The sequence below is a fragment of the Serinus canaria genome, chromosome 5 (assembly GCF_022539315.1).
Source record: "Serinus canaria isolate serCan28SL12 chromosome 5, serCan2020, whole genome shotgun sequence".
NCBI classification, from domain to species: Eukaryota; Metazoa; Chordata; class Aves; order Passeriformes; family Fringillidae; genus Serinus; species Serinus canaria.
The window spans coordinates 2,038,802-2,110,890 of NC_066319.1; positions in this window are offsets into that span (position 1 = coordinate 2,038,802).

Consider the following 72,089-nt stretch of genomic DNA (forward strand, 5'->3'; position numbering starts at 1 on the left):
CCCTCCTCTATTTGTAATTTTAGCCCTGTGTTTTGCTGTCACTTCCCACTTCCTGGAAGTGACCCTGATGACAAAATCCCATTATTTGAAAAGAGAATAATTTCAGGTTTAAAATTTCCATATGGTTTCCAGGGAAACCTGTGTCCAGAAGATAACTGGTGAATGTAAGATTACAGATACTCCTGAAAACTCTTACTGATAATTTTTATAGAGCTTTTGGAACATATTTACATATAACCAAAAAACCTTTCTGCCCCAAATTGCAATAGTGGTTTTAGATCAGATGCAATATGGGATATAGATTTATTTAAATATTTTAATATCACATATTTAAATAATACATATTTAAATAAACCTAAATCCAGAATACATTTTTATGCAATATAAGCAGTGCAAAAATAGAATCTAGATTTTTGCAATAATTTCTGTGTGATTTAATTGCTCTGCCCACGGCCCCATGTGTCTCCATTCAGAAAGGATGCAACATGTTACCAAACAAATGTTTCTTTGTGAAATATGTGAAAGACTACAGATGTTTCCCTGATCTGCTGGGTAAATCTCAGAGCCTTTTTGGTGACGTGGTCTGCACTTGTTTACACAGCAAGTAAGCAAGTGAGGCGTGCTTTACTCTCAGCTGCAAGGCTTGCCAGATATGAAGCTAAAGCCATACATACAGCCCTGGCTTTCACAGGTCTGATCCAAGGCTTGCTGATGGGATGGACAAATTCCCAGGTCCACGTGATGTGGTCACTGGGCTGAAACTACAGCTCACACAGTGCGTGGTGATGTTTGTGTCAACAACTGAACACCACAGGTTTTCTGTCTATTCTTCTTTTGCCATCTGTGCTAAGCACATTTTTCTCCCTGTTATGGCCTAGAATATTTCTTGAAGAATGAGAGTCCTTATGGCTGTTTGGTGCAGAGAATGTACAGTTTACTGAAATAATGTCGTGGTGGGTAGGGGCTAGAAGCAGAGAGCAGCTGAAGTGTGTGAGGATTCTGTGTCTTTAACAGCGCCTCTCACAATCCACGTGAGAATCCTGTCTCATGCAGCACTGATGGAGCATAAACTCACAGCTCCAGAGGTGTGGAGTAGATGCAATAATGGTTTTGGAGCTTATTTCTCGGAGTTTCTCTGAGCTGATGCTGTCTGTGGAGGGTCATGAGGTGGGAATGTCTGTGTGATTCTCAGCAGCCTAGCCCAGCCCTGCAGGTCAGTCTAAGGGACCAGAAAACCCTCCTGTAAGGCTGCCACATGAAGCCATGTTTTTAAAATGTGTCTGGCTACAATGTTGTGGTTTTTCTCTGGTTTTAGAGGCAGATTGTCTCGTTTACATATTGTCCCAGCAAACAAAGGGTGAGAAAATACTCACTCCAAGCAGAACAGAAGCAAATTTAACACTTCCAAAAAGCACTGACAATTACTTTCCTGGGCATGGTGGTGCCACGTTTCTAAGGTGTAATATTTTGTAGTTCAGCCCCTGTTAGATGTTTATGGAAGTCACATTGTGTTCAGGGCATAACTTGCTCAGTGGTAGCAAATTCATCAGTGGTGGCTCAGATTCCACAGGCTTTACTTGGAGACTGGGAATCTGCCTGTTCTGCACCTCTACCAGCAGGTTATTTCCAGCTGGGTCTGGGAGCAGATGAAAATTTGTGTAAAAGAAGAATACATACTGATATATTCTTCTTACAATAAGTGGGGAAAGCTTGAGGCACCTGTGTCATTTGGGATGACAGAAATAGCCCCTGATGACAATATTCAGGGTTTTTCTGGGAATTCCCAGGAATAGCAGGTCATATCTATTACATGGTTTTCCATATAACACCCAAACACCTCCCTGGTCCGTGGGTGCATTAAATCTTATAGACTAGATGAAATATGAACATTGATTGGTTAAAAAATGAGAAGTTGGAATTATTATTAGGAATTTCTCCCTATTTTCTTTAGCAAATAGCCCAGCTGTTCTCAGCCAGTTGAGTTGCAAACCTTTGCTGGTCAAAATTTGCAGTGCATTGGAGTGGAGTTCCATAAACCACTGTGTGGGTGTGTACATTTGAAGGACCCCAAAAGTGTGCATTCACACATCTCCAGACATGGCCCCTCAGATCCCTGTGTCTCTCAGAAACAGAATCTCCCTTTTTGTTACAAGGGCACATTTATCTGTTTATAACCTGCTTTGGGGCAAGCATGTCAAAGGGATAAGGCACACATGTGGATTCCAGATAAAGATCCATCAGGACAGGAATTTTTCTGTATGTCCATTCTTACAAACAAGATTTGCTGATTGGCACTGAGAGCCAAATGCTTCCTTCACATCCCCAGGTCACCAAGGCCCACCAGGAACAGCAGCTAAGCTTGTACAATACAAGTGGATTCCAAAACAAGGAAAATTTGGAGCAAAGCAGGAAAGCTGGCAAATATTGAAACTGTTTGCCTTTTCTTGTCTTAGGGAAATAAAAATATTAAAATGTTGGTGTGTCTGCAATTGTCTGGCTGCTAATTAGTGGTGTGCAGCGCAGTTGGGTTGGGAAGGACCCACAGATGGACCCGAGCCTGCCCAGCTGGGCAGCAGCAGCAAAGCTCCCTCTGCTTGCATTGACTCTTGCACGGTTTCCCCAATGAAATCACAAATCCAAAAGCAAACCCTGCCACTCAGGGACAATGAGTAGATTTGCCACAGTCCTTGGAGGACTGACAATCCTGAAATCAATGGCTGGATTAGCCTGATCCTTATCTGTAGATGTCTCATCTGCAATAGATAAAGTATTGATAGGTTGCTTCATTTCCTGAAGCATTTTGGATCTCCGTGTGGGGAGGCACAGTGGAGCAGTAATTGCATTTTCTGGTATGAGAAACAGCTTCTTAAGGAAGGCAAAGCCAAGGCATTTGATGGGCTGTGAATTGCTGCTGCCTCCTGGCACATGTCTGAGCATACATTTGATTACAATATTGCTGTGCTCCACATTTTTGCCATAGCCACAATGCATTGCTGATTCAAGCACTGGCATGCAGGGACGTGTACATATGTGAGACACAGTGTGTGTGTGGACACAGGGAGATGGTCTTCCCTGGAAATGTGCATTTCAAGTACTTGGTGCTGCTTTTACACCACCCAGATCTCCAGGTATGTATCCCCAGCTATTACTGAACAGCGTGATGTGAAAAATCCCCTGAACAGTCAGATCAGTGGGACTATTGGGACATTAAAAAATCAGAACTCTTATACTTTGTGCTACATTTTGTGAGCTGTAGGGCTTTACCAGCAATAGTGGGAGGTTGGGAGCAAAGGGCTTGTGACCTGGGTGTAAATTTCTCCTAGATCAGATATTGCTAATTACAGAGAGTTAGAGAATGCAGAGCTACACACATCAAACACAGACTTGTATTGATATAATAATATGTGATTATTACTGACCATGTCTGGCAGAAGGGTGCCAAAGCCAGATTTACACCTAGATGTGGAGATCAGAGACTAAAGACGTGCAGGAGGGAGCTCAGTCTCCCCGAGGCCAATGGAAGTTTACCCACTGCCCTTCCCTTTCCTGTCTGCTGCTTTTCTGCAGATGTCACTTATTCCACCCACAGGCTGCAGGTAGCAGGGAAGAGATGGCACTCAGATATTGCAGATTCTGCACTTGCATGTCCAGGTTTTGCAGACAATAGTGTGTTTTTCTAAGGTTTTTTTTTTTTTTTTCCCATGAAGTCCCTGTATCCCGCGTGATTTGTCTATGAGTCACATTCTGAATCCCCCTATTCAAACAAAAACCTCCCTTTTACTGTCTGATTTTGACTAACAGCCATAACATCCTCAGAGGGCTGTTTCAGAATCTGCTGCACTGTTTGTGCACACACACAGCTTGCATCCATAAATAAGTGTGTTAAATTCATGAGGGTGCAGTGGAAGATGTATCAGTAGGTGTTGAAATTCTTAGATAATAAGGAATTTACAGCAGCTTTATTGATTTATTTTCTTTCCTGATCTTCAGCCATGCTCTTAGTGATGTTTACTGCACTTAGCCATGTTCTTTGCATATTTGGAGGAGTAAATTAAGCATCTGTGTGGCATGCACATCTCTTGGAGCCCGTGCCTGAAGCAAGATTTAAAAAAGGCTCTAAAGTTAAGGGAATATTGCATTCTCCTTAAAAATACCCAAAGAAGGAAGCTGATACAAATAATATGCTTTATAGTAAATAGACAGAACCAAATGAACTACTTTTAAATACCACTCTGGCTGTTTCACTTTGAGTCAAACCAGTGGAAAAAGCCATGGTAAAGGGAGGAACCACCAGTGAGGAAGAACAGACGTTAAGGGAGAGTAAAGTGTAATGAGAAGAAACCCAATATTGACAGATCATGTAGAGCAGAAGGAGATGGGGTAGAAAAACGCAGTCAAACACAGACAGAAATATGCTGCTTAGCAGGAGGGAGCAGCCACAGAAGCCAGCTCCAGTTTGTGTGATTTGCCCTTCCCTACAAGGTAGGGGAAGCTCTCTGAAATGTGGAAAACTTTCCAGAGCCCCAAATCCTCCAGGGGGAAGGGCACAGAGGGGAAAAAAGCAGAGCCACCCGTGGACTCTGAGCCACGTTCAGCCCTCTAGACTGGCACTTCCTCAGGGGTCCCAAAATCCAGCTTGGCTCCCTCTGGGCATGAGGTACCTGAGGCACCAAACCTGCACCAAACCCCTGATTTTCAAGGATGGCCCAGCCAGGCTTGAAGGCCATTTATTTTGTGATTTGTCCCTGGTGCAGACAGTGTTTCTGGTCCTTGAGGGAGGCTTTCTACAAATTCTGCTCCTAGAAATATTCCTCATCTGCTTCTGCAAGGGATTTCCTGGGGTTCTGCATTTCCCTGCTCAGGGTGCCCCAGAATCTTTGCAGGCTCAGGGGTCTGGGCTTAATTTTAAAGCAACATCCAGGAGTGGAACTGACTTTTGATTAAGGAAAAAACTATTGAATACACGGTTATGGCAACAACAGAGCAACACAGCCCTTGCATTAGAGAGCTTAGAAATAAATTGGACATGGTTAGGCTTGACGTGCTGTTTTGCAAATGGCTTTGGTCTTGTGTTGCACAACACAATTTTATTTTACTGATATGAGATACTCCAAAGTACTAAAGATTCCCTGAGTATCTGGCATTTGCTTAATACTAGTGATTTGTGTTGATTGTGTGCACTCTACATTTTACCACTATTCAGCCACCTCTAAATCAATCACCTGAGGAAATTCATTGAAAAAACCAGCAGAAATGCTTTTCTGAGCACAAATCTCTCACACAATGGAACACCAAACTTTTACTAAGTGGGTTTTGCCTCCAGGCACTGCATGCACTCATTTTACACATTTTTAATTTCATTTTATTGCCCAGGAAGGCAAACCCACAGATATCCTCAGGTATATTGGGAGCTGGTGTCGAGGCAGAGCAGGTGGGTCACTGAAACTGGACTTGCAAGCACAAGCTGGGTGATAACAGCAGTTTATTTACCCTGATTCAGTGCAGCTCAGATGTAGCAAAAACCCCCTCTTCCAGCTTGTACATAAAGGGTAAAAATACAGAAAAACATTCCTCTGGCAGCAGCTGCTTCCCAGCCATTAACACCACGGCCACAGTGGTTCTGAAAGGCTCTTTGGCTGTGGCTTCAAAATATGGGTTAAAAGCTGGAAAAATGCAGGGTTAAATAGCACAGCTGTACTCTCCCAAGCACACACCAAGGCATCAAACACAGCAAAATACAACAATACACTCCAAGCATTTTTTTTTTTTAATCAAGGCAAGAAGGTATTTGTAAATATTCAATGTCCAGGTCCTGCTTGAAATTCTCCTGCCCAATTTTTAGAGATTTTGTGTGCCAGCATGGGAAGAGGCTCTGGATCAGGACCTGTTTGCTCTTGCAAGCTGCTAAGCACTGGCAGTTTTCATTTGCTGTGAAAGCTTGACATATATATAAAACATATGTATAAAACATATATAAAAATGTAATGGAGAAAGGGAAGAGCCCAGATGCTATCTGAAAATTGCAAGTGATTTCCTATTTCCACTTGTATCTGCAGAATATTATCAAAATATGAGCTGCACAGTGCAATAGCAGAGGGAATCAGTTTTTGGGATCTTAGATTCGTGATTTCCTCTGACAACAAGAAAATCTACCCACACTTCCAACTTCAGGAAGAGTCGAGAAATCCCCACCAGTCTCTGTCCTGAAATCAAGTTCTTAACTTTAGGATTACTTTTATTTGAGTTTCTTACAGTTCAGCAAAATGCAGAGAGCTTGACAAATTCATTTTGCAAGAGAAAGTCTGCTGCAACTTGTTTGCTTTCTGGGTTTGAAATGGGGATGCAGTGCAAAAAAAAAAGTTTTTCACTGCAGCTAAACTAAATTTTAGAGGGACTGGCACACCATGGTACACACTGGAAGATATTAGCATTGGTGAATAGGCAGTGCTGTTAAAAATTCTTGTGCCCATTTCAGGTGCAGTTCAGTTATTTGATCTCCCAGATTTTGCCTTCTCAGGCAAGCAAAATGATTTTATTTTGCAGATAAGTTTTTTTTTTTTTTTAATTGCAAATTTACAACTAGTGTTTGAACAACAAGAAATTATTATCAGAAGCTAATGTATTCTGGCAGGACCCTGAAATCATAGGTATGCACTGAAGTGGATTGTTCAGCCTAATCTCCAGGATCTTTGACTTCACCAAGTAGGTCAGAGCAGCAGTGAATGCAGATGCCATCAGACATGGTTAAAAATCGAAGCAAAAACACAGGGAATGAGCTATCCCCAAACTCAGCAACTCAAAGCATACTAAAAATCCCTCAAGCCAGTTCTCAGGTGAGAAATGATATTTGCAGGAGGTCTGTGTACAATTTTCTTTAAAAAACACCTACTCAGAGACGGCTGCTGGTGGCAGAGGCAGTCTAAGGAGAAATGAGATTATGGATGAGTTCAGCAGGACTCTGTCCTTGCTTGCAGAGCTGTGCAGACAGTGGGACAGCTCGGGCAGGACAGACTCGTGTCCTTGGGATCCATCCCGAGCTGCAGATCTGCTCTTGAACAGCAGGAGCCACCCCAGGCATCCCGGGAAAAGGTGCTCGGAGCCCGGGGCTGGTTCAGGATGCCAAACGCCCCGAGGAGCTTCACAGAAAATGATTTTCTGTGCTGGTGCTGCACAAAAAGATCCCAAAAATTGTGGCAACCGAGGTGGGCTCTGGGCTGCAAGGTGGCTCTGGGGACCTGCCCAGCCTGGGAGGGGACAGGAGTCACAGCCTTGGGGACAGGGTGTGCCGAGGGCTGGCATGTGCCACGGTGTGGCTGAGAGCAGCAGCTGCCCGGGGGCAGGGCTGGGGCTGGCAGGGGGAAGGAGCCATACCAGAGTCACCCGAGGTGTCCCCTGCCAGCCCCCACGGGCACAGGGGTGCAGCCTGGAACTTTCCCTGGGAGTTCCTGGGTGCTGCAGGGCACCTCTGCCAGGTGACGTCTGAGCAGGTGGCACCAGGTGGGGAACAAGAGGGTGGTGCCAGGAATTAACATGCACAAATAATCTGTAAAGAGGCTGAGGTCATGGGGCTGCTGATTCAAACCTGCAGAGGGTCTGGGCAGGGAGAAATGGGCACTGGCCTGGGGACATGACACTGTCCCAATGGCCACGGTGGCTGCTGGCCCTGCTGCCCCTTGCTGCCTTTGAAACGGTTCAGCAGTGGAAAGACAGTCAAAATAGCACATTTAGGGGTTCCCTCTGCCCCCACTTTCGGGGGTTTCCTTTCCAGTAGGAGGCACTGGAAGTGGATATCTGAAGGAAAGCCCACAGAGGAGCCAGACCCCAAAGTGCAGCAGGCATCACCTGCCCCTTGGGAAGATGTCTGAGCAGGGGGGGCTGGCATTGGTGCTGGAGTGCCCCTGGCCCTGGGAGCACCCTGCAGCTCCACACGGGCTGTGCTCAGCCTCTGAGCTTCCTGTGCCCCAGGAGGAGTGGGAATTGCTGACCTGGGAGGCTGCTGAGGGATGCTGATGTGTCAGGAGGGAGCTGGGATGTGTCCTGCCACCTGGTGCCATGAACCCAGGCTGGCCATTGCTCTCGAGGCTTGGGAGGATGGCCCAAAGAGGGACTGAGCCTGCAGTGGGTGCCAGGGGCTGGGTGCTGGGTGCTGGCAGCAGTGAGCCCTGGCTGCTCCTGATCCTCTGGGCTGAGCCTGGCATGGTGGCCGGAGGTGGGAGCCCAGGCTGTCACCCAAATCCAGGATAGAGCCCAGGCTGTCATCCTGATCCAGGATGGAGCCCAGGCTGTCACCCTGGCCCAGGATGGAGCCCGCTGTCACCTTGGCCCGGGATAGAGCCCAGGCTGTCACCCTGGCCCAGGATGGAGCCCAGGCTGTCACCTGTCCAGATCCGCTGACCCAGGCTGTCACCCTGGCCCGGGATGGAGCCCAGGCTGTCACCTTGATCCAGGATGGAGCCCAGGCTGTCACCATGATCCAGGATAGAGCCCAGGCTGTCACCTAGATCCAGGATGGAGCCCAGGCTGTCACCCTAGCCCGGGACAGAGTTCAGGCTGTCAGCCCGGCCCGGGATAGAGCCCAGGCTGTCACCCTGGCTCGCTCCCGCTGCCGCCTGCCAAGCCAGCGGCACAGGGGAGCCAGGGGATAATGCACCGCATTGTGCTCTCGCAGCACCTTTTCCCCTTCCACAATCTCACCATTGTGCGCCTTTTATCGCTGTTAAACTCCAGATGAACATCAAAGGGAGAGAAGTTCATCAAAACAGGGGCGGAACAAAGGGCTTTGGAGGCGGAGAGGTTGGCGCTGGGCACCGCCAGCCCCGGCGCGGCCGCTCCCAGCCCGCACTTGTTGCGGGAGATGCTGGAGCTCATCCCTGCCCTGTTCCCGGCGCATCCCGGAGCAGCCGGCCCGGGAGAGCCCATCCTTTATTCATGGGAGCGAGAGGCACTTGCTGCTCGAAGTATAAATACTGAATGCTGCTTGCTAATGAAGGGCTCTCTAATGACAGCTGGGAGGGCTTTGGTTTTCCCCAGGAATAACGCTGGGAACTCAAAAAGCCGGGAATAGTTTTGCAACTCACAATTGTGTTAATAAGGTATAAACCGTGCAAAATGCACCGGCCCCGGGAGAGTTGTGAATTCTGGTTGCCGTTCATGTACAAGCTCTTTTTTGGTTTTTTTTGTACTAAAAAGCATGAAAAGACCTAGTGGGAGATGGGGTGAGGGCAGGGCTGGTTATGAGATTAGCACTTTTTGCCAGGGGAAGGCAGAGTGGGTCTCCTTAGGAAGATGTCCATTAACTAAGGTGACATTCCAAGAATGAGCCCGAGGTCTGCTCCAAAGTGCCTGACACCTGGGACAAGAACCACTTGGTGACATCAGTGGCATTTTGATCTCAGAACAAAATATTTATTATTTACTCCATTACTTAACTTCTCCCCTTAAATAAGAATTTTTTTTTTTTTTTTTTTTTTGTTAAGGCAAGTTTAGATCTTCCCATTTCCCATTCAGTAGCTGCTCCAGTCCAGTGACAGAAAACACAACAAAGGGGAGCAGAAACTCAGAAATGCTTCAGCCAGCAGTGAGGGGGGTGAAAAACCCCATAGCGTTGGAGGAAAAAAAACGATGACTCTTTTTTAAACACCTGTGGAGAAATACACTGATTGTGGATTTATGTCTCTTATTTTCCAGTCTTGCAATCACAGAGCATACCAAATTCCAGTTGAGGTGATTCTCATTTTGTGCCAGAGAGAGAGCATAGGGAACAAAGCAAATTTCATTCCCAGCTTTAGAGAAAAAGTTTGTTACCCCCATGGGGATTGAATTATTCAATCCAAAAGTGGAGGCCTGAGGATGATGGGCTGTAAGGTCAGTTTTGGTGGGTAGTGGTTTCTCTATTAAAATAAGGTGGAAGGTTTTGTAGGCAGAGTGATACCTTTATCTTAGAAAAAACAGCCCTGCTATTAATGGGCAAGAAAATGGAAAACAGCAGATATAAATAAATATCAGAGAAGGGGAAAAAAATCCTCTCAAAGTCTTGTAAGATCAAGGCCAGCCCTGCCCTCTTGACCACCTTATTTTTAGAAGTGGCCCATGCAGGGAACACACATGCCAAAGAAATCCACAGGCTGAGTTATTAGGCGGTGTGATTCAGACAAAGGACATTTTTTAAAGTCCGTCTAATGCTGAACACAAAGATAATCTACAGCTACAGCTAGGCCTGCAGGTTGCTACAAAACCCCCAAGAAAGCCTCTGCAAGAAGGGGTAAACAATTAACACAAATTTTAAATCAATGCGCTGTCACCTTAATAGCCAGCGAAGTCAGCTAAGACGGGTGTAATATGATGAGACAGTTTAATTCTTGTTATGACATTAGCTGCAGACTTTTACAACAGCTGAAAATGCTGGAGTGAGAAGAGTTTCCAATTATCACTGAGCTCCAATACACAACTCTGGATTAGGCTGAGGCATGAACAAGGGCTCCTCAGCCTGGAAAACAACATGGAGCAGAGGCTGTGGAAGATTCCGAAATCCCGTGAAGGTGTTCTCTCTTCTCCCCCGTTGCTGATGCCTTTTCACCTCCTGAAAAGGTTTATTTCACATAAAATCAGCCCATTTTTCAGAGCCTTGCTGTGATACCTGCTCCTAAGCTGTGTGTGCTACAGTATTATACACCATAAATCCCCACATCCAAGGAGGTGAACCGAACCAAGCTGAAACAATTCTGTTTTCCCAGCATTAAGCTTCAAAAAAAATTAAAAGTCACCCAGGCTTGAAGGCAGATAGACAGGTAATAAGCCATGACAGCACTTCACGGGAATCCACAGGAATAGGCAAGCAGGTCTGGGTGTCAGCCATGTAAAAAATACCATCAGCAGAGCCAGAGCTCCGAATAATGCCGCCAAGTGTGAGCACGTCCACGGTAAAGGCAAGCGGGCTGTGAACAGGAGCCCCAGGCAGTGGTGAGTTTCGCTGAGGGCCTGCAGGCTGGGGAGGCTGCACCCCTTCCCCAGAGAAGGGCTGAGAGCCTGGAAATGCAAATCCCTGAGCTGGGAATCCCGGGCTGCAACTCCCACTCCAGCAAGGAGGTTCTCCTTCGGGGTAACACAGCTGCGCTCGCCGGCAGGGGAGTTGGTTTTCATGGTTTGGGGTGGTCGTGCCCCAGTTTTATTTAATGCCTTGTGTTTGAGCTGGTTTTGAACTGCTTTGGTGCTGGTTTTGGTTTTTTTTTATTTTTATTAAATTTTTTATTTTTATTTTTTTGTGAATCTCGCAAGACTCCTCCTCGACTTTACTTACATGGGATAATTTGTCATAACCAGCCATCCACCTCTTCCACAGCTTTTATCCAACTCCTATTTCCCATTGCAAACATGGAAAGTATCTGGGTGGTTTGAAACAGCAACTCTTTAATCCAAACCTGTCCTATTTCGTATTGCTTGTGTCACATTGCTCTGCCTTTTTTAATATTGCTTTTGGAAAAAATCGGGTCACTGTTTCCTGTTCAGATCATAGAGAAATCTTTTTGTCAAGCTTCTCCTGGTGCAATCCTTCTGGGTTTCCTCCATGTTATTTCTCATAGCTGGGAAAATAGGCTTTGGAAAGGAGAAAAGCAGACTGGCAAGAGGATAACTGGGAGAAGCCTGGAGCTGGAAAAGGTCTTTGCTGAAAATAAGTTATAATTCACTAAAAGGCCTTCTCCACTCTCATGAAAGCCCCACGAGTGCTCCACATGGACTGATTACATCCCAGAAGTCCCCCTTGCTTCCAGGTTGGGTAAGGCCTTTGCTTAAAAACAAGCCATCTCCCTCTAAAATGCTTTTTCCCATTCTTTTAAAAGCCCTGGGAGTGTTTGCAGGAGTCACCTTGGGTAGCCTGGACTGCAGGGAGCAGCAGGGGTGCCACAGCCTGGGGCACTGTCAGGCAGCAGGCAGGGAAAGAGAGGATGCCACAGAGGGAGAAAAGCTGGCACTCCACTCCAAGCCCCCAAACCCTAACAGGAGAGACCTGCCTGAAGCCAGCCCTTGTTTTTTCCCCTGTTCAGTGCTCTTTATTTGGCCACTCATTTTTAAAAAAGGTTGAGCTGAAAAGCTGCTGTGTCATGCAGTACCTTATTCTGCATGGTAAGGTAGGATAATTCCTCATTAAAATGGTTGGCTTCCAACCTCCTCCCCTCCCTGGTGAATGAATTAATAAATAAATACACTCAAATGTGTCCTGGATATGCTTCCTCTGCTATTTCCCAAGCAGAGAGGGAAGCTCTGGGTCTGGCATGCATCGTCCAGGGGCTACAGGGCACCTGTGGGGTGGTTGTGGGGTGGCACTGAGGGACATCCTGGGGACATCTGTACGCACTGCCGGTGACCTGAGTCCTACAAAACACTCCTGCCCTGCTCAGATCTGTGCTCAGCCCCTTCAGGTGGTGTTCCCCTGCCCTGGTGCCACCTGCCAAGCTCCTCGTTCAGGATGTCACTGGCTGTCTGCTCCTCTCCCAGAAATTCAGCTTTTTTACTTCACAGTGCCAAATCCCCAGAGAGAAAAAGGGTTTTCATGCCTTTATATGGAACTGCAAACCTGTATTAAACCTCCAAAGATGTTTTTATCAAAAAATCTCGATGGCTGCCAACTTCCCTAAATCCCAAACTATCATTACACATTTAGTCTTAGACAGGGGATTTTTCTGGATCTTCCCTCCTGACCCAGTGATAAAGCCAAGTTGGTTTGAGATTGAAGATTCATTTATCTCTCCTTGGCAATTATCTCTATTACTGTCCACAATCCTTCCCAATCTTTTTAAACAACATCCTGCTATTAAAGCCACTTGGCAAGCATTTAAAGCCCTGGGATAAGTTAACCATGCACAAAATATCCCACTTGGGGAAGGATCCAGCTATAAAAATAAATGGTTTACGTTCCGAGGGCCACGGTTCAGGATGGGCATTCTTCATTTGTGAAGAGAGGTCATCATTGCTGACAATAAAATTATGTAGGACCTGATCCTCCCCCACTGAGCTCAATAGCAAAATCCCTCCTGGTTTCAATGGTGTTTTCCGGGGTCAGTCGCCGGGAAAGCCGACATTCCACAAAGTTGCTGAAAATCTATAATTGGATATATTAAGAGAGCTTTCAAAGAGATGTCAGATTTGGAGGCTTAGTGTAAACTGTGCTGCAGAGGGGATCATTTTGTATAACCCAATCAATAAAGGTTTTTATTTATTTATTTATTTTTTCCCCCAGCGTTACTTTTCTGCTTGATTCCCAATGATGGAAAAGCAGAGCTCTGGACACTCACCGTGGGCACAGACGAAGGGCTGGGAGCCTGGGCCACCCTCTGGGGGGAAAGATCCTGCCAAGTGAGCTGGTGGGAGCTGTGAGGGGTGCAGTCCTGGGAGTGTTTGATCCAGTGGCTTTGCTCACACTACGGAGGTAACTCGTGCGTGTAAGTACTGGGATACCGAGCCCTTGTTTTCATGGTCTTGCTGGTTTCCTGTCACAACACATCTCCACGGGAGATATGATTGAGAGTTTTGATGAGGTTTGCTGCGTTTTACATGTCTATATTTAGTAAAATGCAGCTTGGTTTGTTTCTTTGGAATGAGATGTGGATTTATCCCCCTAAATGCATTTTTTTAAAACTCACGAGCTGTACTTCAAAGTGTTCTTTAACGCTGCTTTGGAAATGCTCACTGGTAGCTCTTTAGGAGCTGGAAATCTTCCATTTCTACTTACATGGTGCTTTTCTGGCTGATGAGCATCCTTGTCCCTTTGGTTCTCCCACAGAGAAAGGGTCACTTGGCATGTGGCAGCTGTGCCAGGCAGGGCAGGCACAGGAACTGCAGCCTCAGGAGGGGGATGCCGATGTGCCTGAGGGGTCCCACTGTTGTGGCACCTTGGGCAAGGGACACTCCAGGAAGTTCCAGGTCACCTCACCCTTGCAGCAGCCTCATTTGTAAACCTTTGTGAGTCATCTCCCACACAGTGTCCCCGTGCCATGTGCCCTGGGTGTGCAGGTGGGGACAGGGAGACACTCACAGGTGGCGCTGCCATTGGGAACTGCTATTCAGCCACACTTTCCCACTGCTTCTCCTCCCCTGCCCTGTCCCCAGAGCAGTCCTCCACGGGGCCACAGCCACAAAGCTTTCTCCTCCTCCCTAGAGAGCTTGATTGTTTTTTTCCCTTTCCTTTTCAGCAAAAGCTGAAATTCAGTAGAAGCTGATGAAGCCACCATAGAGAAATGCTGGTTCACCACACTGGCTAGCACCAGCTTGGTCTGGCTCCAGCTCCGGGATGTGCAGCCTACAGACACAGGAATGAAAAGAAATATTCTAAAAAGGATGAGTCAGCTGGAGGCCAGTGGGGACAGTGTGCAGGATCTGACTGGAATTTTAAAAGTTATGAGGCTCCACGTTGTTTTGAGCCCCGCCAGCGGAGGAACTCAAACATGGGAAATGCTTTGTCATCTGGCATAATTATGGCACTTTGCTGATTAGCTGGTAAACTCTTCTCAAAGTGCTTCTAGACAATAATAATTTCATGAAATAGAAAAACTTCCTGGTGCCACCACCAACAAGGGCGTGATTTAATATTATTGAAAAATGTCTTCCCCAGAACCCCACCAGACTGTTGAACAGCCATGAAATTGGGTTTTTTTAGTATGTATTGGATGATTTACCCATTAAAGTTGAAGTATCTTCACCCCTTCATTTCTGTGCTGTAAGCTGTGAGTACACCCACACTGGCAGTGCAACTGATGCCTCAGGTTCAGCTTTTCTATGTTTCACATTCTGTGCTGCTTTAGTGGGTGGGTCTGAGCTTCACAGGAGGGGATGGTGAGCTCTGTGCACAGAGCAGGGAGACAAAACAATTCCTGCTCCAGCTGGGCACCAAGGACAAATGATCCAAATCTCAGCCCCAGAGCACAAACCCCGTGGGCTGGAGAGAGAAAAACAAGCAGGGTGGGACTGCCTGGGCTAAAGCTGGGATGGGACAATGAACTGCAAGGTGCAAATGGAGCAGAACTGATCCCAGGGAGAGACCCCGGGAGCGCTCGTGCATTTTGGGGCCATTTTGGTTCATCTTGGGTGCAGCCCTGGCTGGGCTCTGGTGCTGCCCAAGGTGGGTCCATGGAGGAGATCCTTGGAATAAATCCCTGCTCTATTCTTTAGTTCTGTCTAGTCTTGTTCTAGGTCAGCCTAGAACAGAGCTTGTTGTTCAAGGCATCACAGCCTGGATTTCTCTGCTTGATTTTCTGTGTGTTTGCACCAAGTGGGACACCAGCAGTTTTGTGTGAAGCTCCTCCACTCACTCCTCCAGCCAGGTACCAGCACATCCTCCCTGGCTACTCTGGGAAGCAGTGCCCAGCATTGGTATAATTTATGAGGCACATAACTTTCAAAGATTTGAAGCTTTGGCCATAAGGTTCTTTGAATAAATGATGTCAGAATTACTTCTAATTGTTGTGTGGAAATGTACACATCCCATTCCTCCCCTACAAAGAGTGATCCACCCAGTCCTACTTCCCAACCTTGTCAGACTGGTGGGGAAAGTTTGTGCACGTCCAAGCAAGGTTTTGGGAAGGAAATGCTGCTGCCATGTTGTGACGGGCCATCCTTTACAGCTGCACTGTGTCCGCCTTTCCTGCATTCCTCCACCTTTCCTTACATCAAACCTGGTCATTCCCAGGGATGCTGACCCAAACTGTGGGACTGGCCATGGGAAAGAAGGGTGAGCACAGCTGATTGCTGCCACCTCTGGGAGGAGCAGATCCCTCTCCCACGTGTGCATAAATGAGCCACCAGTCCAAGTAGACCAATCCAGACCAGGTAATTTCCCTGAGGGATATCCCATAATCTTTAGTGGGAAGCAGGGAAATATCAGCAGTGCTTTATTGCTCTCACAGCCGTGGTGTGGGAGGTTATTCCCCAGCTGCCTGGGATGGTTAGCAAAGCGCCTGAGGTGGGCTCAGGGCCACTAGCAGCTTTCACCAAGGGCTTGCTGAGGACCTTCACACCAGTAAAAAAGGCACTGGTGAGTTTTAGACAAGACAACCAACCCAGTTTTCACCCCAGGAAAATGCTGGAACAAATAATCACACAACTGTTTGTAAACACCCCGGGGGGAGCTACCAACAGGGATTTGTCAAGAACAAAATATGTTAAATCATTCCAGTTATTTCCACAGAATTCCCAGAATGACCAGGTTGGAGGAGACCTTCAAGACCATGGAGTCCAACCCAGCCCCAACACCTCAACTGAACCCTGGCACCCAGTGCCACATCCAGGCTTTGTTAAACACACCCAGGGATGGTGACTCCACCAACTCCTTGGGAATTCCCAAAATTCCCAGAATTCCCAGAATGACTGGGTTGGAAGAGACCTTCAAGATCATGGAGTCCAACCCATCCCCAACACCTCAACTCAACCCTGGCACCCAGTGCCACATCCAGGCTTTGTTAAACACACCCAGGGATGGGGACTCCACCACCTCCCAAGGTGGGCAGGCCATTCCAGAACTTTATCACTCTTTCTGCAAAAAAACTTCCCAATATCCAGCCTGTATTTATTTCCCATGATGCAGCTTAGCACAGGGGTAGCCCGGCCATGTGGAGAGAAGCCATGGATGAGAGAAAAGAAGCCTTGCCTCCAGTTTTCTCTCACTTCAGGAAAGGTAGCACTTCTCAGGAAGCTTCCTTGAACAAGGCTGGGCAACGTGGGTTGGATGAAGAGACCCTGCAAGCCCCAGTGACAAGGGGACAGCAGCAGTGCCTTCAGTGCCAGCTTGAGCTAGCAGTGGGTCAGGCTGGGGGATGGTCAGCCTCGCAACCAGCCACTGCTAAATTGTCCTTCCTGTCCTGGAGCAGGTATTACCCGATCCCAGTCTCAGATGACCCAAAGGAAAGAGGAGCAGTGGTGTGCAGGGAGGTGGGGTGGTGTTCTGGATGACCATTTGGGGCTGGAAGGAGCAAGGGACAGGTGTGGTGAAACCAGGGATGAGGTGAAGCACAGCCAAGTGGGTGCCACGCTCCCATTGGGATGTTTTGCTTTAGGAGCCACAGAGAGCCTTGAGAGTTGAGTGCTGAAAATTATGACAGGCTTGGAAAACGGGATTTATTGCAGAACAGATCAACCACCTGGAGCTGCTGAGATTAAAGAGGAGAAGGTGCTGAGCAGGAAGAGATTATAAGAACCTTGAAGTTCATTAAAGGTAGTGACCAAAGGGAAGGCTTGCTGTCTGTGTTCCTCCCGGGTAGGACCGCAGCAAAAGGGCTCGGTGTGCTGCAAAGGGACTCGTTTCGAGCCCGAGGCGTGTCTTCCCTGACAGCAAGGCCAATGAGAAGCCGGGACAGCCTGCCGGGATGGGCCGAGGGAGCCTCAGGGACCCCGGGTATCTTCTCTTGATGCGGAGGGATGGTCCAGATGATCTGCTGATATTTCTGGCCCTTTAAAAATTTTTATAATGCCACGAGACCATCCTGTGGATTTCATTAGGATGCCTCCTGGAATAAAAATCCCTCCCGGGGCTTGTTCCTGCTCCGCAGCTCACCTGTGTGGTGCGGCTCTCCAGCGCGAAGTGGGTGCGAAACGCTGCTGCGGGGATGCGCGGCTGTCGCACACCTGCGCTCCAAAGTGCAAATAACTCCCGGGGCTGCCAGCCGGGGGCCGGGCCCCTGGCAAGCCGGGGACTCTGACTGATGAATTTTCACAGCAGGTGAGAGCAGCAGGAGACACACACATCGCAGATTTCACGTACAGACAGCAGCGCTCAGGAAGACAAATGGAGGGAATACCTCGGGATGCGGCTGCCGGGTCAGCCTCCAGCATCACCCCGTGGCAGACAAATCCCTGCCCTCAGCCTTGGTATGAGGCACCTGCTGAGGTGGAGGGGGTGACACAGCTCCTGCGGCCAGCTCCCAATTTTCCTCATTACCTGCTCCGAGATTCTCCCAAAGATAAGAGGCTCTTGTGCAAAGCCGCTAATTTAGTCCCAGCAAACAAGAAAATAAGTCTGGATGTGAAAGGCTGGTGGGATTTTGACAAGATGCATGTAGAGGTTGGGCGACTAGTCTTAATTAGGCCATCTTTGTTTACATTTGATGTTTATCAGCTAATTGGCATGGCAAGGTGTGAGTCACACAGCTTCCCTCTGGCATGAAATCAGTTCGCAGGAGAAAAACTGGGAGAACAAATGATCCCAATTATAAGAAAACCCACTGTGCTAATTACCGTCCCACGGACTACGGAGCCTCCCACCCGCGTCCTTCCCCGGAGTCCCCCAAGGCAGAGCCACCCCGGCACACTCCTCCCAGCCCGGTTCCCAGCCCCTGGCTCTGCCCGGGACCCTCCCCTGGCACTGCAGGAGCAAAGGTGATGTTTCACCGCCTGCTCACTTCATGCCCCGCAGCATTTCTCCGGGACTAAGCCTGCTGCCCGTTTTGTTTCCCCCTCCATGCCTTTTTTTTGTGTTTTGTTGGGGCTGGGAGACCACTTCGCAGCAGCTCACAGGGAACGTCTCATGCTCCCAAAATGGTGATAGCCACCGAGTCAAAGCCTGGATGTTTGCTACAATGGAGCTGGACTGGAACCTCGCTTAGGCTAATTAAAACCAGCAGTCAGACCTTGCTTTCACTCTTTCCTCCCTCCCTTTCCCCCTTTAGAAATATTTTTACACCACCTGTAGGTTGACCAGTTCCCTGCTCTGCCCCCTTTCCCGTGCCACGGCTCAGTGGTGCAGGTGCTCAGAGGCATTTTACGAGCGCGTTTACAAATGTACTTACTGTAAATCTCCACCTTTGTTGCTCTGTGTCCCCCTCTCTCCATCCTTCAGGGAGGTGTGCTGTCCCCAAACCCTTTCAGGCCTTTCCCCTATACACTGAGGGTCCAGTGTGCAGGAATGTTTCTTGGCTGCCCTCGAGTTGAGTGATGATCCTGGAGGCTTGGAAAAGCCACAAAGCTCAGTGCTCTCTGTTGCCCTGTGTCTCTCTTGTCTTCCCTTCTTAGCAGGGGTAACAGATGGCTGAGGCTTTCACCAACAGCCCCGAACACATTGTCACTCCCAACTGAAAGTGAAATATTCAGTGGCATTTAAATTAAATAGACTCTAATGCTTCAGTAATATTAATTACGGTTTCATTCATCCCTGGCCTAATAAATCAACACATAAAGATAGGATGATCCTGGGGCTGGCAGCAAAGCAGGGCTATTCTGCCCTTTGTAAGGTTATGCACACAAAGCCCCCATTCTTACAGGGACATGATGGCCCCCTCAAACATCTGTGCTCAGCACCACTTGAGGAGAAGCCAAAGTGGTAACATTTAAACTTTTCTTGTCCAATTTGTCCACGCAACAGGGCTCAATTCAACAAGAACTTATAAGTTAAAATTATAAAACCCATGTTAAGTGGGTGAAAACTTTCCAGCGTTTCGGCCAGGGGATCCAGATTTATTCTGGCAGCTCCAGAAAGCCAAGGGCAGGGCATCCATTCTCACTGCTGAATTTGTTAGCCCAGCTTCAACCTTTAAAAGAGGGCTTTGGGGGTGGAGAGGGCTGGAAGGGTTTAAAAAACCTCATGGTGCTAAGCTAAATTTCAAGATTTGGGAAGGCCCTGGGCAACAATTTTTCCAACAATTTTTTTTTTTTTTTTTTTTTTTTTTTTTTTTGTGTGTGTGAATACCATAGGGGAAATAGGCTCTGTACTTCACCAACAACAGGTTTCCCCCCTTGCTGCTATACATATGTAAAAGGGGGCTAATAAAACTGTTGAAGAAAAGATCACTGCTAGTAAATCTTCTGGAGACAAAACCCTCCACTTGTGATGCTTCAAAGCTGCCCAGAGCTACCAGTTTACCCCAAAAGTCCCAGCTCAGGGCTGCTGATTGGAAAATAAAAAGCCCTGCACATAAAAACTTCACTCCAATTGTTATGCAGTGAATGTGACGTTTACACACAGCAGCTTTACTTGACCAAATGACTCCCAAGTATACAAACGAAGAGCTTGTCACCTATCCTTGGGCTCCTTTGGAAAAGTCCAGCTAGAGTAGGTTTGCAATGAAAATAAGTGTATTATAATGACAAAGCCACGCCACAGAAGTGCATCACAGAAAACTGAGGCAGCTGAAAAAAAGGAAAATGAAAAGAGAATTTTAAAAAAAGCCACAGAGGGAAGGTAGAAGTGAGCAGCAGCCCTTCAGGGAGGCAGCACAGAGGAGCAGGCTCCTGGGCAGCCCCTCTGTGGTGCTGGGGTGTGATGTCTGCAGGGCTGCAGGAGCAGCACAGGGGCTCCAGCCAGGACTGATCCCGAGGCTCCAGCCTGGAGTGATCCTGAGGCTCCAGCCTGGACCGACCTTGAGATTCCAGCCTGGACTGACTCCGAGGTTCCAGCCTGGACTGACCTTGAGGTTCCAGCCTGGACTGACCTCGAGGTTCCAGCCTGGACTGACTCCGAGGTTCCAGCCTGGACTGACCCCAAGGTTCCAGCCTGGACTGACCCCGAGGTTCCAGCCTGGACTGATCCCCAGGTTCCAGCCTGGACTGATCCCCAGGCTCCAGCCGGGACTGACCCGAGAGCAGGGAGGGGAGCCCGCTCCTGCAGGTCGCACCTTCCTCCGCCCAGCCAGTGCCCTTGGGGATGCGCTACCGGCGTGAGGCTGTGCCCAAGAGCCGACCTGTACTTAAGTGCTTAACAAAGGGATTTTCGGAGCCAATTCCTTAAGCAGAAAACTATTTAAACTACCCCTGGGAGCAAATGCTGAGGAGCTTACCCTAAATTCTCCCAGGTGGAGGTTTCCACTAATCCCGCTGGACTGCATCACGCCTCTTCTGGCTCATGCCGAGCCAATAACAGCGGGGCTGTGTAGTGCAGGTATTTCTGTCCAGGTGTTTGACCCATGGGATCTGCCACTGTCAGCCTGGGCTTATCCCACTTAAACCCCATTAGCTGCTTGGCTAAGCCCTGCCTGTCGCTGATGTCTATCAGTTTGAGATCTTTAGGTGGGCTTTCTCTAGGTGTCCCAAAAACCACAGCATTTTATGAAGGTGCTTTCTGGCAGCACTACTTTTCTGTGGTCAGTGTCCAGCCGCTGGGGGATCTGCATGGTCAGGCTCATCTAATTTTGGAGCTGTGCTTCCAAATTTTGGAGGTTGCTGGGCAGCTGGCATCAGGCTGCCCATTTACTGGGGTGTGCCTGCAGAACTCCTGCAGCCCTGGTTGCAATTTTGACATGTCTGTGGTTTCCACCTGAAAGTTCAGAACATCGGTGTCTTTGCCTCAGGGATGTCTTTATCCCTGTTCTTTAACAAGGCAAAAAACCAACCAATCAACCAACCAACCAACCAACCAACCAACCAACCAACCAACCAACCAACCAACCAACCAACCAAAAAAAAAAAAAAGAACAAAAACCACCAAAAAGAACCCAAACCAACCAACCAACCAACCATCAAAAAAAATCCACAAAAAAAAAAAATCAATGTTTCTGTGCTGGCACATGGAGCAGGCACCTCCCCTCGCTGCTCTTTTTTTTACAAGGCAAAAAAACCAAGCAAAAAACCAACCAAACAAAAAAACCCCAACAAAAACAACCAAAAAGAACTCAAACCAACCAACCAACCAACAAACAAACAAAAAAAAACCCACCAAAAAACCTACAAAAAAAAAAAAATCAATGTCTCTGGGCTGGCACATGGAGCAGGCACCATCCCCTCGCTGCTCTTTTTTTAGTGTTACCCAGAGCAGGATGGGAAGCTCTGCAGCTCTGTAAGAGAGGGATTGAGCCAGCAGTCTCCTGTGGGTAGCTCTCAGCAGAAGTCACCTGTGAAATGGTGCAGGGCAGGAGGGGCTGAGGCTGGGGATGGGATGGGCCAACCTCTCCATGTTCACCTTCCCAAAGCAGAGCCAGCAGAGCCCAGCCTGGCTGCAGGAGCGGGGATGAGCTCCCTTGGTGAACATCCCCCTAAAGCAAAAGGCTCGAAATAGGAAAGAGAGGAAAGAGAGGAAAGAGAGGAAAGAGAGGAAAGAGAGGAAAGAGAGCCCACCCAGCCTCCCTCCACACTGCTCTGCCGTTCCTCAGATCTCAGCTTTTGCAGCTAACGCAGCACAGTCGGGTGTCCCCTGTGTCCAGAGCACTGGGGATGCTTTTTGGGAGGCAGAACTCTCTTTTTCATGAGGAGGAAGCCTGACACCGAAGATGGGTGCCCTGGGCCACCGATGTCCCCTGCCTTGACTCTAAGATAGGCTCCTGGTGGATGTCCCCTGCCTTGACTCCAAGCCAGGCTCCTGGTGGCGATGCGCCACAGGCAGAGCCAGGGCAGGGCTGCGGGCGGGCAGAGCCCCCGCAGCTGCCAGGAGGGACGGCAAGGGGCTGTGCCACAGGGTCTGGGAAAGCCTGGCAGCGAGCAGCAGCTGCTGCTGCACCCCGGGGCACGGCTCGTCCCCTCCCGGCTGCCTCCAGCCGCCCGGCTGTCCGCGGAGCCGGCGGGAGCGGGGCTGGCAGGCGCTCCGGGAGCAGCTGAGCGGGCGGGATGCGCTCCCTGGCACCTCCTGGTTCCCATCGTCAGAGCCCTTCGAAGCAGACAAGGGCAGCCACGTGTTGCCCCAGCCCGTCCTTACCCGAGCCCGGCTAGTTCGAGATAACGAGAAAAAAAAACCAAAACTGGGCAGTGTCGGAACCCAGGAAATTTCTCTGGCTGCCCTGGAGGGCTCGAGCCTCTGCCCGTGGGGCTCAGAGACCTTGGCACGGAGCCCAAGACCCCTGTGCCTTTGATCTTGACCCATGGAAAAACAATTACCAACCTTTATATGAAGAATTACAAGTCACAAGGGTTTAAGTAGAATAACTAGAATAGCAGTAGAATAAGTAGAATAACTAACTAGAATAATAGCTAGTTTGTCACGGGGTGAGAAATAGATTTTTTTTGGTTTTTAGAATGGGGGTTCAGGAGGCAAGATGGAGGAATATGGGTGTGTCCTGCCTTTCTCCTTCTTTTTCTTGGCCTCCATCTTCTGCTGTGATGCTGGCACTTTTGGATTAGTTTAGTGTAGAAGCTCACTGTCTAACACAGGTGATAGGAATTGGGAAGTTATTGTAAATATTGTACATGTAGTTTTTAGTATGAAAAGATAACACTGCCCCAAGGATGGGCAGAGTGCCTCTGACTGTCCTGCTGAACAGACCTCGGCAGGATAGGGGAAAGAATTTTATAGATAAGAAACAATAAACAACCTTAAGAATGAGAAGTGAGGAGTTCTGACTCCTTCTTCGACTGCTGGGCTGGGAAAAGAGACTTTCTAACACATCTGGGGGTCACTGTGAGCAGCTAGAGCCCCGAGAGGGCAGGAGCTGGCTGAGAGCCGTGGGCTGGCAGCAGCCCTGGGCATGGAACGTGCAGGGGAACCAAAGGCAGAGGGTTTGGAAGGCAAATGTGGGTCCAAAGTTAACTGGTTTAGGTTTACCCATTCAATAATGTTGATGATAACATCATTACCATTGATGGTAAAGGTAATCATAGATGGTGACATCAGACCAAACTAGAGTCTCTTTTCACTTCTAGTTTGGGAAAAAAAAATATTTAAAGTGTCAGGACTCAAAAATTTGTGTGTGGTCATGCAAAGCAACATTTTGTCCTACCCTCACTGGTTTAGGTGCTTGGAACTGCTCTTTACCAGCTGTGCTGCTGAAGGGTTTTCAAAGCCCATCTGCTTCCACGCCCTGGGCGCTACAGCAGAAACCAGTGGAGGGGTTGCTGTCTAGGCCATGTGTAAATATGTGACAAACCCCTAATTCCTTCATTTAGGCCACACTTCATTTGGAAATGCTTCTCCACTGCCCGGTCTGCAGTCAAGGAGTTTGGCACTGAGGGGACTAGCCTGGATGACAGCTCCTCCTCACTCATTTATGAGCCACAGGAAACACCTGAATGAATAATGCTGCTAAACCCCAGACCAAAGTTGCAGGAGTCCCCTGGCTTTAATCAAGGAAGCGTTGTTCACGGCTTGCAGAGGAGGTGGAAGGCACAGAGTTCACCATCCTCTCCCCAGGAGGAGTTCAGCAGAGGCTTTTCAGCCGTGCAGAAAGTATTCCATCAGCCTGCAGGCTGGAGACATTTGGGGATATTGCCCAAGGTACAACATGCCAGGTTAAACCTTGACTGTTTTGGTGCTCAGACATAAATCTTATGCAACCTGTTATGAGCTAACAGGAGAATAAGTTGAAAAAGAATTTTTATATGGCAGAGATTAGCAGGGAACATTTCACTGAATTTATCTCAAGGTATAATTTGCTAACATCTTTTTCTCCCTTCTCAAAACATTCCCTGATAGTTATTTTTAGTGATGCATATATTAAGGCACTTTGCATTTAATAGTAATAAGAAACAACATTATCTACTTTTTATGATTGAAGATTAAGGAGTATATTCTAATAGCTTTGGTTGTCAACACAAGGTCCTCTGGTACTATGTTTCTTGGCTTCCCTGTTGTAAAAGAACATGTCTATGTAGATATTATTAATTTATCATTGCACAAAACAAAGTTTATGAACACTTAATATTTAATGTGCTGTGAATTTAACAATAAAAAATTAAGACCCTACCTTACATCATTTTTTATCTACCCGATTTTTATTCTTCTCATTAGCTCTTTATGGTTCTATTCTAAGATTTTAAACCCCTTCCTCAGGTTTAAAAGCATTTAGTTGTGTATGCTGAAATGTAAATACTTAATGTCTAGCCCAGCTGAATACCAGGACAACACCATGATGATATTAAGCATTTTAACCACATGTGGAACAGAGGGCTATAAATATAAAGCTGTACTGAAATCAGGCTGAGGTGCCACAGGGTAAATGAGCTGGAGGCTTCTTGCCTGGTCAGCACAACACACAAGTTGTTCTTCCCAAAAGCTCTGATGCAAGGGGAGGTGTGGAAACCCAGGGCACCAGGAATATTTCTCTGTCTGCTCTGGGGTGTCCTCACCTCCAGGGCAGCACTGACTTTGTTCCTCACTCACAGAGAAAGTTTCCCAGACTTCCAGATAAACTAGAATCCACAGAAGTGTGAAATAGATTATAGAGAGTAGTTGTAGGTGTGTCACTGGGTGAGAAATTGAGGGTTTGGGGTTTTTAGTGTGTTGTGGATGGAAGCAAGATGGAGGGTACAGGGTGTGGTCCTGGGTTTCTTCTTCATGCTTCTTCTTCCTCCTTCTCCATGGGTTTGGGTGGCATTTTGTAATTGGGCAGAAAAGTCTGCATTGGGGCCCTGTGGGATCAGTTATTGGGTTAAAAGGGAAAATAATCCAGGTGTCAGCTCTTTATTGGATAGTTTAGTCTTGAAAGACCTTGGAACAAGAGGTTGTTGGCCATTTTGTGCTAATGCCTTTTCATTAGCTTGCTAATGAAAAGCTGCTGAACTCACAGTAGTGAGGCTGTTTTACTGATAAGAAATAAGAAACACCTGAGTCTGAGCATGAACTATTGTCTCAAGTGCCTTCAATCCAGACCCAGAGGAACTCATAGGGAGGCACCTGCTGCAGCTTCTCCAAGGACCTACACTACTTCTGTCTGTCTGAGCAGCTTCTTACATAAGCATGACTAAAAAAAAAAAAACCAACAGGTTTGCCATCACAAAAGATTAACAGCTCTTATTTCTTCTCTTGGCTTGGGCTTTCCTCAGTGCCACCTGACAGATCTTGTCATTATCTGGAAATGCTCAGAATAAACAGAACTGCTTGAGGTCTTGCAGTGGGGAAAGCATCCTTTGATGCATCAGCACTGCACCTTCCAGCCCCAGCTGAGGGTCTGGCTCTGCTGTGCCTCAGCACTCAAATGCATTTGCTATTTGATTTTGTTCCTACAGCACGGTGCATTCTAGGTTTCAAGTCCTGAACATGATTCATCCTCATTTCCTTTTCTACATTTGTATTATCTAGCCTAGCTGCTGAGGGTTTAGTTGGGAGAATAATTAATGTCTGGTTGATAATCTGAATCCCAACAGCTCATCCCAGACAATGTTTCTTGACAGCAAATCCCGCACCGCAGAGATTAAGGAACACATTTTCAAATGTCAGAAGATGAGGGCTGCATGCAGAAACACAGCCACATTCACCAGCACAGCCTGTCCTCTGTGCCTTGTGTCCCCAGCATTCCCATCACAGCATTCCTGAGGCACAGCCCTGCTCTGACGTGATGGCATCCAGCATGAATGCATTCAGGAATGCACATCACCAGACGTGCATGGAACTGGACACTTGTGCATGCAATTATCTGACCTGAGCACCCAGCATGCCTGTGCCTCTTGGGGTTGCACATTCTGCAGTCCAAAGCAGCTGAGATTTGAAGTGCCTGCAACAAAAATAGAGAAGAAGCCTTCATTTTTAAAAATCTGGCACTGGTTTAACTTTTTCTTTTTTTTTTTTTTTTTTTTTTTCCCTTCCTTCCCCTGAATGAGACAGAAAGGAAATGTTCTCCAACAAAAGATAAATGGCAATCAGAGCTGGAATGTTAATATGCCTGGGTATGGGAAACAAGCAGGATGAGCCAGAAAGGAAGCAAACACTGCTGGGGGATAATCCCAAGTGGAGAGCCTCTGTCAGGGCTGCTCCTTCAGAAAGAAGGATGCACAGGACACTGTCCATAAGGAAAAACAATTAGAAAACCACTAGGAAAGGATTTGGAGTAGAAAAACTGGGTTTTTTGAATGGGGGGGGGGGGGAAGGGGAGGAAACTGGGACTGATGACTATTGGGTGTCACCAGGCCCCCTTGAGAAGGCTCACAATTGCCATTGCCAGCTTAATTTGGCACCCAGAGAGCATCAGCAGGTGAAGTTCAGAGCCCTCCTTTGCCTTGGCTGCCTTTGCTGGTGGGACAGCAGCCCCTGGGCAGCTGTGCTGCCTCTTCCTCTGGGGAGGAGGAGACCTGCCTGAGGGTGGCCTCAGAGGAACCTGCACAGCACCTGCAGACATTCTGCTCCAGAGGAGAGGAAGAGCTTCTATGTCTGTGTTTCATGAGACAAAGCTTCACAGAGAGCCCTGGTACTCGCCTGAACTCCAAAAAATGGTCACCACAAGATAGGACAGTGCTCATCAGGGAGAAATTTGGCATTAATGTATAGGTTTGTTTCCCAGTAGGTTGTTTTATAGTACTAAAACTGTGATTACTGGAGAAAATGTGAAAAAAGGCCAGCTCCTTAGCAGTCACAGTAATCTCTGGCTAGCTCACTGGAAATGCCAGGTGTGAGTATCCTCCAGACACCACACCAAATACCAAATATTTAAATATATAAATACTAAATATGCATAAATAGACTAAATATGTAAATATGTAAATGTTATATTTACATTTATGTGAGTGGGAGTCTGCAGGGTGGGCATCCCTTTGCCTGCCCCTCCTGCCAGTGCCAGGGGTACCTCATTCCTGCCAGGACCCAGGAGCTCTCAGAGGAGGATGATTTCAGGGAGAGGGTGAGCACAGTGGGAAGGGAGGGCTGTAATCACCTGGTGTGATCACCACGAGTGTCTGTCACCACATCACACTGCAGCTCCCCCCTTCCACTCTCACTGCCACCCTGAGGAGCTCGTGTTCAGTCCCTCCAAGAAAGTGTCCTCACAGGTCACAGCTGGTGTGAAAAGGGGTTTTCCTCTCACAGTCTGCCTGCTGCAAAAGAAAATCACTCAGTTCCTTCCTTCTCCTTTCAGGACAATCCTTCCTGCAGCTTGTCACCGACCTGCTTGTGGCAGGTGACTCTCAGCACAGCACCCAGGGGACAGAGCTGTCAAATGCCACCAAACACAAACCTCTAAGAGCCTCAGCAGCCTCCATCAAGTATGAATAATGGCACCTTGCCTTCTTTAGAAGGAGCATCACTTCCTTGGATAAATGAAAGTAACAGGACTCTGTTTTTATTTTCACACTCCTGCAGCTTTTGGAGTCTGTTTGGGTTGCAGACAGTGGCTGTGCTGCCTGCCACACAGAGTGACACTTGGCTCCAGAGCCTCCTACACCCACCAGGGCTGGGACTGAGCTCTATCAGCCAGGCTTGCTGGCTCTGACTGTGGCCAACTCTGCCTCAAACCCAGCCCTGTCTGACTTGGTGCTTTGCTGTTCCACAGCTCTGTGCAAACAAGTGAGTTTCAATCAGCTTCCCAGGCCAAAAGCATTTCACAGACACAAAACCCACACAAAAGTCTATCCTGGGGACTAAGGAATGTTGGGTGACCCAAGCAAGAGACTGCTCCTTGAAGAGACCACAATCCAAGTGCTGCCATGTGAAATTTGGGAATAGACATTTTCTACAACTGTCTCTTGGGACCCAAGCTGGATCCTTTAATTGCAAGGCTGGTGAGAACTGCTTGGTGATTTGCAGAGGGTTTGTGTAATGAATGTACATGTTTAGTGAGAGGTGATGAACCCTTCACCTCCCATCCAATGAAGCATTAGCACCACCAGTTGGTCACCAGCCCTCAATAACACCCAGTCCCAGCTGCAATGAAAGCTCAAGGGCTTTGCTCAGGTTCTCAAGAGCAACACATGTGCTGTTTAGTTGGCCTGAAGCTGGGGCAAGTCCTGTTAAAATTGCAGCAGTGCACTTTTTTTCTGGGTTTGTTGATTGTCCCCGATCTGTTCCAGCTTGAAATGTAAAGCTCACTAATGAGGGAATCAGAAACCTGTGATGAGGAGCTCAGCTAAATCCCAGATCACTCAGCACAGTCATATTTTTCAGTTCACTGGTGAAAGGCTCAGGAGGATCCAGAGAAAACACTGTGAGTGTTTTGGACTCCTTGAGTATCCTGATCCAAAGATGTGCTAATCTGCAGAGGGATGTGGGGCTGCCTCCCAGCTCTCAGGGCAGCAAACTGGCTTGCCAAGGTGTTCCTGCCTGGCACACAGCTAGATATTCTGCCCTGAGCATGCATGAAGTCTGGACTCACACACCTCTCTGCAGGGATGGGCACGCTCTCAAAGAGAGGTGTGGACACCTCTTGAAGGTGCATCCACTCTTCTTTGCTGTTAGAGTTTGCATGAACTGCAAATATTTTCCCTTTGCCTGGTTCTCTGCCTTCCCCTTCCCTCATAAAGAATGTGCAGGAATTTCACAACTCTAGCAGACATTTCCAGTTTCATCCCTATAGATTATTTTTGCCCTCGATGAGGGGAAAGAATGATGCATCTGGCTCCCTCTTATCAGAAGGCTAATTAATTATTTTATCATTACTATATGATTCTATATTATAGTACACTGTTGAACTGAATCTGCCAAGCACTCCACTCTGCTCACACTGCCCAGAATCTGGTGACTGTCGCCACACACACACACCTGGCCCTGACAGCTAAGGAAACAAAACACCATGAATTTGGGTAAACAATCTCCATGTTGCATTCTACTGTGGCACAAACACAGGCACAGCAAGTGATAAGAATTGTGTTTTCATTCTCTGAGCTCCAGAGAATGTGAATATCAGAAATATTCTTGGGAAGAATTGTGCCTTGCTTTTCTCTGTGAAGAGAAATGTGGGGCTACATCCCCAGCTCTCCTACAGCCCCTGGCATCACCCAGGGACCCAGCAGGAGCATGAACTACCTTTGTTACCTCCTTGCAGGCCTTTTCTGTGGTGAGGGATCTAAAAAGGCCTCAGTGTGAAGGGGAATCACTGTGTCTGGACTGTTCCAGCCCTGCCTTTGTGGGTACCTGAGATGGAGGAAGGGCTCTGTCCAAGCCCACACTCCGCAGGGAGCAGCCCCTCCTGAGCCAGGTGCTGGGGAGAAGCTGTATGAGCTGCTCCTGGACAGAAGCACCAGCCATCCCACCAATGAATCCTTGTGGACACCCTCCCTGAGTTCTAACGTGGATCTCTGGCCCATGGCACCATTTTGGTTGGCAGGTGTGGGTGCTTGAGTGCCTCTCATCCTCCTGCTCCTCCCTTCCCATCACATCCCTGGCTGGGATGGCAGCTGACAGGGGCTGTGAGAGCTGATGCACTCTGGCAGGGCTGTCACTTTGTCACTCTCAGAACCAGCGGGGCCAACAAAAGGCAATGCTCAAGGCAGTTTGAGTTCGTTAGGGTTTTTTGATTAATGTTGCTTCTAGCTGGGGTCTCAGGGACGGCTGTGGCCTCCTCAGCTGGTCTGGTACAAGCCCAGAGCAAGGAACAGACACTGCCAAACGATTTTCCCCCCAGGACATGCTGTGGTGACACACAGACACCGAGCCCAGCCCTTCACCATCCCTCCTGAAGCCTGAGGGACCAGGATCTTGATAGGCAAGAGAGGCGAAAAAAGGGCTTGGACACCATTTGTTCCCACTGAGAAAGTTCTGGCATTCATTGTGGCACTCTTGCTGTGTGCTTTATGAAATACTCTCCTGGTTTACTCTTGGTAGACTTAAAAATAAAAATAATAAAGAAAAATAAAGCAAATATAAATATAATAAGAAAATAAAATAGAAGTAATATAATTATAGAGTTAATTAAAGATAATAAATATAAATCATGTAATAATATATAAAATTATAGATAACACGATATAATAATATATAATAATGTATAATGATATATGATATATTATAATATAATAATATGACATAATATGATATAATATAATATTCTAGATACTATATAATTATATTATAATATAATATATATAATATAATATATATAACATAATATTATTCTATTCTAATATAATATAATATATAATATTAATATATATTAATATATTAATATAATATAATATAATATAATATAATATAATATAATATAATATAATATACTATAATATACTATATAGTATAAGTATTATAACATAATAGAATAGCATATATAAATAGACTGTATATAATAGAATACAATGATGATAATAATAATAATATAATAGATTAATATAGTATAAATAAAAATAATGCATTGACATTTCCCTCTTCCTTCAACACAAGGAGCTTCTGTTTGAGGAAATTCCCACAAAAACCTGTGTAAGAGTTGACCATGATATAATCTAAGATGTGGACTAAGACACTGTCAGGGATGAAAAACCTAGAGCAGAAGATGACAGACCTCAGCACGATTTTGTGCTGCTGCTGGCACAGGGTAAAGGAGCTCAGCTCCTCTGAGTAACAGCAGAACTCCTCACCTGAGCCAGCATCAGTGGTGTTCAAGCCCTGCCTTCCCAGGCTGGAAGGGCTTTCTGAGATTTTTTTTTCCTTTCAAGAGGTTGTTAAAATGGAGAAATGATGCAGTCCATGGCTTGGCTGTTTCTCACAGGGTGGATCAGCTTTGCACCCTCTCTCTGAACAGGCTGGGCAATCTCCAGTGCCACACAGCACTCAGAAGTGGCACTTGGACTGTAAATATTATATGCTGCTGTAAGAACATTGGAATGGTTATACTCAAGCAATTACTTTCCTTTCAAGATCATTAAACACAAATCTGACTTGTATTTTAATAGGACTGCCAATGTATTTAATGGGGGGCAGTAAAGGGTAGTTTTTTCTAATGGATGGATGTTTATATTATTATCCACTCTGAGAGACCACATTAGGAGAAGCCTGTACAGCACTCATGTGTTTTGTCTCAGCCTTTTTCTCACAGTATTCCATTTTTTCCTCAGTTCTGTATTTTACAGCACGATGCCCAAACTGCACCAACAATAAATTCCACCACCATATTCTGATTATGACAAAAAAAACCCCAAACACACTGAAATGAACTTGTGACTGGCATTTTCATCATGTTTGTTAAAACTTCAGAGAGAGGCAGTGCTTGGCAGGGTGACAAGTTTTGGCCAGTGACTCCTGCTCTGCAGCCACAGGACAGGCACTGTAGGACTGAGAACAGCCCTACAATTTGTAAACTTCTACCTGGCCCCCTGCAGCCACAGCTGGGCACAGCCCTCAGCAGGGCCAGGGGGGTTTGTCCCTGCAGCTGTGGTAGCTTCGGGGTCCCCTGATGAAGGGAGGAAATGATGAATCTGACTTCATGTTCTTAGAAGGCTAATTCATTATTTTATGATATTATATTATATAAAAGAATGCTACACTAAAACTATACTAAAGAATAAAGATACTTGAAGGAGGTTTAACAAGATAATAATGAAAAACCTGTGACTCTCCAGAGCCTCGATACAGCTGATGGTGATTGGTCATTAAGTAAAAACAATTCACATGAAACCAATCAAACCTGTTGGAGAAACAATGTCCAAACCACATTCCAAAGCAGCAAAACACAGGAGAAGCAAATCAGATAATTACTGTTTCCATTTTCCTCTGAGGCTTCTCAGCTTCCCAGGAGAAGAAATCCTGGTGAAGGGATTTTCAGAAGATGTGATGGTGACATGAAGCCATTCCCCTCTGTGCCTGGGCTGCCCAGAAGAGTGGGGCAGCGGTGTGGGACATGCCAGGGGTGGCTGGGTGTGCCCTGGAGCCAGGAGCTGCTGTGCCACAGCCCAGGCACGCTCACCATCCCTGCCCCCAGCACAGGGACCTGCTGGCTGGAAAGAAAAGCAGCTCCCTGGGCTCTTATTGGGAGCAATTTGGACAAATTCATTCCTGACTACTTGTTTCACACTGTTACAACACCTGCATCATCTTCCCATGGGGCAGTTTCCTCACCTATTTTTACTAAATGTGGAGTATGGGGTGGGCAGGAGATCAAAGCTGGGCTGGTCCTCACCAGGCTGAGCATTTTGGGAGCTGAGGAAACAGCAAATCCCACAGTGTGTGCCCACATCCCACTCCCTCCTCAAAAGCAAAGGCTGGGAATGACTGTGCTACATGGCTGGTTAGCAGCTGGCAGCCTCTGGACAGTAGTCAGAAAACTGGGAGTATTTTTTTGATTGCCACTTGCAGATGGACCATGGACACACCCCCTCCCCTGCTAGCTGCAGATAGTTCAGAGCAAATGCAGTGCTGTAGGTGCTGTGCTGTTGTTACCATTCCCAAAATCTCAGAAACACATTTGCCTATGGTCAGTGCTTCCCATCACTCAGAATTTAACAATGGACATTTGTTTGAAGCAGCACCCAGCTCGGGACTGTGGACATGAACCACCTGCATCCTCACTGAAACGTTTCAGGTACAAATCTGGATGTCTGCTAATTAGGTAGCTTTGGGCAGCAATTATTACAAGGTTAACAAGTAGAATTTAGGAGATTTAATAGGTTGGCATTGTAAACATTGCAATAGAAACCATCAGGAAGGTGGCTTTCAATCCAAAGATCACTCAAAGATGGCCAGGAGTTAAAGAATAAAGCAAGATGTGAGGTTTCCTATTTGCCTTGTAGTGGGCTACAGCAAAAGCTATGCAGGATCAAAATTATAGAAATGTTATGAGTATTGGATCAAATATATAAACCAAATTTATAAACAGAATACATTGTCCTAATAAATCAGCACATGTCCAGTGGTGAGCCTGTCCCAGAAATGGATGGCTTTCCCTCTCCTAAAGGGGAGCATCCCACCACAACAGCTGCCACGTTAGGGACTACTATTACAGAAAACTGTTGACATTTTCTTGGGTTAAGGATGGTTATCTGGAATTCATGGATAATTTAGTCCTTTTGCTTGCAGAAATAGTTTGATATGCTCTTTAAATAAGCTTGTAAAGAGATTGATGTGTGATGTTGGCGGGTTCAGATGTTCTGAAAAGTGATGCTCCTCTATGGAAGAGAATAAAGCTTAAAAGGGGATTTATTTATAAAAGCAGCACCATGCACAGGCAGTGTTTATTTACCATTTAAATGCCTCATTTCTGTTCTGGCTGTCTGTGCTATAATTTGCACAGGCACTTAAACTTGAGTATAAATAAATGCAAAGAAGTGGTGTTTAGGCAGAGTTAAGGAAACCAAGTGCTAAAAGATGGAGGCCACTCCTACCTGATTGGATCAGCCATCTTTGGGGACAAGCAAGGAGCTGGAATTGGAGGAGCTTGACCAGAATATCAGTGATATCAGTGCTGAAGGTGTGGCAGAGATGTAATGAGCAGGCAGGCAGTGTGAACACCATGACATCTCACCGTCAGTGAAACACAGGGAATGCCATGAGGCACCTCCAGTGCCTTGCCAAGATCCTCAGGATGGGAATTGTTCTCCTCTGGGCAAAGTGAGGCACTGACTCTGCCCCAGGATGAGGGTAGCAGATACCAGTGAGCACCCTCAGGATGGCTGGGAACATTTTTCACTGTCCCCTGTGAGCATTGAGAGGGGGAAACCAAACTCCTCCAGCTCTGTGCACAGCCACCACTCCCAGACCTGTGAAAAACTGCTTTGCTTCTGCCTGCCTGACCCCCCTCCCGTGCCTATGGACATATTGATGGTAAAAATGCCATTTTACAGGTGCACAGCCTCATGGGATGTGGTGCAAGGACCTGTCCCAATGGGGCAGGGCAGGCATGGATGATCCTGGGGTGGGAGGGAATCTTGAGGTTCGACTGCTGAACTCAGCAGGAACTGATGCACACCAGTTCTATGGCTGTGTTTGAGGTAGAGTTTCATTAAATTATTAGGAATATAATTATTATCATATAATCTATTTATAATATTCTGTGAGGAATATAAATCCATCATCTGGTCTCCCTTATTTGTCCAGACAGAAGAACTGAGATGTTTTGGCAGAGAAAAGCAAGGCATCTATCGCTTAATGTCTATAAAAGGATGAAAAAATGGCATCTTTTTTCACCTGGTTCCAGCAAACTCCTGCCTGGAGCTCCTGAGGGCAGGCAGTGGGGACAGAGATGGGTGTGAGGAAAGGCCATGCCACTCACTCACCTCTGCTGCAGTCCATGGGGAAGGTGTTTGTGGTGGTGATTACAGGGGTCCCAGGATGAGGGAAGAGATGAGGATCTGACTCCATGTTCAGAAGGCTGATTTATTATTTTATGATATATATTATATTAAAACTATATTAAAGAACAGAAGAAAGTATTTGATCAGAAGGCTGGCTAAGAATAGAAAAGGAATGAATAACAAAGGTTTGTCTGTGACCCAGACAGTCTGGACAGCTGGACTGGGATTGGTCATTAATTAGAAACAACCACAGAGAGCAATCCCAGACCCACCTGCTGCATCCCACAGCAGCAGAGAATCATTGTTTGCATTTTGTTCCTGAGGCCTCTCAGCTTCTCAGGAGGAAAAAATCCTAAGGAAAGGATTTTTCAGAAAATATCATAGCTACAGGTGTTCTCACTGAGCTCTCCTCCCCAGGCATCGGCCCTGGTGCCTTCCAGAGCACAGCTGTGCCATCTCTGCCCTGACAAACTGGCAGGGACAAGCACTCTCCAGCAAGGAGAGGCCACTCCACAGTGAGGGAGCACACTGGGAGCAGCCCAGGAGCAGGGCTGCACAGGCTGTGCCGTGGCTGCTGCTGAGCTGCAGTGTCTGGAGGTGTTTCTGTGCTTGGCACACGCTGTGTGGGGTCAGCCAAACCTTCCTCTGCTTCTGCAGCAGCCGCCTGAGAGAGGGAAGGCTGTGGCCAGGGAGGTGTTCAGTGCCAGCTGCACTGGGGGTGAGAGAGGGGGGATGTGTTTGGAGTCTTTGGGAGGGGATCAGTGGTGGTGCCATGGTGATGGTCTGTGGCTCTAACTTGTCAGAAGAGCCATCCTTCTCTGTCCTAAGCCACTGCTCTCCACTGATATTGGGGCCTTCTAGGGCATCACTGCAGCACTATCCAACAAGCATGTTGCCATGCTCCAGGCACACATTAACACCAATAACTCAGAGCTCCTTTGCCTCTGCCTGATAGGCAGCAGGCAGAGTGTGAGCCACACTGCCTATCAATTAAGTGAAAAATAAATAATAGGAAGAAAGTAATATCTTCAACAGTGCATTTGCTGGCACATACATATTTATTATGCAGCAAATAAAATGCTGCTTATATCATGTTTATGTGCATCATGAAGCCCTGAAGTAATCTGTGTGTCATGGTTTAAATGGTGGAAGACAGATGCAGTGGTATTGTCACATTCCTCAAAGCAACCTGCCTGACAAAGCTCTGCTTTTTAATTTTTCTTTCATACCCTGGTTTCTTTATTGCTGTGAGTCCTGCACAGCATACCAGGCTTTTCCAAGAACACAAAAGGGAATAAAATTAATTTCTAGACATTTCTCAGCCTGCAAGTTTTATTGCAACTTTATCCCAGCCATTCCATCTTCAGAGCTGAACCAAAGGGAGGCAGAGGGAGCAGGGCTTATCCAATGGAGTTGCAAAATGTGGGTGAGGTGGGTCAGGAAACACAGCAATAAACATGTGTGGTTTGCTGGATGCGTGAGCAGCAAGGGGACTGTCTCCTGAAACATGGTTAAATATGTAAACTCTGCCTAGGGAAAATGTTTATTTACCTAGATTGACAGCAATCAGGATAAAAAGCTCTCCAGATAAGTGGCTCTTTAGCCAGCTTTAATTTGTTGATGGATGGATTGATGGGAGGATGGTCAAAGAAATGACAACATTGCTCTCTGTAATGGAGATATCTTGTCTGCTGGAGTCTGCAGTGCCGTTTGGTCTAATTATTCCTGATCCATCTATGAGCAAACTTCTCTCCCAGTGAGACAAGTTGTCATTCCTTTTCTTTAAATAAAAAGATGGGAAGGTAAGATCAAGAACAATTAGAGCAAAGGACGATGGTATCTTCTGCAGTCAAAAATTTCCACAAAATTGTCTGTGTTGCTGAAGGTGGTTTACTCTATTAATTGAAATAGTTGTGCATTCTATTATGCAGTTTGTGTGGGAACAGATGGCCCATCTCACAAATTAAACCTTGTCTTTTTACATTGCTTCAACAGAATAATAGTGAATGAGCATGGCTATTGTAAGTGATCCCAAGTTCAAACCTCGTAGCTTTAGCTTCACAACAGGCTCCACTTTTCTGGTGGAAGCTAGTGGAAAAGCAGGGAATAAAACCACTGGATTGACTCACAACGTGTGCTTCACCATGGCAAAGACAAAGAGCAGCTCACAAAGCTCCAGTCTTGCTCACACCTTTCCTGGAAGACAGCACAGCCCAGGCCACTGCTCCTGCAGCACAGGACAAACTGGGAGATGGGCTGTGGGGTGGGAGAGCACATGGATTTGGAGGATTCTCTCTCAGGCCCAGAGCAGCAGTGGCACAGCTGAGAAAGGGAATGTGAATGTGTGTAGAATTCTCTCTGAACACACAGAGAGAATTCTCTCTCTCAAGGTTTTCTTGGAGAAGAACAAAGAGAAGAAAGAGTAAACAATTCTTCTCTGTATTGCTGCTCCTGTTATTTTGCACATCTGGAATGTGTTAAGAAGATTCTTTACCTAAAGTGAGTTCTTAATTGGACTCCAGTGACAGTTGTTCATATTAATTAACCTATTAAGTCAAAACTGTGTCCTAGCTATCTCAAGACAATCACAAGTTTTTTTTTAGTATGTATCTTTGTATAGTATAGTATCATTTTAGTATTCTTTAATATAGTATAATGTGATATAATATAGTTTAATAAAGCCTTCTGTATCATGGAGTCAGATGCCAATCATTCCCAGAGTGGGGGCTGCCTGGTTTTTCAATGGGTAGCGTGTGAGTCTGTGCTCTGTTCTGCTGAGCACTCAGAGGGGACTGCTTGCAAAGCATCCTGAGAAATATCCTGCACTCCCTGCAGGAGCAGGAGCTGCCAATCAGCAGCACAAACTGATGGCTCAGACTTTCTGAGCTGGCTGAAACATGCTTGCTCCAGGACTAGCAATAAATGAAGCAGCAGCTGCTTCCCTAGCCAAGGAGGTTGATGCCCCCAGCACACCTGAGGGAATTCCATGGCAAGACTTGTTTTCCAGGGCTGGATAACCTGCAGTCTTTGGAGGATCAGTTAATTTAAGCTTGGATTGGCCAAAGGATTTGGCCAATGGATATGGATTTGGGTTAATCCATATCAGTGTCCCTGCTGGAACTGCATCTGGGGTTTTGTTTTGTGTGGGCTGGCACAAGGTGGGTGGCACCAAGGAGGGCTGAGCCAGGAGGAGCTGCCTGGGAGGTGGGTGCTGGTGTCAGCTCACATCCTTGCAGAGACCACCACCAGGAACAACCTGAGCCTCTCAGAGGAAAAACCAAAGTGGCTGGGGGTGGGAACTAAATAACTCTGGCACCACTGAAGGTGTGGGTCTGCCCACCCACGTTTGATTTGCTGCAAACCCCAGGGAGCCCTCAGGCAGCTCTCATGAGTGCAGCTCTGGGGGGGAACTCGGGCATGAGCCCATCCAAGGCATTTCTGCGTGCCTTGGAGCAGCCCCAGCTCCATGACAAGCACATATGCTGCTCCTGGAAATCTAATGTGGAAAAGAACTAGCCTAGATTGTAGTTTATAGTTCTTTTCGGCAGGGCTGCATGAAGCTAATGACACAGAAAACCATTTGGGTTAAATTGTGAAAGTGAAAGATGCAGCACCTGCTTTTATGCCTCATGTGTTGCTAAAAATACTTCTCCCTTTCTGAAATGCAACACAAATGACAATACAAAAGGAAACTCTACAGTGACACTGGTGACATTATTAAGAGGGGTTTCATCAGTGTCCCTGTGCACAGAAAGATGAAATCAGAGACAGCAGAAACAGCAGACATCATTATGCCATTGCTAAACCCTTGGTGCATCCACACCTGAGATAGTTCCTTGTCCTCCTGACCTCTCACTGTAAAAAAGGGCAGAGTGCTAAGTTTTGGACAAGAGACATGAAAATGTTCCAAACTATGGAAGAGCTTCCCTACGAGGAGAAACCAAACAGCATCAAGTTATCCTGAAAAAGGGACCCCTGGGGGAGAGAAACATGGCAAAGAGGTGTGCAGGAGGCAAATCAACCTGTGAAGTGCTCTCCACAGCCAGGTGGGAGAGAAACCACCAAAAGTGCTGAGTTGAACAGAAATGCAGCTTTCCAGGGGAGCTGTGGGGGTCAGAGGAGGCTCACACAGGAGGCTGTGCTTACCCTGTGCCCAGCCATGTCCTTGTCCTTGTCCCCTGCCACCTCAGGCAGCGGGGCTGGGTGGGCACAGGGATGCCCCCCTCACCTGGCAGCCTCCAGGAGCTGCCCCTGGCACCTCTAAGGGCCCTTTTTTGGTGGGCGCAGCTCACAGGAAACAAACACCACAAATATTCTTCAGCATTTTCCTCTTCCCTCCTCAAAATCCAGAGAAAAGCCCTGACTCAAGAAAATTTTTTTACCAGTGGGAAGGGAGCACTGCCAGAGAGTATGAACCCCTGCAGAGATTTTACTTTTGCTATTGATTTTATGCGTGAGATGCTCAGGTACTCTGATAGTATCTGACAGTATAAGGAGCCAGAGAGGGAGCAGAGAGGCTAACACAGTAACAATGTCACCAGAATAACTTGGAAATTTTACTGGAAATTTTGTGTTTAAATCCCACTGAAATACCTCATTGTTTATCAAGGAGGGAAGTGTTTCAACAGCAACAACAACAATATCATCCTTCCCTTGAGAAGTTTTAATTTTTTATTGGTTTTTTTTTTTCTGCAAGAAGGACATGGAAGGGAAAATGGGGTGTTTTAGAGAGCAATAAATGCCTTAGAAAGGAAAAAATAGAAATGGCAGCAGTGCAGGTGGTGAGCTGAGGCATTCACAGAGAGGGAACACACCTTCCCTCCCTTGATGTGGCACTCATGTCACCCTGGCTCTGTGGCACTTCCTCGAGGGTTAAAATCCCTCACAGAAAACTGCAATAAAGGGGTCTCTGGAAAGCAGCCCTGCCTCTCTGGGGCAGTGCAGCAGAGGCCAGGGGCACGGGGGACACTGTGTCCTCTGCAGCCCCAGAGCACACAGAGCCACACCTGCCCTTCCAGCAAAACGCTGCTCTAGCCGGCAAAGCTTCTCTCTGCACACACCCACCCACCCCAAACCAGCCCAGGAGTTGGGTGTTTTCTACAAGAGTGGTCTTTTCAAGGGTAAATAGCTTTTAGACATAAATAGGAATTTAGCTGGAAGGCTGGCTGGGGTTTGGGTGCTCCTTGGGTTCAGTTGTTCTCCTGGGGGGGAACAATTTGGATCTTTTTGGGCTGGGGAGGTCTTGAAGACCTGCCAGTCACTCCTGGGGCAAGTGCACTCATGTTCAGGGTCTTTAACACAAAACATGAGCCAGTGCATGTTGGAAGTGACAGCTGAGCTCTGGAGAACAAGGGGCAGAGACTGAAGCACAGTCCCTGCCTCCCCAGATGTTTAATGCCTCAGGAGGGGCAGTGTCACTGTCACATTCTCTGAAACATCCCTTGCCCAGGATTTCTTCTTCTGGGAAGCTGACAAGCCTCAGAGAAGAATGAAAACAATACTTATCTGATTTGCTTCTCCTGGGTTTTGCTGCTTTGGCATGTGGTTTGAACATTGTTTACCAGCTGGTCATTGTTTGATTGGTTCCATGTGAATTTTTTTTTACTTAATGACCAATCACAGCCAGCTGTGTTGGGACTCTGGAGAGAGTCATGAGTTTTTCATTATTATCTTTTAGCCTTCTGTCTGTATCCTTTCTCTAGGAGAGTTTTAGTGTAGCATTCTTTTATAGAATATAGATAATAAAATAATGAATTAGCCTTCTAAGAACATGGAGTCAGAGTCATCATTTCCTCCCTTCTACGGGGGCCTCAGGAAATAGCACAGGGCAGGAGGGCTGGGATTGCCCTTTGGGCAACCCATTCCTCCCTACACATAACCCACAGAGCCTGCTCCTCATGCTGGCCTTCACACCAATAGGCCAGCCCTAAAAATATGAAAGGTGGTGAAGTCCTGTCTGGACTGCTTCTGCCCTGAATCTGTCCCCAGATGTGCCCAAATCTGAATTTGTGTCAGAAATCCTCCTTCATGAGAAATACGAGCTCCTTCCACGCCTTTACTGGATGTCAAGAGACTAAAATATCTTTCATTTCAGTTCATTGAGTGCAGCAAGTGTCCCCACTGTAGCTGTAACCCACCCTGCTGTCAGGGAGTGCACCAGAGCTACTGCAGAGCTGGAGAGCCAAAAAATGTACATTTGAAGTGACAGCATGAAAAAAGTGGATGGGGGTGAAATATAATTAGCTGAGGCAAGGACAAGTAGGTAAGTCTCCACAGTTATAATTTATGGGGGATATTGTTGTAGTTATTACCATGCAATTTAACAGGAATACACCAGAGCAATTTTCGTATCTTAAAGCATGCAGATGCACTCAGACATAGGAGAAAAGTCTCAGAACTCAAATCATCCAAAATAATCAAGAAAGTTATCGTCATAAACAGCCACAATTAACACGGGGACCGCAAGGGATGAGTCTCAATTTCTGATAATCTTAAGAGAAAATGAAAGCATTATTAAAACTTTAGTGGGGGAATGGTAGCTACACTCACAGCCCTCTGCAGTCTCCACCAGTCACTCCTCCACTGTTCCTTTGCCAGTCCCAGAACCAACAAATCTGAGATTTCCCAAAGAGAGGACACACATGCTAATGAAAAATATTCATATATAAACAAGAAAATATAGATTTTCTTCTATATAAAAGATAAATATTATATATATAATATAATTAAACCCTGCCAGTTTAAACAGAATTATTTTCCAAACAAAAGAGTTGAACACAGCTACTGAAGAGGAGAAGGAGGAGGTGTGGACACTATCAGTACAAGCTGCTGGGGATTTAAAGTTGCAAAGTGCTTTATGACAGCCTGTGCTGCCATCCATAATTTACAGGCTTCCTCCTAACATTGCTGTCAATACAGTATTGCTCTTATCAGCTGCATAAATTATTTCTACCACTGACATAGAATCAAAGAATGGTTTGGGCAGGAAGGGAGATTTAAGGTCATCTAGTCCAACCCCCCTGCCATGGGCAGGTGATGCCTCAGGTTTCAGCTTTTCTATGTTTCACATTCTGTGCTGCTTTAGTGAGTAGTTCCTGAGCTTCACATGAGGGGATGGTGAGCTCTGTGCACAGAGCAGGGAGACAAAACAATTCCTGCTCCAGCTGGGCACCAAGGACAAATGATCCAAATCTCAGCCCAAGAGCACAAACCCCGTGGGCTGGAGAGAGAAAAACAAGCAGGGTGGGACTGCCTGGGCTAAAGCTGGGATGGGACAATGAACTGCAAGGTGCAAATGGAGCAGAACTGATCCCAGGGAGAGACCCCGGGAGCGCTCGTGCATTTTGGGGCCATTTTGGTTCATCTTGGGTGCAGCCCTGGCTGGGCTCTGGTGCTGCCCAAGGTGGGTCCATGGAGGAGATCCTTGGAATCAATCCCTGCTCTCTTCTTTAACTCTCTCTGGTCTCTGTTCTAGGGCAGCCTGCACAAAACACCACAGGAACACCTTCAACTTCATCAGCCTGTTCAGAGCCCCATCCAGCCTGCCCTCGAATGTTCCCAGGGATGGGGCAACTATTATCACCTCTCTGGGTAATCTGTACCAGTGTTTCACCACCCTCATTGCACAAAATGTCCTCCTGCTAGCTAGCTAAATCTATCCTTTTTTGGTTTAAACCATTATCCCTTGTCCTATTTCAACAGGCTTGGCTTAAAACTTTTTTCCTTCCTTTTTTATAAGCCGTGGAAGGCCTCAAGGAGGTGTCCCCAGGGCCTTTTCTTCTCCTAATCCATGTCTCCCCAGTTTAGTAAGAAGGATCTTGGGGTACCATGTCAAAAGCCTTACAGAAGTGCAGGTAGGTGACATCTGGGGCTTTCCCCTTGCCTGCTGATGTGGCCACTCCATCACAGAAAGCCACCAGGCTGCTGAGGCAGGAGCTGGCTGTCCTGGATCACCTCTCAGTTATCCATGTTCCTCAGCAGATCTGCTCCATGAACTTCCCAGACTCAGAGCGAGGCTCGCAATCTCTTTACTCCCCTTTTAAAAAATGGGTGCAAAGTTTCCCTTTCTCAACCACCAGGGACCTCACCTGACTGTGCCACCACCTCAACAAAAGGAGACATCCATCATTTTAATTCACACTCAAATTGCTGAATATTATCCACTGTCCATTAGATTTCAACAATACCCAAACGTTGGCTGCTCTAACCACATGCTAAAATACAAATAACTACCAACTCTCAAAACCACCAGAAGAAAAATCAATCACTCCCACACTGACCAAGTTGCTGCCTGTCTCAGAAGTCTTTTTTCTCTTCTTTTCCTGTACTTGTGTGTGCCCAGAGTGATTTAACTTAATATGCAGCCAGCCCTTGTTGCTCATAGCTGCCTCCTGAAGGTGACCAGCTCGTGCTTGTACCTGTTTCAGCCCACAGATATGGTTTAGAAACACTTGCTCTTCTCTTGGGGCACGAGGATAGGCAGGAGGAGCTCCTGAGGTTTTCTGTTGTCTTTAAAAATCTGCTCCTCAAGCTTAAAAATGTTGTCCCAGATTTGGAAAGGGAGCACTTACTCCAGAAGGAGGGGTGAAGTACAGCAGCTGTCAGCACCATTTCAGGCACTGCTGGATCACAGAATCATTCTCTGTCTGCTTGCCCTGTCCTTAAATAAGAGCAAAACCAATCTCCAGACAATGCAATTTAGTGGTTTTTTTCATTTTGAGGTTGGAGGTGAGCTGGGCCCTTCTCTCAACCAGAGCAATTTCCAGCAAATGACTCTGCAGTTAAAGCAGGAGACCCTTAAAACTCTTACAAATAAAGGCTCATGTAAAACTGTTAAGATCCAAATTTTAGATGTATCAAAGAAAGCCCATTATTTTATTCCAGCGTTGGTTTTTCTGCTTCATTTTTTTTCTGATACTGCCAGTCCATGTCTGTAAAAATCTTCCCTCTGTTTGCTGAATCATGCCTGGAATCCATATTAGAAGTCAAGTGTAAAGAAGAAAAAAAAGGAGGGGAAGCTGTGCTACAGGCAGCTGTTGTTGTCAATGCCCTTTCTCTCCCTGCAATAAAAGTCACACAAAAACTTCAGACCTTGCTGGGCCCCTACTCCTCACTGTCAACATCACCTCCCTTCAGATCTGTAAAAGGGCAAACCTTTTCCTAGCAACAGCATTAACCCATTCACAGGGATTGGAAAACAGGCTGCTTTCCTTTTTTCATTTTTTTTCTTTCCCAGAGCTGGCAACACCTTTTGCTGTTCCTGCATCTGTGGTTCAGAGTGCTGGTTCAGAGTGTCTTTTCAGGATCAGGAGCTCTTGCACAGGAGCCCCAAGAGGAGCAGAGGCACAGGGAGCTCACCAGGGCAGGAGTTCTGCTCCCACCAAGGCCCTGAGCAAGGGAAGGGCTGTGCCAGCCCTTAGTGGGGAGTGTTACCACCATTCAGCCACAGCAGAAAGTTTCATAATCCAGCATTAATTTGAATGTGTGGGATTTTTCTGACACCCAAGACTTTTTTCTGATTCTCAAGACAATAATGAGGCTGTTGATTGACAAGGCACTTGCTCCTGTCTCAATAAACCATGGCTGTGCTCCTTCGGCACTGTGGAATGCCCCTCAGATAAGAAGGAGCACATGTGTGACCACAGAAGAAAGTTCATTTCACATTCATAAAAGTAGAAACAGAGATAGCTATATTTTCTAGCAGCACCTAAAATGTTTTATGTGTGTGTTTTTCTAGCTCCTGGACCAAATGGTACTTTATTCCTTTTGCCACAGTCTACCAACTCAACAATCTTATTTTCTGCCACCACTCTGAGGCACCAACACAGTTGTCTGCATTTCCTGGCAGACTTTGGCTATGGAGCTAAAGGAGCTTTTGGTCTAAAGATCTTGGGATGAATAACTCAGTTATTCATCCTTAACCATGCTAAGGTCATTTCAACGTGCCTGGTGAAATCCTGTCTGTTTCTGGGGAAGGACCTACACAAAAAGAATGGACCATAACAACTGAGGACAGGTGGAAGTTTAGCTCTAAATCTGAACTGGGACAACACATAACACTAAAAACCCCCAAGGAATTCAGATGACAGAACTGAAACAACACTTTTTTCCCCCCCCTCCTTCTTCTTTGCATACTTGTGACAATCTCTGTTTACAAATGCCAGGCAACTCCAAAAGGGATAGGATGGAGGTCATTTAAAACACATAGATCACCTGGTAATCTGAGTTTTATCATCATGCTACCAACATTTTGTGAGCTACTGCCATGCCTGGTATCCACTGAGATAAGGGTAAAACCTAAAGATGCATGTTTGGTGATACACCAATGCTGAAATGAAATGAGCAATAGAAACCTGATGTGATTTTTTTTGAAATATCTCCTGTCATCTAAAAGGTATTTTATCAAAGCAGTTCAAAAGAGTTTTTCATTCAGAAATTCCTAGAAAAAATTCTCCAGACAGCTGACCCCAGTGGGTCTCCAGGAGTGTTGGGACTTTTTTTCTGAAAGGAAGCAAGATGCAGAATCTTGTAATCTGTTCCTCACCCTATGATCTCAATGCCAGCAGATAATGCAGATTTGGAAAGGGGAGAGTGGACAAGAACTTGAAAGAGATTTTCTGAGGGCACAAAACCAGACAAATTGCATGAGACTCAGGCAGGCTCTTGAATCAAACCCAGCCTGAGCCTAGGAGAGTAAGTAATATCATAAATGCATGCCTTGCTCCCACCCTACCCAGGCACTGGCTGTGGCCCCTGCTGCAGACAAGGTGCTGGGATGTGCCTTCCTCTGAGCCCTTATGGCTGTTCTTCTGCTTCTTTTAAAATAGATTTCACAGTCTTTAGTGCTTCAGTTTCCTCTCAAGTATCCATACCTACAAAGTGATTAATTCCTAACAGCACACGAATGGCTTTTTTGCTGGGTTCTAGATGGGTTACATCTCAGGTGTTTTAGACAACCTCAGGGGGAGATGACTTTCCTTAAACTCCTGTGATACACCTGAGAAAGTGGTGACACATCCACAGCAATTTCTTTGCCTTGCAGTTCCTTCCACACATGCATCATCATCATCCCTTATTATTTCTATTACTTATATTTTTGTGTGTCACTGCTAGGAAGTTACATAAGGTGATTAATGCTCTGTGACTGTGTAATGACTTCATTTGATTTGTGAAAAAATAATTAGAGAAGAAAGAAAGAAACCGCCCTTAGAACAAGCCATGAGAGCAGATGGAACGGTATGTCTTGGGCGTGGGAATGGTTCCACAGCAGATTTTGGGAAACAATTACTGGGGCATTTTGCTCTCCTTCTCTGCTGGCCCAACCACAACCCCAGTGTCCCTTCTAAATCACCAGAAAAGCTCAGGAGGGAAATTCCTTAGGGAAATTTGTCCTTCTTGGCCAATAGGCTCATCTGAGTCAAGCTTCTCTAAGACCTTTGGACTGGCCAGGGAGGTCCTTCCCCATAACTCCAGTATTTATCAGAGGGTTTGGTTCCGTTTCAGAGGACAAATCATCCTGCTGGCATCTCCACACCCAGGTGGGAGTGAGTACAGAGCAACCTCTGCCAAAATAATAACAACAATAAGGAGAGATGTGTTGAGTAAGAGCTTGTGCTCAGCCACTTCCTCTGCTGGGGAAGGAGGAAGCAAAGAGGATTCTCAGAAATCAAAGTCAACCCAATTCCATCTATCAGCTCCTTGCACTTCAGGGCTATGGATTTAGGACTACACAGCTTGCAACAGGCCTCAAAATCCTTGTAACCTTTCCTGCAGGATTGGGAGCAGCAGCAGTTACCCCAAGTTAATTTCTAACCCCATGTCTCATTAGCGAGGGCAGGAGGTGTTGGCTTCTGTGACTGCCACTGTCCAAAAGGCTGTTTAACCTGAGCTTAAACACAAGGAGTGACTAAATCCAACATATTGGATTGCATCAGCCATACAGAACTGGAACCAGCCCTGCAGGGTTCTGAAAAAATGTCACTGAAGGATTTGTGCCCAAGCTGGGAATTCAGGTGGCAACAGAAACAGAGTTGAAAGGGAAGGGTGGGAGGGATGCACAGATGAAGGTTCTCATTCACCCTCGTGTTTCACTAATGAAGCCTGATTTTGCTACAACATCATTAAAACCAACCCCCCCCCCCCCTTCAAAAACAACAAATCCAAAAAAAAAAAAAAAGGAGAAACATTAGGAGCGGTATTTAGGGCCTAATTGTGCCCAAGGTTGGAATTCAGATAGCAGCAGAAACAGAGTTGAAAGAGAAGGGTGGGACAGATACACAGATGAAGATTCTCATTCACCCTTGTGTTTCACCACTGAAGCCTGATCTTCCTACATCATCAAGTAGGTTCCATTAAAAAAAATCCCCCCACCCCTTTCATAAACAACAAATCCAAAAAAAAGGAGAAACATTAGTAGCTGTTCTTAGGGTCTTATTCCACTCTCTAGCAAAGCCAGGGTGTGCAGAAGATGCTTCCTTCTGGTCATAGAAGCACCTGTTAGTTCACAGTCCAAATGAGCTATGCTGGCTTGTTTAATCAGAAATTATGAGAATTTTAAGTCTTAGGGGGAAAAGAAAAACCTCAAGATTTTAAATTCTGAGCTCTCTCTGCTTACCTTCCCTAAAATTCTTAAGCTTCCCTCAACGTTAAAATCAATACACATGTATTTGTGACACCAAGAAAAATGTGGGGTTTCAGAAGCCTCTCAGGATTTACTGGTGGAGAGAACCAGCTGGGACATAAATCTAGTGTTGATTAACTGTTATTTTAATACACTATTTATGCTTAAAATTCCAACTTAATTAAATGGCTAGTTGGGGTAGAGATCACAGGCAGATCACATGCTTATTTCTATATTACGAACCAAGCACGGTCTCAAAATCTTATTTAATTCTGAGCAAGAACTGGGGCAGATAACGAGTGCCAGGGCTGAGTAATCAGTGCCAGGTTAGGCATGCTTCGCTGGCTTCCAAGGGATGGGAAGCTCCCTGCCATAGCAGCTCCTCAGCCCAGACTCACCCTCTGCCTGGCACAGTGTCTGGTCACCGTGGGTTCCCACTGTGCTGCTTTTCACCACCTCAGATGGCCACTTCAGTCAAGTTTCCATCAACTGTTTTTGGCTTTTCGAGGTAGCTGGTCTCACAAAAGAGCTTTGGTGGTGCCTGTGACACCAGCCATAATTCAGGCTGGCAAATGCCATTCAGCCCCACGGGGGCTGCTGATGAGCTCCCACAAGGATGGCTCAGGCCAATTTCCCTTTTCTTCTTGTCTGGAGATCCTGGGCCAAGTGCTCTTTCCTGCAGCTCAGGAGGTCTGTGCACTGCCCAGGTGGAAATTCAGGCGTTGCAGCGGTGCTTGAGTCAGGGCTGGCCATGCAGACACAACGAGGGGAGGCTGCACCTGCCAGACCTGCAGCAGACATTAACGCTGCTCAGAAAAAAGGGTTTGTGAGCAGAGATGTCAGCCTCTGGAGCTCCTGAGGAAATTCTGCTGTCAGCAAAAGGCCAGGCAGACCCCTGAGACAGGGGAGCACGCCAGGAGGTTCCTTTTGCTGGGAATGCAGAGTTTTCCCTGTGGGGAATGGGGGCTGGCAGCTGCACACCTGCCTCCTCTGCAGCCTCCCAAGTGCCTCCCCAGATGGGAGAGTTTGCTGTGGATGGCCCACGCTGCTCCGAGCTGCTTCCTGAGCCCTGTGGCTGCTGTCAGGGGAAGAAACAGTGTGTGAAACATGGCATGGTTTCATCTCACTGAAAGGAAGCAGACAGCACAGCGGATAAAATAATGCTACAGCTCCCAAGTGTGGCTCAGTACTGGTGCTTAGAAGCTTTATTCAAATCCTGTGGACCCACAATAAGCACACAGAGCAGAGTGTTAAATGCTCCTAAACTACCTTGCAGTGAATTCCCTGGGTTTGCCACCAGTTATTGCAGTCTCCATCACCATGGCATGGATGTAGCTGATGTAGTGCCTTGCTCCACGTAACTTTTTGTTCCTGCAGCAGCTGGGCCGTTCTTTGGGCATTCTCCTTCCTCTTGGACTCTGAAGGACACGTGTTAAAGAGCAAGAGAACATTGCTGGAGCTTCACCCAGGAGAGGCCACCAGACAGGACAGGAGTGGAGCCACACTCCTGTGTGGCTTCCAGGAAATCTGGCCATAGAAAATGCCCTCAGCAGCCTCTGTCTCCAGTGCTTGCTGGGATTGAGTGATCCAGCCTTCCCTGCTCCCTGCCCTGTGGCCAGGTGTGGAGGCAGAGCCCAGGGAAAGGGCTCTTTCCTCTCCCAGCCACCACTCTGGCTGGGCAGCTGAGCTGTTTGAGGCAGAACAGGTCTGGGATTCAATGCCAGGACACTTCTCCTTCAAATAAGAACCATCAGGGAACAATATTGCTTCCTAAAATATTGGGAGGAGCTGATGGAGTTGTTCAGTCACAAGCCAATTAGAGCATTCAGCTGAATGTGAGGGTCTGGGATCCCCTTAGCAGGCCCAGTGTCTTTGAAGTTAAATCCTGGAAAAAAATCCTTTGCAAAGCACATAAATTATCCCAGGAAAAAGAGCAATGCCCAGGTCTCCTCCAGGACTCCAGTGAGCACTGCAAAGGCTTTCTTCTTCTCTTTCAGCTTTCCAGAATATGAGTCCTTGGGCTAAATCCAGCATGAAACCCACCTGATCTGCAAGCTGGGAATGAACCAGAGTGACTGGTCAAATATGAAATTAGGAGTTCACTCCTTCTTCTTGCTTCCACCTCCTCTCCTCCCACCTTGTTTCCTAGAACTATTTATTCTAGAACTCATTCCTAGAGCTATTTACCTGTGTTCTGACACTGAGAGTCACTGCAGGAGCCACCCTGGGAGTTCACTGGGAATGCTCAACAAAACACCTCTGCTGCCCAAGCCTCTTGCAAAGCATAAAAACACCAATGCTTGTGCACCAGTGAGAGACAGAGAAAAAAATACATAAAAAAACCCCTTATTGCTGTCCAGTGGCCATGAGGTGAGCAATGAGGAACTTGGAGGTTTGTCCTGCAGGGAGGAGGGAGCTGAACAGCCACAGGATGCCTCCATACAGTCACAAAATGAAGTGAAGGGCACCCAAAGAGGGACATTCTGTCACCTATTCACTTCTCCCTTGGTGAAGCCACACATAACACAAAGTTAATTAAAGCCTCTATTCTGAGGAAAAAGGAATGTTCCATTTGGTAAATTTAGAAACAGCTGGTTAGTTTTATCCATTACTTTTGTGCTAACATCAGTTGAGCTCATTCAACTCACTCTTTTTATGAAGCTGTCCTTCCTGTGCTACCTGATAGCTACTAATTGCTGCAACTACATTTCTGAATTGCAAATTTTCTGCACTGATAAAAACTTTGATTGCCTGTCAGCTACACATAAGGAAAAGATCACCAGTGCTAAATGAGGTGTTCCACGCTTGGATAATAATGCCTAATGAATTATTCAAAAAAGAATGCTTGAATGAAGCAAACAATTTGAAGGGTTACTAGCAGCCGTAACAGTTCAACAGCCAAAAGAACAAAAGTATCATCCTGAAAATTACACTAATGATTAAAAAATGTGTATTAATTCTACATTTGGAGAAAAAAGAAATGCCAATCTGATTTTAAAGGTTAATCATTATTTTTTCACTAATGCTCTAATCTCTGGGAAAAACACCCTTTACCAATATTTTGGGAGATATAATATTATGACATAGCATATTTATATGATTTTCCAGGCATTAACCCTCTCTGCAAATTTCAAATTTCGTTGTGGAGGAATAAAAATCCTGGTTTGAGAGCCTGTTACTGCCTACATGATCCTTTCTGCTGCTTTAAAAGGACCTGGGATCAGGCCCAGTTTGCAGCACAGCAGCATCACACTGGATGCCTTGGGGTCAGGCACCACTAAAGGTCCTCTCAAGAGAGCAACTGCTGAGCCACAGAGTGGCCTCAACCACACCAAAACACAGCCCAGAGTGTCCAAATGACTCCAGAATGGCTTTGCTGTGCAGAAGCCAAAATCTCACTGTTCTTGTGATGAAAGAATTGCTGAATGAAAAAGTGGGTGAAGGAAACAAGAGCCACACACTCCAATTATATTCAGGACAGCAGCAATATTCACACAACTGCTGTAATGTGTAACTCTTTCCATCCCAGTACTGATTGCACCTTAAAAAAAATGTGGATGGTTTATTAAGGGGAGAAATATTTTCTCTAAATGCTCCTGGCTAAAACGAGAAGCATAAAAGAAAAAGAAATCCTTAACAAACCATGAGAATTTCACGGATGTCTAATGCTGACACATTTTCAGCTTTCATAAAAATATATTTCCAAGGCCAAAAGCGATAATTTAGTATGACAGACCCTTTCTGCTTGCCAAAAAGAAAGGAAAAAAAAAACCAACCTGAGAACTAAATCCTAAAGAACATCTCCTGCAAAATATCAGCCTTACATGAAATACACGAAAACCAGCAGCACAATGGCAGCACCACGTTGATCTGCTGTGCTGGTGAAGCACTCCTGGCTGCTGTGTTTGGAGCTGAGCTGACACAAACACACCACCACAGCACAGAGGTCTCCCAGTGACAGCACAGCCTGGCCAGCACTGAGGAAGGGTTTGGAAAACAGCATTTATTAAAGTGAAACCCAGTCAACCACTCAGCCTCCTCCACTGCAGTTTTGCAGCTATAAAGCCTTTGGTATTAGACACCAATTAGTGATTTTATTATAAAGATGTTCAATGTCAAGATAACACTTCTCCTCATTTCTGGCAGTGACACTGAATGGTGGATAGAAGAAATGACTTCAGGAAAGCATAGCTGACCATCTGCTTAGGCCTGCTCACTCACTGATGATTAATCCTTTCCCTCGAGGACAATGTCTCCATGTGTTTCTCTTGCTGTCTTTTTAATGTCACAAAAAGAGGTTGATAAACACATCCAAGTCACAATTAAAAAACATTTTAACTGACCAGTTGCCACTGATGATGTTATTAGACAGTTTTAGTCACTCTTGTAACAATGTGTTTGGTGGTGTTGAAGTGAAGTGGAGATGAAGTTCCTTTAATGTGCCTCCTACCTATTTTTACATTTGGGTGACATTTAAATGTTCACCTTGATGCAAACAAGCAGTCTGCAGGAGGCACGGGGACAGGGTCATTTTTTACTCCACAAAAGCAAAAACTCTGGAGGACTGCAAGGCAACTGCTGTCCTTTGGCTGGGATGGAGGAGGAGGAGGAGGAAGAGGAGGAGCAAAAGACCCATCCGAGATTGTGGGCTCAGAGATTGCAGGGTCTGTCCTGCAGAGCTCAGGAGTTCATACATTAGATTGTGACTCTGCAGGAATCCAACAAGCCGTGAAAGAGGAGGTAGCAAGGAGAGGCACAGAAATGGTCACTTGTGGAAGGCAGGTTTGACTTCTGGTTTCATCCCTCAGGAAGAGGAATTTTCCAAAGCCCTGGGGTAACTTGGAAAAGCAGGTGCCATTGAACTTTAACCAATTAGACACTGAAATTCATGTAAATAATGAGAGAGCAAGCTCACAGCCCAGTCTGACCTGGTGGTGAAGTTGATGGCAATGTTTGCTTTATGAAAGGTAGTTCCAGTGCTTACGTAGATTTCCTGTGGGCACTGCAGAAAAAAAAATAAATAAAAAACAAAACAAAACAAGAAAAAATACAGGGAAAAATAAAATGGTGGTTTATATAAGAAAAAGGAATTGGCCTTGCAGTTTACCAGTTCAGATGGAGCATTTCATGGGATGAGATATGGTAAGGGAAGACAAGCAGGATGTCATAACCACTGGTGGACATAACAAAAACCTCCCATGCCATGATCACACACCTGGTGTGGCACAGAGGAGATCCAGTGGAGGAATATGACTGAGGAGGACAGGAGGTTGCAGAGGTGGATTCAGGAGATTTTGTCTGAAGTGTTTTTTCTGCAGGATGGCAGCAGGAATGGATTCTGAGAGCTTATTTCCTCATTAACCCAAAACACAGGTAATAGGGAAAATTAAAGAATTTTAAATGCTGAACCCATGAGAAAAAGTTGTGCCTAGAAATGAGTTCTTTTGAAATCATCAGGATAGATATGCACCAATTTTCAGTGGATTTGCACAGATGCTTTACAAAGGGAGAAGAGGAATAACCCTTGAAGAGGCTCTCAAGGGATGGTTGCTGACATGGAAAACCATTTGCCCCAGTGAAATTTTTGGCTTTAATCTGAGATGAAGGGTCTAAGTCATTTAAGGGTGTTTCTGTTTACCCCTCAAGCTTCCTGGAGGCAAGAGGGAAGCTTCTGTGATCAATATTATCAAATGGCATGGGGAAGCACAGGGCATTACATACAAACATCCTTTCTTTTTCAAGCACATCTCATCTACTAGATAACAAGACACTTTCCACATCATAACCTACAACAGGTCAAACAGACCAACCCAGTAGATGGGTACAGGATAAAAAGTCTGATTTCAGGTTGTTGGAGTTCTTAGGAAATGGAAATTAGGCAGTAGGTGGTACCTTGAGCAAAATTTTGAAGGTGGATTACCACAACAGATCTAAGCAAGTATCAGCAGGTAACAATATCTAAAATTTATTTGAAAGATTTCTTTCTCAAAAAAATTCCTATGCCTAATACAGAAGTTACTCCAGTGGACTTGGACAGAGCCTTTGTAGAGCTGGATGTGAGAGGCAAATTCATCAATTCCCAACTTCTAGTTCATGTATCATCCCTCTTTAAAAAAGCCATACCTCCTCGCTCTAGGACATTTTGCAGTGATAATGGATCCACTATCCTTTTAAATTTCCTATCCCCACATTTCCTTTCACTTAAAAAAATCTTTCACCCCAACAATTTTTAACAGAACAGTAGACAAGATTCTTCTTCTTCACAAAAAAAAAGGCTACCAATCCTTTTCACCCCAATAATAACTTCCAATTAAAATTTTACAACCAAAATTTTGTGACTTGAAACTTTGGAAGCCAAATTTTTCAAGAATCTCAAGGAGATGGCTCAAATATTGAGCCACCAAGAGTGTTCAGACATTCAGAAAAACAGGCTTTTAGTTTAAATCAGCCTGCTAAGTTCAGGAGAGGTCCAATTTAAAATTAAATCATAAGCAAACTGCACTGAAAATTGCAAAAGAAGGAAGGGATCTGGCCTGTGCTGTTGAGCTAGAAACCCATTGTTCACAAGATGTATTTTAAGAGTTGAATCAAAGGCTGTTTTGTTTGCAATTGAATTCTGTCAGGGATAAATCCAGAGGAAAGTAAAATGTGCTACAAAGGTAAGCTTTTAAATTTCTTTCTCTTTGTGTCTTTGGTTTGTGAGATGTTTCCAAGTAATAAAAAGATGACTTGGTAAACAGAAAGTGTAACGTGATCCAAAAAAGGGGCAATCCCTTGCCTTCAAGAAGGACAGCCCAGATGGCAAAAGAAATGAAGTAAAACATTAGGAGGATAGTGACAGATTTTCATAGAGACATTTCAAAATGTTGACATCCAAAATAAATGCAAAGAGATTAAATGGCTTTGAGTAGTCAGGGAAAAAAAAAAAAAAACCACACATAGACGTGTCATAACACTGGGAGCTGGAACCCAAACCACCCTGATGGCTGAAATACAGGAGGAGGAGCACACACCACAGAAATAATAATACCACAGCACCCACCAGCAGCAACTGAAGTGACTAATTCTAAGAGGGTGTTAATTTTAATGAGTGGCACAGTCCTGATTGTAATTCAGGTGTCAGCAAAGCTCTGCAGGTATCCTGTGCTCAGCTGGGCCCCTCTGGCTGTGGCACCCCCTCAGCTATTGTCAAATTGAGCACCCCAGGCTTCTCTACCCAAATGTCCCAACTTAGCCCTTCCTTTAAAAAAGCCCCAAACCAAAACAATCTTATTTTTCTCTTTCTCCTCTGTCACCTGGCAGCCCTGCTCATCTGCTTGGCCACCTCTCCTACAAATGTCTGAGTGTTTTTTCTGTGCCTGAAAGCCTTGACCCTTTCTCTTCTTTCCATCCCACATTCCCATGGCCACCAGCTTCTAATTCTCAGCAGGAAAGTGCCCACCACACCTGGCAAAATGAGCTGGAAACAGAAGCTAAGGCAGAAAAGTAGGGTCCAGCTTGACTTAAAGCAGTGAATTCCAAGATACAGCACTGTAAGGTGAAAATAAAGTGTTGGAGTCACAGCAGCCACACAGGAGGATAATGAGAAGTGCTGGTGTTAACCCTGGAAGACCAAAACAAATCACAGCCACTGCCCTGGGCTGTTGGATCTGGATTGAGTAATTAGCTGATCAGATCTGCCCAGATCCAGCTGTGTGCCTCAGACCTTAGCTAGGAAGTGTTTTAAATCCACAGAGTGTGCACACTGTGAAAAGCCAGAGATGTTACCAAACCCACATCACCCATTTCACTTGAGTCTTGCTACCCTGTCCTACAAAACACCTATTTTCACTTCTCTTTACTGCCCCAATAAAGGGATAAATTGGATGGTGTCACCAGGGTGGCTGCTCCAGCACATTTTAAAATTCAGCTGCTGCACTTTTTAAGCTCCAAGAGTGAGGGATTTTTCTTCATGCATCCAGCTAACTTCTTTGGATTTCATCCTAGCAAACCCATGAGGAATGGAGAGGAGATTTCAGAAAACCTGAGAAACTGAGCAGCTTTGGGTCAAGCTGGAAAAACAAGGAATGAATGGGCAGGAGAAACACACTGCAACAGAGAGAAAATTAAATGCCCAAGCCAGTCCTTTCTGTTTTCAGCTTTTCCAGTGTTTCTCTCTCTTTGTGTACATTGCCCAGGACAGCCATCATCTAGTAAAGATTATTTTGTAAAATATTCTAGAGGGTCTTTATGTTTATCATCCCTATATCAAGAACAATGTGTATTATTCCACATTCCTCAGTAATAAATTTAATTTGCCATGTGTCAGCTCAATTACTGAGCTGATCTAAGGCACGATGGATGTTTCTTGCCACTCACTTTGTGCTCAGTATGCATCATAATTTAGTATCATCAGCACATACAGTGCATTATGGTGGGCCTTTCTAGCTAGGTAATTTATTTAAAATCAAACTATGAAACCAGGTATTAATCACACTTAACTCTTCCCTTTTGGGGAGAACCCTCAGCACAGAAAATTAATTTCCTTTCTTGTATTTCTATGCCACCTCCTTCTCAGCCCCTGTTAGGTTCATCTTCAGAAGCAGCCTGTCATGTAGATCCTTATCAGAGATTTTCTGAAAACCTAGATAAAATATGTCATATGCACTGCAATTATCTACTTTATAACTCCTAAGCTCATTAAAGAGGTCAATTAGTCATTATTGCCTTTTTTAAAGCCCCTCTGGCAGCCTCAGGTTAGGCTTTGGCTCCTTAATGCAGGCAGAGAGAGCGAGTGCTCCCAGGAGCCAGGAGCTCCTGCAGCCAGAGCCCAGCACCAGCACTTTTACAGGGGAAAAAAGGGAGAAGAAAAAGAAACTAACTGCCCACTGTTCCACTCACATATTAAATGTTGATGAAAAGGCTGAGAAAATAGAGCTGGAAATGTAGAGAAATCACATCTGAGTGAAGGGAAAAAAAAAAAAAAAACCACAAACCCAAACCACGGGGAGAGCAGGAGGAAGGGAGGGGGGGTGAGCACTGCAGAGCACTTTTGTAAGCAGAAGCTGAAATTAGCAGGGGGGGTGTCTATTTGCAAGCAGAACAAATACAATTAGATGGTCCCCCTGCTAATTTTGGCTTCTGGTTGCACAAGTGCACTGCAGGGCACACACCTTCCTTAGCATTTGCTCCTGTTCTGTGCTTTCCAGGTGAAGCAGCAAAGGAGCAGAGTCTCCATTTTCAGTGCTGACTGTAAGCACCTCAGCACTTCATCCTGAAAATAATCACACGGATTTTGGGGTGGTTATTGCTAACAAAGCCTTCCTGGCAGCACTGCTCTGAGGTGGTGGATGAACCAAAACAGCCAAGCATCCAAAAAGTCTCATGGCTGTCTTCCTCTCCTTCTGCTGACTCAGTTTCTCCTGGGTCTCAGGTGGGACCCCACAGGTCATGTGGAGGTGGAGACACTCAGCTCAGAAATGAATCCCAGCCCCAGCTGAATCTCCACCTAGCACCCTCTGCAGAGCATCTCTTCTCTGCTGACCACGAACTGCTCACCACTCCTCTCCTTGATGCTTCTGCTGCCACTGCCGTGGTGCAAACTGTAGGAGAGAAATGAAATGGAGTAAGAGAATGAGAAGAGGCTATCCCTGCCTCCATCTCATTATCTCTGCTGAAAAAAAATGAGCAGTCATGGCAGGGAGAAACAAAATCTCTGAGGAGTGCTACTCCAGGCAGAGAAAGCAGTGTTGGAGGGAAGGAGAGCATTAATATGTGCTTTTCAACCAACTGCATTTCAATTTACTGCTGGACTCTACCTCTCTTTTATTAATTTAGGAGTCATACCAGTTTATTCTGTAGTTTGTGCTCTACATTTCACCAGATTAGTCTATTTTCTTTTTCCTTAGTTTTGTTTGGCAGTGTTTCATACAATCCAATTTCCTCCTCTTTGCAAGTTTGCTTTATCTATATTTCACAGTTGCAATCTGGGCTGTCCACTTTCTTATTCCTGTAGGATATCTGCTAAAACTGCACGTGAACTCCTTTTTTCTGTGCTCCCTGAAATAACAAATTGTTGTCTCGTGACTGGCAATTATTAGTTCTGGCTTCTGAGTTTTGATCTCTAAGCAGGAAATTTAATGTGTAACCTTATTATAGTTCCTCACAGCCCAGGACTCTATCTAAAGTCCATTTTGGCATTGCCTTCTCAGCTATTAATTGCAACCCAGCTGAGCTGTGCATGTATGAGAATGAAGCAATACTTTGATGAATAAACCTCTGCATCATTTCCTAATACACACGTTTTAAGGGCATCCAGCTAAGGAGGAAAGATGAGGTAGGTCACACACACCACGCTGTTTGTGAGAATATCTTTTTGTATTTACTAGGATTCAGGTAAAAAAGTAGAACAGAATGGATATTTTTGTAGACTAAGCCAATCTTGCCCTATGACAGGTAAGAGTTATTGATATCTTTGTATCTGCAGCATACTGAGTTCATTTTATTTTGTGCACAGTTTATGTGCCCTGATCCTCCTGTATCATCCATGCCAGTGGAACTTTATGTCCATGCTGAATCCTTTGAAAGGCAGGAATATTTCCATTTGCAGCCAGTCAAACATACAAAGAGCTGAGTTATTCTAGCAACAAATACTCAGACCTTTTGCATTGCTTCCCAAACTGGATATATTGATTACTAACCTTGTTTCCAAATGACCCCATATGCACTGGATATACTTGTGCTAAAATTCTTGATGGCTTGAAAAGCTGATGGAGCTGAAATTCATTAACCTAAAGGAGTCTAAAATAACAAAATGCAAAGAAAAGCTTCATCCTGAAGAAAGGCTGGAGTACAGACAGCTCTTTGCATCTCCTGTAAGAGACAAATGTGAACAGTTAAAAAAGTAAGTGATAATAAATATCTTTATGATACTGAGAAAATGGGATGAGAAATTAGGGGGTTTTGCCTTACAACTGAGAAGTCAGCACAGCAGCAGAGAAGTTAAATAATCTTTGAATCTGACTACCTCAAATAGATGATGTTTTACTCTTCCTCATTCATTTATTTAAAAGTTTTCCTGGTTTTGAAGGCTTGGTGTCTTTTTTTGGGGTGGATGTGGGAGTGTGTTAACACATTGCTCTGCTCAGGAATCCCACCATGCAAATCTGCTCAATATTGACAAATAACTGTGAAGGTATGGTGCTGTCACAAGGGTTTTCTGTGGTGATCACTGAGGAAACAACACAATTTCAAATTTTGCTCACACTCCCGGACCCTCTGTAGCACCTCTGGTTCCTGTGAAACAGGACCACCATGGATAAGAGCACTTGAAGACCATCACGCTGGACTACAACTGTTACAAAACGTTCCAACACCCAGACCTTCAGACTTTCCAGCAGTTCTCAGAATCTCTGCAATGCTAAACCCACTAATTGTTCTGTGTCTGGGAACAAAACTCCTGTTATGCTCAGTAAAAGCCACCCTACTGCCAGGCAGCCCTTGCCAGGACAGTCGGCAGTAAAGGAAAGTGCTACGTAGATTAAACGTGGGCTCGCCTGCCAGGCAGCATATGTTTCACTCCTGTCAAACCCAAAGGATTGAGACAGATGCTCATCTCACCTCCTGCACCTTTTGGAGAGATCATGTCATGGCCCCCCCATCACCAGAATGCTTTTTTGTGAAACACAGCACCCTTTGTAACACAACCTGAGACTTGCTGCTAGAGGTTTTCTTCCACGTCAGCTGGTCTTGGCTATCTCAAGTTTTCCTAAAGCGACATGCTGGAATTCCCTCCACGCCCATCAACCTGGAGATCCTGGAGGTGCAGTGAATTGTAAACTTTCACAACTGATTTACATGTTCCAGGTTTTAATACCCTCTCAATTCTTAAAGGGATTAAGGAGGACAGTCTTTAGCTGCATTTGACAGAGATTATTCCAGACATGGCCTATTTTTTGTGGTAGTCATTTATTGTACTTGGTAATTAGCTATATGGCCTTCTGCATTGATTTTTTTTCCTTTCTGGATCTACTTTAGATCTCCTTCCTAAATACTGGATGTGGTGTTTAGTGACACCACTTTTGTTTATTCTGCAACCTGGCATTGCAGATCATTCATTCATTTCTTCACATGCCATTAATTGGCAAGGGATAATCGAAGGTCAGAAATAAAATGGGTTTGGCAGTCATAAGATGCATAAAAGCTCTGGAATGGCTGCCCAGTAATAGGAATACTGGTGGCCAAAAATTCAACTGGTTTTTTTTTATTTTTTTAAGATGAAGCTTACCCAGTTGCTGAGAAGGTTTGCAAGACCTGACATATTCTCTCTGTTAATGAGGAAGTGGGTCCCAAAATACAAAATGCCTATTTCAGGCATTTGAGAGATGAGTGTGCACACACAGGATGATTCATCACCAAACAAAACATCCCAGCATTTTCTTGAGTGTGTACAAAACAAACAGAAAATTAATCACAGCTTGTTACTTATAAGCTTCCCTTTGAGCCTTGAATAAACTGGCTAACTTTGAACAGCCCTGTTTCCATGGGGGAAACCTGACTTCTGAAAAATTTAGGGGCACATGCAGCTGACTCCTGAAGCACCATATACTTGCAGTTTGGAAAGCTGCCCACATTTGCAATCAACCAGATCCTGCTTGATGATATTTTCCACAAAGATCATCCATCACGTCAGCTCTGTGATGATTTGCCTACATACTTGCAGCCTTGCTGGTTTGCTAGCCAAGCTAACTTTTCCCCAGGTTTTTGTACTTAGCTGGAGACAGATTTCAGGAGGTTGCTCCACCACACCATGCTGCTCTCCCACACCATTCTGCTCTCCCACACCATTCTGCTCTCCCACACTTCCTCCTTGCTGTTTCTGTCTCCCAAGTCTTCTGCTGCTCCTCTCCCCCAAATATGTCTCACTGCTGAAGCTCCTTCCATCTCTGGTCCTGTGGTCCCTTTTTTGGGATCATAGCAGGTGACAGAACTCAGTGCCTGCTCCCTTTTGGTGAACCCTTCACCTTCACCACTTCTCTGAAGTTACTGGAGAGGGCTGGGAGCCAAAGCAGCCCAGAGGATTACCCTCCAAAGCACAAGTCATTTGAGCAGAGGAGCCAAATGACATCCACGACATGCAGACTGCATCTGCAACCTTTGTGCTGAGCTCCTGTGCAGCACATGAGAAATGCTATCAGCTCCAGGATGGGTGCCAAAATCCCTGGAGGAGCTCCAGCAAGGGACAAGCCCAGCCCCACATGCCCTGCTCTGCCCTGCCTCATGCAGGGAGTGCTGTGAGTGCTAAGGCCACATGAAAGGGAGCAGAAAAGCATTTCCCACCCTTTGTATCTGTGAGCAGAGCAGACACCAGGCTGTGACAGTCTGCAAAGAGCCCCCTGGGACTCCCTGCACAGCACTGGGGGGGTGAAAGGCAAAACCAAGCACAAGAGGAAGCACACAGCAGCCCAGAGCACAAGCATTCAAACAGATCAATATGCAGCTCTGCAGCAGCTCTGTTTTACACATCCCAAGCTCCAGTCATGGCCAGCAGAGATGTTTCTGCTGCTGTCACAGTGGCAGGGCAGCAGAACCTCTCAGGAGGTGTGGGGGCTGGGGCAGGGCTGGGTTTATGTGACACTGCAGAGCAGGTAAAGAGCCAGGAGGGACAGCCAGGTGAGTGCCTACATCTAACAGAAAGACAAACAGATTCTGCATCAGGGGGGGTCAGTGAAGCTGCCATTGCCTCATGTATGACAGGTCTGGAAGTTGTTTGTATAACTCTTTATACTCCCAAAGTTAGTTCTGTGTGCTAACACAGTGCATACATGTTCTGTTACAGGAGCCCAAGGAGTGTGGAAGGAGGCTCACCACTCTCAAAGCCTCACTGCAGTCTCAGTTTTATTACTCACAACTATTTTAGGTTTTCATTGCTGGAAGTGTGAAGAAACTGCGGAAGCTGAATTGAAAATTGATAATAATTGTAAATGTGACAATTACAGTAACACAATGTCTTTGTAGGGTGTGCTACTCACAAAATGCCTCACACGATCAGATGCACAACAAAAATGTCTGCATGCATCTTGCCCTGTGTCAGATAAAACCTGGAGCACCTATTTGGCATCAAACCCAGCTGCTTCTCCTTCAGCATCCATCCCTCTTGCAATGGCTTTAGAGAGAACAAGACACAGAAGCAGGGCAGAGAAAGAAGACAATGATAAAGATATGAAAAATGCTTGTTTAATTATGCTCCAGATTTTATCTCTGTTTCATATCAGCTCTCTCTCTTTCCCTTCCAAGAGAAATAACTGGCATATGCTTTATTTTGAAGGTAGATTGACACAAAAAAAAAAAGAGAATTGGCCATGAATCCTGGCATAAATCTCCCTCCACAACAGCCTGTGATTGAGTCAGAGATATTACTCTCAAGTTCAGGTTTGAGAACTACCAAAAAGGATGTTATTCCCCAGCAGCAGTGTGCACTGCCTAGCAGGGATGCTGCAGAGCACTGCAAGGGCTGCAGAATTTTCTCCGACTCTTGCTTTCAACCTGTTCATTCAAAAACTCAAAGCCAAAAGGAGGATAAGGAAATGGTAACTGCTGTTCTTGTTTCCTTCTTATCTGCTCACTCACATCCTTCTCCTGTTCAGTCCCTGACAGCACCTAAAATGTTATCTTCCCCACTACAAGCACACTGCCTCGTGAAAACCCTTCCCTGCTTAATTTGAGCTCATCTCTTTTACTCTCTTTGTAAAAACCTGTGGTTTCACTTTCACCTTCTCTGCTCCTGTGCCTTCTGCCTGCACACATCAAAATCTTCCTAAAGATCAGTTGGCATCTTTTTTTTTTCTGCTCTGGACTTGAGACAGTCCTTAACAGGCCATCCTAAATACAACATTCCCTAACATTCCCACGTACTCCTCACCCAGGGAATTGAACCAAGCTGCAGTGTCACCCTGCAGCCCAGCTGCTGAGCTCAGAGCAGGACTCCAGGTCCTCTGGAAGGTGAATTCCCACGATTTGTAACAGGTCTGCTCCCTGCCTCAGCTTCACCTGGGCAAAGCCCTGCACCCCAGGAGGAGGAATGATCCTGCACAGGAGCAATGTACCCAGAGCCACAGCTGCCTGACAGCTGAGGAAATGGTGCACTATTTAAACCTTTAAAGCTTCAGCTTTTCAGCTCCCTTCAACGCTCTTCAAAGTTACCATGGAGCTTTTTACTTGGCTGGGGAGGTGGGGGAGGCTGACTTCACTTGCTCCCTGAGTTTTCCCAGCTCTCACTACAGTTTCTGGACAGCTAGGATGAAGAGAGCAGCCACCTTAGGGGGTGGGATGGAGAGCACACACCCAACAGCCTTCCCCCAGCCACCAGATATTGCACCCAGAACCAGAGAGTGCAGGGCTGATCCCAACAAATGCTCCTGTCTGCTCTGCTCTGCTGCTGAAGAGCATCTCCTCTAAAGATTTTATTTGGATTTTAAGATTTAGATTTTAAGATTTTCATCTCCTCTGAGATTTTATGTTGTTCTCTTCAACCTGAGTGCTTTCCTCCGCCAAATCTCCCAGCTCACCACCTGCTTTCCCTGCAAACACCCATGGAGATCTGAAGGCAGACTTGTGCCTGTTGTTGTAGCTATCACAACAATGCAGGTCTCAAATAGTGCTGTTCTTATGCTGGACCTCTTTAATGAAGAAGCTTTCCCAAACCATTTCACTGAACTCTCTTCAGGAACAATACTTTCAGCACTGCAGATATTCAGTGTGATGGGCTGTGGGACTAGGTGGCAGAGGGAAACAGCTTCAGAAAAGAGACAAAGGTCCCTTCTGGCAAGTATTGGATGGAGCCATTTCTGTACCTCAGGAGCTGACAGGACTACAACTTTTTCTTTCCTTTTATTTTTTTTTTCTTTTTTCCCCCCTGTTTATTTGTTTACATAAAGCTTATTTTCCCCCAGTCATCTGAAAAAAAAAAAAAGAAAAATGAGGTACAGCTTAGGTACATTTTTCTTTTCTGGACAAATCTCCTTGAGCTATCACTTATCCCTTCCTTCAACATCACACTTTGCTTAAGTGACTTCTCAGAACTAAGCCTGTATGGAACTGACTGTAGTATTTTACCCTCACTGTGAAATATTCTTCACTTTTGTGACACCAACTAGTCTTGAAATGCTGTAAAAATGCTGACAGAAGAAATACCAGAGAAGGGTTTTAAAAAGCTTGTGAAGGATCGGTAGGTCCAGAGGTGTTTTTGCAGCATCAGAACAGCTAGGGGACATTTAAAACCAAATAGGAAAAAATTCCAGAGGACACAGAGGATTTAGTGTGTTTGAGGGAGTCACCAAGATGAAAGGTACCATATTTTGGTGGAGGCTGCAGGGGACAGGAGCTGATGGACAGGATGTCAGCCCTATAGGAGGTGCAGGGGGCTGGCAGTGCTGCTGGAACGTGGGGAAAGCAATGAAATGAGAAAGGTAAATGAAGCGAAGTGCAGCATCAGGCAGAGGCCCCAACATCACAAACACAGTGGCAGTGTGCAGTCTCAGAGATCCCCTGAGTTTTACATTGAAGAGAAGTGACAAAATCATCAAGAGAGGAATGAGAATGACCAGCAGAAGCCTGAGGAGGAGCAGTGTGAGAAGGGAGTCAAAAACACTAAAGAGCTGCCTGAGGTTAGTGCTGCTGGACGATGACTTATGGAGGGATATATTCAAAACTGCCTCAAAGGTTAAATGTGAAGCTTGGACAAGAGAATGAGAGAAAAGAAAACCTTTGAGAGACTGAGATGCAAGCAAGAGATGCATGCATGGCTCAGCCAGCACAAGAGCTCTGGAAACTGAATTCCTGGGCAGCAGCCCTTTGTTTGGCTCTCTTGAAGTGGCACTCCCAGTCATGCCTCTGTCATTTGAACCCTGATGGCTTCCACTGCTCTTTTTTTAAGAGTCCTTAAAATAAGGCTGTGGAATATTCACTAAAACCCCACGGGTCTTGCAGGTTTTCAGATGGAAGCACCACTCCACATCTGTGTGCACACACAGAGGTACACATGCACAGACAGACCAGGCTGCATTTTCTCCTGCTCACCAGAACTCTTCAAAATCCTTTTCAGCTGGGTTTTAAAGTTTTTCTGAGAAACCCAGATACAAATAAAGGTCATTTATGCCAACAGTGTCACTTTGGAGACCAAAGCTTTACCTCCCAAACAAAAGTCCCAGTAGAGCTATATTTATAAAACCCCTCCCATTTAGGCTTTTCCCAAGTCTTTCCTGCCATTCCCTTTCCAAAGCTCCTAGGGTTCTTTCCTGGTCCCACACCCCTGGCTTCCCCTTTGCCTGTGTCCAGATGCATCAAACAGAGCCTTGCCCACTGCCCGTGGCCCCTGAAGGGTGGAGTTTATGGCCAGCTCACTTCATTTTTCACCCTCTACAATGATGGGGCTTGTTCTGCTTTTAATTCAAACCATGCAGCCCTTTTCCACTTAGCTTTGTTTCATTTTTAATTACGACCTTAGGCTGAGGTGGTATAATTTTACTTTAAGAGATATGCCAGAACTCAGGTACTGACATCTCCAGGTTTCATAGAAATTGCAGGGATCATAGGAATTTAACCTGATAATTACCTCAATATTTCAAGTCAGACAATCACCATATAAAATAATTATGGGTTGTTGTTTTTCCAAATTCCCTTTGTGGGTTACTGTAGGTTAGAATGTATGATGTTGGATAGATATAGAAACAGAGATAAAGAGGTACAATAAACCTAAATAGGAGATTATCCATGTATAAGGAATGTCAAAAGACAAAGAGAGGCACCTCTTTTAAATGCATAAAATAGCAAATACCGCGTTCCCAATTAAGGAATGGGGATGGAATCAGATCAAGGATTCCTTTCCACGACCTCTTCAGCCACAGAAGTTTCTTTCCCTATGGGGCTTACAAGGATTGGCACAAATGGGAGCAAAAGCACCCTTTGCATACTTCTTGCATGAAACCTTCAAGAACTGGCCCTTATGTCACCCACATAAATTGTCTTTTACTAAAAGAAGCCTCCTTAGCCAGCACTTCATCATGTCCCTTGGCACAACTGTGGTGATTTAAACTATAAGCTGCTAATTCCTAGCATCTTCCTTTAATTAAAAAACAAACAAAGACCAAAAGGGGACCATTTGTACATTCTGCAAACTGATTACATTTTGTGGGGTTATTTTTTCCTCCCCTTCAAATTTCCAATGCTTTTGTTATCTCTTGCACATAAAGGTGCAAGGGAAAAAAATTTACTTGGCTTGATTTCATTCATGTTGATCCTTCTGGGTTCTCAGATATTATGATCCATGGAAAGTCTGGATTCATGCTTACTTCTACTCTTCATTAAGTCAGTTGTAGTTGGATTGCTGGTAGGGCAGGCTGCTGATACAGTAGGTGGGCATGCTGAATAAAATACATCCCACAGCTGTACCTGCTCTTGTCAGAGAGCCAACCTGCTTTATGCCAGTCTGTTCTCCACTGCTTCCTGGTCATAGCCCATCTGTTTCTGAATTTATAAAATGCTGAAGAACACAAATATCTCAACCTATTATAGGTAACATGCTTCAATTAAATTCTGATGGTGGAGATGTGCTTAGACTATCGTTGGTAATGCATCTCCTTCAAATTTGCCAGTGGAATAGACACCCATCCCTGGATATTTCTGTGGAACTCAGAGGTTTTTCTGTGCAGTGGCTTCTGCATATGGTGCACCTGGCCAATATTCTTGCACTTGCAAACAAAATTGAAAGAAAAAAAAAAGCCCAAAAAAACAACCTGCCAAGGCAGAGTACGGAAGGTTACTAAGACAGATTAGATAAAAACCTACATAGAGGGAGAGGTTCCACAGTAGGAGCCCTCACAGGTGAAGCAAGCCAGACAGCTATTAACCTGAAGTTTTCCAGTAGCTTAAAGCAGTGTTTCACATTTCAGGTGGACTCAGAGATAACACAGAATGATAATGCACACAAAAAAATGATGGAACTAATAAAAGTTTATCACATACATGTAATTTTTGCACTGGCGGGGTTGATCACTTAAATTTACGAGGTCATTTGCATAAAAACTATGATTTAAAGGAGCTCAGCAGGCTGTCAATAACTGATTTAATAGGAACAGACTTTAAACAGAAAAAAAGGTGAGGGATATACCCCCAGGGAATTTGCTGGGGATACCAACAGTACCTATGATTAAACTATCTGTCCTCTGGATGTCATCATTGCTCTTTTTATATGCTGCTGGTTAAAGATGCACTTTTGGAGAAGACAGCCACAGTCCCAGGGAAGCTGGCTGGGGTGCATTATTTTTGGTGGCTCAGTGCATTTCCAGTTAGAACTAAACTCACAAGAGTGTGGCTCTGTGTCATTACTGTTTATAATGAACCTTTTTCTATAATGCAGTGCAAAAACAACAACAACAAAAAAGACCCCCTGCATACATTGCATTTGATGTGAGCTCACATCTCTGCTTCAAGAAGCACTTTGTGCCTCTTCACTAATAATTTCCATCTTTCCATATGTGCAGCTGAGACGTAGCTGCCAGTCAGCAATAGTGTTTGCAGCACTTGCAAAAATCTTTGCTTTAACCTGGAACCAGAATTTAAGGTTTCAAAATAAGGTGCTTGGTTTCTCTGGCAAGGGAATACTCCATTAGCAGTGATGCACCAGAGCAGAAAGGAAAAATATGGAGTACACCTCACTGTGACAAGGCTGACCCTGAGAGATTTGATAAGCAGAACAATGTGTGGCCCTGAAGGTATTTACCATACTCCTACAAGATCTTTTAGAATCTATTACAGCAAAACAGTGTAAGTAGAAGCAGATCTAGGCTGAATCATTCTCCCAGCATGAGGTATGAGGTGGAATTCAAATCTTCTCGGTACCTTTCAAGTCCAGATGAATCCCAAGCCAAGGAGGGGCTGCCTGTCCTGGAGCACTGGAGCTGCTGGCAGGTGGTGCACCTGAGCTGGCCCCAGCCAGGTGGAAAGGAGATTGTCACCTTTGTCACCTCTTCTGTTCCTGAGCTCTGCCAAATGTTCATCAGCTGCTGTCAGCATCCCTCCAGAAACCTCCTAGAAAGAAGTTCCATTTTAGCAGCATGGGACCACTCCACAAGGCTTGGAAATACAAGTGTGATGTTCTTCTCCCTTCTGCATGGCCACTGCACACAAAGTGGGTTTCCAGAGAGCTGTGTGGCACCAAATACCTCTCCAGCTTTCACAGAAGAATTATTATGGAGCTTTCAGAGACATGATGCCCAAGGAGTACAATCTGAAGCTCAAAATACTCCTTTCCCATCAGTAAACACTCCTCACTCACCAAATTTCCCAAGGCTGAATTTTCCAGAGGTGTGGGGATAGGTGCTCCATTCCCAGCTTTATCCAAAGTATCAGTTCACACAGATCTCAGCAAATCACTTGCACTTAGCTCTACAAAAAGAACCTAGACTGAGCTTGCAGGAAACAGAGCTCAAGTCAGCAAAGCAAGAGGCACCTATATCCTGCTAGTTTGCTTTGTGTCTCTGATTTTGGAAACACTCAGAAGCCTCATGCTGTTAGCAGGGCTGGGCAGCTCAGCAATTTCCTAATGCCTCAGCCCTAGGAGGATTGTGAAGTTCAATAATCTTGTTGTAGGTAGAGCAGAATGTGCTACTGGACAAATCTTTCAAAATGGGCCCTTACCTTTTTTTTTTAAGGAAGAAGTGGAGGGTTCCCTCATTCTCAATGGCTATTGATGTCTCAGGTTTCAGCTTTTCTATGTTTCACATTCTGTGCTGCTTTAGTGGGTGGGTCTGAGCTTCACATGAGGGGATGCTGAGCTCTCTGCACAGAGCAGGGAGACAAAACAATTCCTGCTCCAGCTGGGCACCAAGGACAAATGATCCAAATCTCAGCCCACAAACCCCATGGGCTGGAGAGAGAAAAACAAGCAGGGTGGGAGTGCCTGGGCTAAAGCTGGGATGGGACAATGAACTGCAAGGTGCAAATGGAGCAGAGCTGATCCCAGGGAGAGACCCCGGGAGCGCTCGTGCATTTTGGGGCCATTTTGGTTCATCTTGGGTGCAGCCCTGGCTGGGCTCTGGTGCTGCCCAAGGTGGGTCCATGGAGGAGATCCTTGGAATAAATCCCTGCTCTATTCTTCAGCTCTGTCCAGCCTCTGCTCTAGGGCAGCCTGCACAAGGCATCACTGTGAAGTAAAAAGTCAACTTCTGAGGGTAGAGCCTATTTTCAAGGATCCTTACTTCTATTTCAGGTGAAACTCAGCAGCAGGTGACAGAAGAGGAACAAATTCCACTGTGCTGGGTGGCTGTGTGTTCTCAGCAGAGGCCAGCCAAAGCCCCTCCAGCTGCTTGCCACAGGCTCAGGACAGGGGCCAGCCCAGATCTGAACGTGGCAGAGCTGCACCAGCACTGAGAGCCTCAAGCTTTGAGGGAGACTGATGTTTGGGCACAGCAGTGTGTCACTTCATGGCTTGTGGATCAGAGCTGGCCTGGCTTTCCTCTGGGGGACAGAGAGACTTTGCCCCTAGAGAAGCCTTGTATGCCCAAAAGGCTGTGCAAATATTGATGGGCTTATCTCAGATCCAAGCCCCTTGCAGGATGTGTTCTTCATCTTCACCATGGCATCCTCTCCTGCCCACCCAATATTTTCAGGAGAGCCGTTAAAATTCATTTATCACACCCAGTTCACCATTTTGTAGTGAAGTACAAAGCAGATTTATTAAAAGATGTACTTTAGGATGTTCATTGCATTGTTTTTAAGGATCCTCTGGAGATGTAAAAACATGGCCAGAAAAATAACCTTAATGTGCTGCCCCATTTCAACACTGGAGTTTTGCCTTGCATGTTAATGTGCATGTTTTCATGCTTCAGCTACACTAACTGTACTCCTTTCCTGTTTCTATTTATTTTGGAAGCAATATATGTTTACTAAATCAGTTGAAAAGTGTTAATGATCAGTTCATAGAATACTAATGTGGATTCAAATTACTTTCACATGAATCAGGACAAATTAAAAAATACTATTTGATCATAAACTGCTTCAAATCCATGTCCCAAGAACTCTAGTACCTTGAAATAAAGATTCCTTTCTTTCATTTTGTTAAGACCTCATTAGATAGTTAAATTGATCAAAAAGGTGTGGGGAAGAAAACACCATGGATTATCCATGGTTGATGTAACAAAGAGAATGGATAAGCAAGAGGAGGGTATCAAAACCAGTTGCTCCACGAGCAATGCCTCTTCCATGTGCCTGAGAAAGGAGAAGACAAGGAGTGGTGACATGGCTGCAGCCAGCCCTGACCCACAGCACAGCTCTGAGCCCTCAGATACAGGTGTGAAACCTGAAAACCTGCATGGACACTGGGCCAAAACATTCCCAAGAGAAACTCTGATTGCATCCCAGAGCAAATTCAGGCACGTTCCGAAGACAATCTCATTTTTAGTGACATTTCAGTGTGATCCTGTCTTGATCTGAGCAAGGCTGTGTTTCAGAGCTGCCTTTCAAGTAAGTCTTGCAGTTTGGAGGTGGGAACTCTGTAGAGTTTTTCTCCTCTACTCTATGACATGCCCATGGCCATGCCCACTCCCAGGTGACAAGGAGCACACCAGCTCTGGCACCAGCTCTGTGGTGCTGCTCTCACAGGAAAGCCTTTTCTCCCCCCATCTGCTAAATTCTGCCTTTCCCAGGCTCCCAGAAGCTGGAAGTGAACCTCTTAGTGCTTTATCACAAGGAAGTGATGTGCTGTCCCAGCAAAACATTTCTTAGTCCTGTGCATCATGAGAATGCACATGGTGGGTGCTGGGCAAGTCAAACTAGCCTTGCTGAACAAATCAGTATTGGAGGGTAACACCAGTTTGGGGAGGCAGATTGGAGCTGGACCAGGGCACTTGCTGGATCCCAGCACAGTGAAGATGGACGGGAAGAATTTAGCTCTACTCACCTTTTCCTTATTCATGATGGAAAAATTGTGGGCACAATATTTCCTTAACCATGGTTGTCCTGAATCGTGGTTTAAAATCCTAAGGCAGGATGTCAGGCTGAACTTGCCTCTTCCACTATTGTTTTGCAGAGACCAGGTAGAACATTCAGCTTCCTTTACTCTTCTATTTTTTCTTCTTTTTTTTTTTTTTAATAAAAAATGTACTTTATGATGGAAATTTTAAGCATGACAATTAAGACTCATTTAGGAGACTATCAGAAGGAATAAGCTCTCCAGCCTGCTCTATTTCATTCAAGACAATTTTGTCTAACTGATTTTTAAAAAATTTAAAACATTGCCCAGATCTACTCCAGCTATGAGGCATTGGCAATCAAGTCAAGCACCATTGACTGTGAGAATAGTGAACTGTGTAAAATGAGTTCTCAGCATTATGTAGTGCCACAGCACAATTTAAATAACACGTTCATTATTCAAGGTCTCATAATTCCAACATATAGAAAGAGATACAGGGAGCTGAGAGAGGCTTTTAAGTTAAATAAATAAGCAACCTGTATCATTACAACCGCACTGTGCATCCTTTAAATACCTGGTAGGTTGTTGGAAAGTCCTTTTAAAATGAAATCCAGTAATACAAGGTGCTGATTTCAGCTCAGAGATGCATATACAGACAGCTGTTACATACTGACTCTGCTTTTACAGGAAGGAACAGAGGATTTGAGAGAAACTCTGCTTTCTGGGCAGGAATCTCAGCCATTATTATTATGTTTATGTACAAAAGGGCTTTTACACTTGTGATTACAGAAATCTAATATTAAAGACATGCTCTTTTCTATAATTTAAAAGCAAGTAGGCATTTGTTTCTGCACAAGATGGAATATGTTGCAGATGTTATTGTCTTGATGTCCATATGCATTTAGAAGATTTTAAAGTGGAACTGTTTAAAGTGGAACAGTCACATTCTATCTGACACTTCTGGTAGAACCATGGTTGAAGAAGGGTATTCCACAGGTTTTTTACAGCACTCAAACCCGCTCTCAGAATTTCCTACAGCTCAATAATTTTCAATATATATATACTTAGAATATATACTTTCAATATATACTTAGCTCAACATACTTAGAGTAATGAGATTTACAAAACATAAATTTGTGGCCATTAGTATAGAAATAAAATGTACAGATATATTACCCTGAGCTGCTTCTAGGTAATTTTTAAATAAATGTACCCGTTTAACATTTGCTTATGTATTTTGTAAGGCAAGTAAATTTGGCAAAAACTCCTTCTTCACTGTGAGGGCAGTGAGACAATTAAGTGTGTTCCTTGGAGAGGCTGTGGCTGCCCCATCCCTGGAAGAGTTCAGGGCCAGGCTGGATGGGGCTCTGAGAAACCTGGGACAGTGGCAGCTGTCCCTGACAAGAGGAACTAGATCATCCTTAATGTCCCCTCAAACCCAAACCAGCCTATGAGTTTGTGACTCTTTTTAACAAAGACAACCGCAAAAGAAAAAGGACAAACAAGTTGCACCCATCAATTCTTGCCAAAGCATCAATTCTGTGATTGGTCATTAAGTCAAAACAATTCACATGAAACCAATCAAACAACCACCTGTTGGATAAATAATCTCCAACCACATTCCAAAGCAGCAAAACAGGGAGCAGCAATCAGATAATTATTGTTTTCATTTTTCTCTGAGGTTTCTCAGCTTCCCAGGAGAAGAAACCCTGGCAAAGGGATTTTTCAGAAAATATGACAGTGACACTTGAGCACTTGAAAACAGGATCT